The sequence below is a fragment of the Amblyomma mixtum genome, chromosome 2 (assembly GCF_055824585.1).
Source record: "Amblyomma mixtum isolate Tamu chromosome 2, ASM5582458v1, whole genome shotgun sequence".
Classification (NCBI taxonomy): Eukaryota; Metazoa; Arthropoda; class Arachnida; order Ixodida; family Ixodidae; genus Amblyomma; species Amblyomma mixtum.
This window is the reverse complement of record NC_143013.1, coordinates 202,905,336-202,966,412: the sequence shown is the minus strand read 5'-3', so window position 1 is coordinate 202,966,412 and position 61,077 is coordinate 202,905,336. Positions and strand designations below refer to the sequence as shown.

Below are 61,077 nucleotides of genomic sequence, written 5' to 3'. Positions count from 1 at the left end.
CTTAGTCTATTGAGGTGTGCCTTTGCTGCAGGTCATCGGTCGTACGTTCACAGGCCCAATCTCATGTCCCTGTTCATCGCTCCCTTACACCGCGGTTGAGGTGTCGCCCGCACAAAAATATTCATTCCCTAATATTTTTTTTTCTGTAAATAAAGCTTTGTAGGCAGCCTGAAGACTCATATGACACGGACGTGAAGGTTCAATTTTCGCAGTAACAAACTTCCATACCGTAGAGCGCAGGATAACGCTTGTCCTGCGTCGTTCTTCCGCTGTTTTGGTCACTGTAGGCGCTATTGTTTGGTTCCTCAAGCACTATGCACTTTCTAGCCCAAACTGTAGTTCTTCTAAATCATCTTTGATATTAGCAGTTCCGAATTCAAGCCTTCTGCAGGATTAGAAGGACCTATGCTAATATAGGCAATAGCTTATTTTAGTCCTAATGAGCGCAGGACTCATGTTATGCATATGTGAATGTAAACAACTAATCTATCTGTACTATTGTAACTTGCATTTTCTATTTTACCTTATGTGTTGTTCTTATTTTTCGTGCCATAGCCCTGAATGTCTTAATTTTTTTTAAGTATTATAGCGTAAATTGGTACCGTATATCTGTTGTCAAAGTGTTGTTTCTTTTCCTTTACTGTAATGCGATTGTAATGCGTATCTCTTATGTTGTTTGGTGTACCTTCCATGCTCTTTTAAAGTACTAACTTGTTTTTCTTACGTTTACTACTGTCATGTAATGACACCCTGGGCCTTGTCAAGCTGTGTGCACAGCTTTTAGCGCAGGATGACCATCCGCATTTTTCTCGTAAATAAAGAGCATTGATTCAGAGATATATATGTGAGACTGGTACTGTTCCATTTACTTTTTGTAAAATCCATAGTCAAATTTTTTTCGGGCACAACCTCAGCAGTTTGACAAAAAATTACCAAGAAATGCTGAAAAAATATGACTGAAAAGCAACTGTTGAAACAGGCATAGTCGAAAATGGCTCAACGAGCAGCTGGAGCATTGCGTTCTTTCATTATAGCTTGGAGGTCGATCAGAATATAAGTGCTGTTGGTCCTGCTTTTGAGTGCTGGCAGTGGCAATGGGCTTGTGCACCTCATTGAAGACGTGCTTTGTTTTGTGGGGTGCGAAGACGTGCTTTGTTGCACTTGCACGTGCTGAGTTCCCTGAAGAAGAACGCGAATACTATATTCTATTTTCATATTTGGTTTGCTAAGGCTCGCCGAAAAAATATTGAAAAATACTCTGCTTTGGACCGCATAAGTTTCCTTCAACGTGCTTAACCCAACTGTAAACCAGAAGAATGCGTCCAAGAGAGGACATTTGGTCTTTTGTGCACCCTTGGGTCTAAAGTAAATAAGATCGGAAGAAGCGACCAAAAAAAAAAAACCTTCCAGATTCGACCACGAAAACGACGAGAGGCCAGTAGGTAAATAATTGAGGCGAAAACTGTTTTCAAGTGCCGCCCTCCTGTTTGGACGGTGTTGGCGTTCTACACAACATTATATTACGCTTTTTTTTTAGAGAGTCGAACTAATCTGTACGCGACTTATACAATACCAATAAAAGTTAAGGTACTCTTCGTCTGATATGGCCCTAATCCGCTTTCTCGACGTAGTTACGAAGGACATAGACAATTGGGTTTCTCACCGGAGCCACATCTGCTGATCTTCAGTAAATCCTTGACACAGGTGATCGCTATTTCGTCTGGCACAAACTCCCCGCATCGTTCAAGAAAACATGAACGTTTGCAAAGCCTGCACTTTGCTTTTATTGTTATAAGTAATTATCTACTGAACTGCTTGAGTAAAGTGTTCCCTTTCCTGCGCAGCCACACCACAATTCTTACACCTGAGATATTTCTGAGCATACTTCAACAAAAAATAACGAACACCGTAATAACGCTTTTTGTGGCGTAAAAATAACCTCCCAATTGTGATTTACACAAGAATAAAGTTCGATAATTTTTAATTACCCTCAGGTTGCTCTGTCTGAATGGGCGAGGCTCAACAATTTCCTACACCGCCACATTTCTTGGTACATTTGGACATATATTTTTTTTAATTTATTCGAGAAGGTAAATCGTTACGAAAAACATTTAGTTAGTCCGTTCTTATACGAGCCACTATTTTCAGTCCTGTATCATTTTATCCATAAAAAACGCTGACATTCATGGTTACCTTTATTGTAACCTGTCCCCCCTGGGCAATATGTGCTTCACACGTGCAGACCACCGGCAAAAGGCTCAACAGACATGAATTCACGCTAATGTCGTTGAGAGCATTCCACTGATCTTATGCATTTTCGCCAATATTTTGCTTTCAAGCATTCGCGCAGCACGTACGGACTGATAAATCTTGTTTGTTCAACAGATATATTCTTCACTGGGGACCGTCATAAGATTACGCCCACATTTTCTGAGCGCTGCAATATTCTTCTCCCTAAAGTTAGAACTCTCAATGGGCAAGTTACCACAAAGTTTGCTTGCATATAAATTTAACCACCCATGTAAAAGCATTAGGTGTTTCCATGCACTGCAACGCTATACTAAGCAGCATTTCACGAGTAAATTCACTGTTACCTCATGAATTTCTTAGAGTTCGTTCACTGCACTGCATTTGCTATTTCTTTTCTATTGCTAGTTAAAAAATTTAATTCATATTCTATGTTATCACTATTTGGTGCCTCCGGCACCGCTCTTAAAAGGGCTAATTTTTAGGAGGCACCGCCCCCTTCCACAGCCAGTTATTACTTTGGGGATTCCTAATTCAAAACGTGTTGTCTATTTACTGCTGATGTACGTTCGGCACTCAATGAAACCTTATTCTCAAAATACAGCTTGGTAGCAGTCGGCGGTGCCAAGAATACTGCAGCCGGCCGAATCTCGTGTTCATATCCTCGTAGTCGCTGTCACCCACTCATTCGAGTTGGTGAGAGCGACTTCATCTACCCTACAGTGCAGCACAGTGTTTCCTCTATATTCGCGCATGGGCAACATTGCAAAGAGAGCTTTGGTTGATTATTCATAACTTTGAACACAATGTTAGAGACGGAGTAGGAAAAAAAATAGGAGAATGAGTAGTCACGCACTGAGATGTGTAGGCAGAATCTGCCATCCTTCCTTTTCGAACGCTGTAGGGTACGTTCAACCTCTTAAAAAATACCATGTTAAACATCTTAAGCATGTGTCGATCTAGTAGCCAAAGAGCATTGCTCTCGTCAGTCACGCAGTCTAAACTGTGAGTACTGTTGAAATATAACATCACTTCTCTGTATTCCGAAATAGGATGTACGCTGTTTCGAAGACCATACCTCATCAAAGTTCGCCTCGCCTGTACATCATGCCTTGCTTACATTACATGTCGCTATGAATGTGCTTTCTTAGGCATTCTTTTTCAAGAACTTAATACATGAAATTTCGTTCTTGGTTAATAATTAGAAGCAGAGCTTGGAAGGAGGCTTCGGAGCAACAACAGGGGCCACGAGAAGAAAAAAGAATGATATTGAGGAGACGGATCAGAAACCTGAATCATGGGATGCAGAACAAATTTTCATTATAGTGACGTTTCTAATATGGTTAATTTGATCATAACGTGCAACTCTCAAACGTAAACTTGTAGATATTGTGATATTGTCCAAGTGCTGTACAACAAGATTTGACTAAATCGCAGTTTATTGAAATTGCTGCCTAGCGTTAGCAGGCGCCTTTATTTCCTCAACAGACATCGAAGATGGTTCTTGTCTCTTACGTGCATCCCTCTCTCTCCGCCTATGGAGCGACACGCCCACAGGGGCCTTTCAAACTCCAGAGACTAGCACAGCATACACGTATCACTGGGCATTTCGTACCATGGCTATCGGGCGAAATCGTCGCTCCAGCGGGCGGATGTGATAGAAAATCGCCAAGAGCGACAACGTATTCCCGCGCTGGATGCGGGCTCCAACGCGGTGCAGTTGAGCTGGGCTCATACAGCTGCACAGGAAGTACAGAGTGCACTGCACATTTAATTCCCTGAGCAGCTGCGACGGCACATGTACGGGCAGAACCCCACTGGCGAGCAACCACAAAGATAGCGAGGTTTCACAAAGCGAACCTAAAAAGCTGTCGCATCCCCTGACATTTCCTGTGACAGGCCAGATGGATGGAAGTTTTGAGCTTGCGCACCGTGGAACACGTGGCGGCTTCGGACTGGCTTCGTGGAGGCAGCCATGCGTGTCAAAGACCGCAGGAACGAGGGAACGCACAACGCTCACTCGGTGGTAACACTTGGCAGGAGGCACTAGACTGCTCTTTCGAGGAGAAAGCAAGACCAGCATGCCGATCCAACTGTACATGTTCCCGGGTAGCGCGCCTTGCACCTTTGTGCAAATGGTGGCCAAGCACATTGGCGTCGACCTGAGTCTCAAGGAGCTCGACTTTCTAAAGCGGGAGCACGAATCGCCCGAGTTCACCAAGGTACGTGCAGATTGCTTGAAAGTTGGGCAGGGTTCATGGTCTACTAGACATGTGTTGTGAAGGCAGTTTCATTTAACGTGACTGTTTCTTATTCTTCCTCTGCACCCCTCCTCTCTTAACAAAAAAATCTCAGGATTCATTGCCCCAGTTGCGAACGAATATACTTGCAACAGCGAGGCTATGATGGCCAGGTGGTTGAAATAAACGCACTCAAATCAAATTTAAAGACAGAACGGGAAGCAGTGCATCAGTAAAAGCTAAATATACAACCTTTGTCAAAAGTGTATAGGCCAAGGGGTTTGCTTTCGGGCGGTGCTGTCTACCTCATTTCGCATCATCGGCGTTCAAAATTCCTCGACGGACAGAGCGGCCCTCGCCCTCTCTGCTACTGGGCTTTAGAGTTCCAGGCGTGATAAAAGCGCTTCACTAGACAGCTTAGAAGCGGAATACTTGAGGGGCTGTGCATTTTTGACAAAGGCTGGACATCCAATACTGCAAACAAAGATTTGCCGCTTCGCAACTTGCTATCAGCTGTTCATTTTAGTGCGCAAACAATAAAACTCCGAAGCTGAGATTTTGACTAAACTTTTGACTAAGATATTTTCCCCATGTTTGTCCTAAGCACCTGACAGGCGGCCTACCTGCCAGGTGGGCAGTTAACAACGTCAGCTTAATGGCTTAATGCTCAAAATACTTTATGGAGAAACAATATACGACCCCTAGTGGGTTTGCAACCGCGGATGCGCACAGATCAACTTCTCTGTTAACTGCATTGACCACCACGTCACCAGCGCAGCCGGATGTCGTCGTCTTCATGAGCTTCGATCCATGCGTAATGGATCCTGAACACAACGCTATTTAACTGCCCTCTTAAATGAAGCCTCCAACCCCGAGTACTGCATCGCACAGTAGCCGCTCTGTGCGCGCGCGCTGGAAAAAAATGTCTGAAGTATGTATCGCGTACAGGGGTTGTAAGTTATCTCCCATGTACCAAATAATAATCTTATGCAGCGCGTATACGTGAACGGTATCGGCGCTGCAAGGGCAGTCGAAACCCGTTGGCCCTCTCGAGATTAAGGCCTATACCTTTAAGTATCGGGTATCGCACACTTTGTCATTGAGAGCTGATCCAAACTCGACGCATATACATTCACTCTCAATATGAAACGGAACACGCAGGCGCGTGGCCGGCGCTGTTCGCACCGGCGCTGACGCCGACAGCCGGCGGCCACGAGAAGCTCACGCGCGTGAGCGCTGATGAGGAAGGGCGTGGTCTCCGTTGTGTCATCTGCTACTCCTACCGAGGCACGCTCGTACCCCGACCAAGGGTTTCCTCGCCGCGTCTATTTCGCGCAGCACGACGCCTCGTGAATTCCCCGCAATAAAAAAATCCCAGCTCGTTAAGAAGAAAACGGTATCATAGCAATAGCTGCACACAAAGGGCCATAGGCTAGGCACCTGAACAATGATACAAGATAACGAACACTGCTTGAAGTCCTTCGTGTACATTTACACATTGAGCATCCATGCCGAATGGCCACGATTTTCTCGGCGTGCGTCGTCTGATATGCCTGAAGGCTGCAGGAATGTGATGCCGCTAAGCGATGCTGCACTGCTTGCATTCGAACGTCTCCCCCTATGCTCGTCTCGCTTCAGTTTCAGTGCACCAGGACGTGATGTCAGCGATTAGGAGCGGGTAACGAAGCATTCTGACAGCGCCTGCACCCAGATGGACAATGTTTAGGCAGTTGACTTTTTGACTCCCTGCCGCTAACCGCTAGCCACGGTTCGCGAGATGGGCAGGCCTGGAAGTGAGTGACGTGACAAAGCAGGTGTCCTGTGGCTGCGCAGGTTTTCGGCGACGCTTAGGTGAAGGGACTGAGGCGGATGGTGAAGGATAATGATTCAGCACTCATGCAGCAGGCATTGAGCAGTAAACGCTGTGTCAGCGCACTCGGCCGATCGTTAAGCTGTTCCTTTTATCAGGAACTGGACGGTTATCGGGGCAACGAAAAACAGCGGTCTTCTGTTTCTCCTTTTTGAGGATAATGGTGACGAAAGTAATGATGAGGGTAGCGATAGCAAAAATGTCGTGGGTGCGAGTCCCGCAAAGGTTGTGGGTTCGAGTCCCTAGCGGCACATAAAATTTAGAAAAGAATGCAAAAGGGAGGCAGAAGAGGACGGAGAAAGGATTTCGCATTTCCACTCTTCAGCAGATTTAAGCGCAATCCTGTAATTTTTGAAGCCCTGTTCCGTGCAAACAGTGTTGGTGCCTCGACGTGGCGTCGCACCGCACGAGTACGCGCGGCGACGAGGCATTCCTGGCGAAAATTATCTCAGCTGCTGGCCGAGCATGCCGAGGTCGAAGGAGCAGGCTGCGCGCCATGTGAGCTCGAGCAGACGATACAATGGAGACCACGCCCTTCCTCCAAGCGCGCATGCGCGCGTGCTTTCCATGGCCGTCGGCTGCCGGCGCCAGCGTCGGCGCGCGGAGGGCAGGCCGCGCGCTCGCGTGTTCCCTTTCATATTTAGCGTGGCTTACATCAGAGGACTCGCTGATAGGGCGATACCTCTATGAGAGTAAGTTTCATGTTCTCACCCAGGCCGCTCCATACCACGCTGGTTGCTTGCAAGGCTACAGCTATAACTTTGTTAGTACATGCATTGCAAATGCTACGTTGTTATCGTGCAACACAGATGAACGCTGGGATTTTGCGACATTTTGGACACAAAGCAAAGAGTGGCAAGCAGCTTCCCAGATATGCGGAAATATTTGCGCAAAATTAGTTTCGAGCGTTGTTTCATCACGCAGCTGTGCCTATACTCTGCTCTCATTTTTTTTCGCCTTCTCAGTTGCAGTAAACTTACTTTGCCCCTTGATAAATTCCGTGTTCCAAGCTTACGGTCCTGCGTGCTTTGAGACAGCTTGTCCTTGTTGTGCTGCATTCTCCTCTAGGTCAACCCGTTCCAGAAAGTGCCTACCATAAATGATGCTGGCTTCATTTTGTACGAGTGGTAAGTGTCACGTCGGTTTCCCGATGGCTTGCCGGCTCTTCACACTTAAGTTGATCGTCCCTCCTGACAGTGGATGCGCGAAAGGCTTCCTTTAACAATGCCTAGAAGTTGCAAGCGTCTTACTAATCACTAGAACCTGGCGTAGGCACAGCCTTTGTGTTCTATAGACCGCTGAGTGAAGTGATTGGAATGCAATCGAATGAGCCCTTTTCTCACGGCCGCTCTGTCATTCCGGCCTCTCCTCCTCTGCCTTCTCACGCTCAGCTAGTTGAAAACAAGCCTCCAGCTGCAGCTGCACCTGTAACTGTAGCTGTACTTCAGCTGTGCCGGCTACAGTTGCAAGCGCAAGCCTAGTAAACTGCATGCACAGTTTAGTAATGATGATAATTTTAAATTTTTATTGAGCGAAGGCGCTTTTGGCCAAAGGGCGGGCGCCATGACACAAGGTATTTTCTATTACTGCAGCAGGTGCGAACGAACCCTTTTCCAAGCTTTTCACTCCAGATAAGCCGATCAACAGGACTTGGGTTCGGTTGTACCCATTGTATCTCCGGTGGGTACCCCGCGGAACTGGCGATCTAACCCCACACCTCCCACATGCGAGACGGGTGTCCATGCCCCTAAGCCACCGCTGCGGTACGCATGCGCTGTGGGTTCCCCGGGGAACCTGATCGCGCCTGCGCCATTCACGTGCGTGTGTTTTCGACTGGTGTTAATGCGCTGTCATTAGAAGCCTGATGGGGCCAAACAGCATGGTGGGTCAAAAAATTCGCCCATTAGCTGGAAGGCAGTGACGTCTCCACACCAGGTGATTCTCGTTCGCCGAAGGGAAGCGGCGTCACCAGACTACAAGTGATGTTCGTTTAAGTAAAGGCATCGACACCTTCTAATTGGCGTCAACGGAAGTGAATTTTCTTTAGGTAAAGGCATCGGCAGATTCTGCTGCTATCGCAATGTCAACGCATAGCGTAATTAGGAGTCGCTGTGAATATTTTTTTGTAGCACAGGAATATATCTCTCTCTCTCCTTTTTTTTCTGGCAGAACAGACGAACTTCCCATATCTTGAACAAAATGTCGTACTCTGCTGTTGAGGTCGTACCCACTCCTATCTTAGTCCAGCAGGACTGATAGTATGTACAAATAAATAAATAAATAAATAAATAAATAAAAGAAGGCGGATTACAGTTAGAGGCGGATTAAAACGGCTTAACAAACTTTCAACGGGTTCTTGGACAAAACAGCCCCTATAAAGAGCGGCGCAGCTAACGTAAGTCTGTGGATAGAGCAATTTGCTGATATCAGCGCAATTGAGTTGATACAGGTGCCTTTCAACGGCTAGCGAGTGCTGACAGGGACCGCGGCTTGTTTAATTCGGCGCGCTTTATGAAGGACCACTATTGGAGAGCGATCGGAACCGCTCTCCTCTTGCAGCATTCACTTCAGAAGTGGGGAAATGAAGAACGGTAGTGTGGTTCATGCTATCACCGCACGATAAAGAACCCTAGGGCTTTCGAAATTTTTCGAGCGCTCCACTACGGCGTGCTTAAAGCCCATGTGTCGCTGCGGGACGTTACACCTTTTAGTTAACTATTTATATTTTTTTAGGTTTCCACTAAATTCAATTTGATTCGCCTACCTGCAGCAACGCCATAGCCACTTACCTTGTGAACAAGTACGCTCCGACCTCTGAGCTCAATCCCAAAGACGTGCAGAAGCGGGCATATATGGACCAAATTCTATCCGTGGTGGCGACGCACATTCAGCCAAAGTTTTCCGCATTCTCTGTGAGTATCTTTTGCTTGTATTGCATGTATAGAGTGGCATACGCCGCGGTGCTAAGTCTCCCCGTTGAGCGTTATTTAAATTTAACATGCTGTGTCAGGCAAGTTCCCGCATGAAGAAGAATTCGGACAAGAAAACAACCCACTCCTAAGCGTCCATTAGACTGAACATATGGATGGATGTCCGGACAATTAGGGAGGCATATCTAAAGATGCCATGAAAAAAAAAAAAACCAGCGGACAGACTTTTGAGAATACAGCGTAAGGACGGTAAGGACTGAGACGTAGTGTGCCAATTTCAGCGGATAAATCAAAACATACCTAACGCCTGTATAGTGAAGCTTTCCAGACAGCTACCCTTTTCCGTTGAAAAAAAAAAAAACTGCAGGGATAGGAGGAAGACAGTTTTAATATGGTGCCGATGACTACCTTCGCAGGCTGCGGTGAACATGGTTCCAGAACACAGGCGTCGTTGATAGTATTTGCTTTAGCATGCTGGAGGGCTAACTCCAACTGTCCATTTTGCAAGGAATCTAGTATGTAAAAATATTAATGTCTTGCAAACATTCTTTTGCAGATACCATCATTTAGAACGAACAAAAAGCCCAGTGCTGAGAGCATCAAGGAGTTCGAAGACGGAGTCTTGAAGGCGTTTGAAGTAGTCGTTGGAGATAAATTTGCAGTCGGGGACAATCTGACGCTCGCCGATATTCGCCTGATTTCTCTGCTGGCCTGCATTGTTCCGGTGAGCAGTGCACTGGTGTGCACTCGTACAATACATTAATAGAGGAAGCACCCAGAAGTTTTTTTATTGACAGTAAAATTCGACTAACAGAGTACCATTTTATTATAAAAGCTCATGCCGGCAAAAATGAAACGTTTACAAAATGAAATATGTACGTATTAAACTTCACATTACGCGCGCTCATGATATTGCGATGTTCATTGTTTCAACAAATCAATTACGTAAAACTTTCCCGCTATATTCCAGATAAAAATACACGACAAAAGACTTCCTTGTGCTGTCAAAACAGAGTTTTGCGTTTTCCAGATGATTCTGTACGTGTATATCTTAATCATCTCATCGTTTCGTGCACTTGAGGCAATGTATGTTATACTGAGCTTTATTATGTACATAAATATAACGGTGTCGAAGCAAAAGCGATTTGGACATAGCAGCAGCGTGAACACTAGAAAAAATTTTAGAAGCCCCTCCGTGGTGCTGTAGTCTATGTAATCTTAAAGCTTCATACTCCAATATCAGGTCACAGGGCCAAATAATGCCTTGCTTTTAGCCGTCGTAAAGCTGATTTCACAGTAACCAGGAAACGTCTTTACAATTGCTGGATTCCATGCACATGAGCAATAAATTGATGAGTTGAGCTAGTTGGTACGCTTTGATAAAGAAACCTGCGCAACGACAAGGAACAAAGAAGTAAAGAGGACCGGCGCTCGTCCTCTTTACTTGTATGGGCGCCGGTCTCATACAATCCACCAACTAGCTCAACTCTCTACTTCTGTGTGCTGTCGCTCCTTTTTTCATTATAGAGTGCGTAGGTCAAATGAAAAATAAGAACACATCTTTGGCTAACTAAAGAGGAGGCTACAGCGGGCCACCAGGTTCTATAAGTTGGCGGCAGCGAATTGAAGGAGCCCAGCTGGCATGCTGGTCTGCGTAGCGACCATGTGGCCGCTGTGAAGCCTGGGTGGACAGTACGGTGCGAGTTCTATGCCGAAGAAAGAAGCCCGTTTAGGTCACATTGCACTTCGAACTTCTACAACAACTTGAATAAAACAGAATTTCTTCGCGAACCAGCGGAAGCATGGCACAAGCTTCAAGAGGGGGTTCCGCTGGCTAAAGAATTACTGTCAGATGAGGACCCGAAGTAGTCTCTGCCGAAAACAGGAAGACAGGTCGACAAATTTCTGCACTAAAAAAAATAGACAAAGTCCCAAGTATGTGGCTTCATAGCCAGCAGGCTAGGGATTTATTACAGAAACGATTAAAGCTGTTCCACTTGAAAGAAATTATCTAGGCGATTGACTGCTAGGGAGCATTGACTACTGGCTGCTTGAAGACCGCAAAGACTTCGTATATTCTGTGCAATTCCTTGCTAATAACCCCGCTTTGGGTAAAATATACAAGTTGTCGCAAGTGGTGAAAGGAGGAAGACTTTCCGTACACCGAAAACAACCATGGAGCAAACCTCGGCCAGTTCGAGAACGACAGATTGGCGGCACCCCCCCCCCCCCCCCCAAAAAAAACAACAACAAAACAACAAAAACAAACGTTGTGAGGAGCAGGGCTCCGTTTTAAGTCTATGTCTGCCCCTGTTGGAACATTACTCTTGTTCACTTAAGCACGCAATCGAAATGCTTAATTGTTTGATTTCGGTAGAGGGTGAAGAGACTAGGAGTACCATGTGCTCTTTGCCATGTTGTATTTGATCCCAGTTCTCCGCCAGCGCCAAGTGTATTGTCCGGCCCCAATAAATACGCGGAGGCCGGCTGGTACCTTCAAATGTCGAACTACGAAATTCCCGTAACAGCAACGTGTGCCACGAAATTCCACTTCTATCAACGCTCCCTTGCAGTGGACGCTTAAATGGCGTGCCCAAGTTGGAGTATCAGTTCTTATCAGGTCGCTCGAGCATCCCCAATCTTGAGCTTCTTGGCAACTTAGCAGGCGTCATTCCAAGAATTGAACAAAAATGGGCAAAATCATTTATAATTTATACATACTGGCCATCATTTCATTTAGGAGCGCGAATCATGCACGCAGCATATTTCGCAGCCAGTTCTTCAAAGCGAAATATCGAATTTGTTGCTTCTTTAAATATTTTGGATTCGAAAGCGGGAAAGCATTTTTTTTCTTGTCAGCTGCCAACAATACAGTTTTAGTTCGGTTTTCAACGCAGTGTCAAGTTTCGCGACAAGCAAATCGTACTCGACTGGCGACATTGCACAGCGATCATAAGAAATAAGGAATAGAAAGTTTGTCCTAGCGAAGATCCAATATCCATTAATAATTTTCCTTCAACAAGCCTATTTCTGCATCATTCAGTGGGCTAGACAGGGCGGTTTCATCCGGCTTTTTTTTTTTCAAGAAAATACAGCGAAGACAGTTTTGTCGTCGGAGCCTTGAATTACCACGGCAGCCCTCTGCTACTTAACTGTGACAGCCCAATCAAAACTTAAGAAGCGTGGACCGTTGGACCAGTTCGTGCATAATTAGCAATAAAAAAGGAACAGCGGTAATTGAACGAGTAAACGGCCGTAGGAGCGCACAGGAACTATACTGCAACATATATATTTTTAATCATTTAGGAATAAAGGCTCCCATAGAGCAGTACAGGCGTTTGCACATGGATCGCCATGAACCATAGAAAAAACAAAGAAAACGCAAGACTCTCAGAACTACACAGAGGCACTGGCCTCTCTACAAGTTTGAACTGTGAGTTACTTCAAAAACCTTACACTCTCTCCGTGAGTTTCAATCCGAGCTGTCATTAACACACCCGAAGCCTAGCTCCAGAATCTCAAGTTTCCAACATCTACCGCTCAGCCGGGTTCGACTATAACTCAATACTTTTTAGAGAAAAATAACGTTGTGATCACTTCCAGAAACCCATATCAGTGTATGTGGGCAGTTTTGATTGTTTGTAACTTGTTTTATTGTGTATCATTGATGGTGAGCCGTATGCGCAGCATTGTCCTGCCCTGACAATGCTGACCCTTTATTCAAAAAGAATAATATATTTTGTGCTCCATCGAGCGTCCTTGTGTGTTTGTACTCTCATATAAGCCGAAATGGAGCCGCTGCGCCATCTAGTGAGTGGCAGCGAAAAGAGGACCACATTTTCACGCCGGCCTTGGGCGGTGTTTGGTCTATTAAGGACAGTGCAAGCAGTGCTCAAGCCGAGGCGGCCGCTTGTTGTTAACGACTTTTCTGAGGCCTGCATGCATGGAGTAAAGGCAGCTCAGCAATAAATTGATGACTCTCGGCCTGTTTCTGTTCTTTTCCAGCTGGCAGATATTTTCGACAGATCAAAATACACGAAAGTGGCCTCTTACTACGACAGAGTGAGCGGCCAGTTGCCTTACTTCGAAGAGCTGATCCGTCCGCACATCGATGACCGCCTGAAATTTTGGAAGAGCCTACAGTGATTCCGAGAAAATAGCAGCTCAGCCTTCACGGATTTTTTCTGACATCCCTTCCCCCCTCGTTTTGTAGGCAGAGGAAAAAGACTTTTTGTAGCCAATACATAGCCTACTTCCCTCTGAAAAATAGTTTAATAAAGATAAATTGCTGATTTTGTTTCTCACGCAAAATGGATATTTCGGGTGTTCGAAAATGCTATCTAAAGTTGGGCTAAAGCCTGTTGTTGCATGCCACAAAAGTTGTCTAGAGCACCTGGGTTCGCCATTAAGTTCAAATTCAGAGTTTAATGGTGGCTAGACAACTTTTGTGGCATGTAACAAACGATGTCTACAAAAGGTGTCTAACACACCACCGCGGTGGCTCAGTGGTTATGGCACTCGGCTGCTATCCCGAAAGACGCGGGTTCGATCCCGGCTGCGGCGGCCGAATTTCAATGGAGGCGAAATTCTAGAGGCCCGTGAGCTGTGCGATGTCAGTGCACGTTAAAGAACCCCAGGTGGCCTAAATTTCCGGAGCCTTTCACTACGGCGTCCCTCATAACCTGAGTTGCTTTGGGACGTTAAACTCCCATGAAAGAAAACAAAACTGGTCTAGCCGCCATTAAACCCTTAATTTAAACGTCATAGCGAGCCCAGCCGCTCCTACTGTTCTAAAAACTGTGGTCTGCCATTATGAATATGACTGCTCACGATTGCTGGTTATTTAACATGTTCGAGACCATTAACAAGTGAGGTTCGACAAAAAGAAAAAAGCTGTCCAAATGTAACTGAGAATGGAACCTGTCTCGTTTAGCGCTACTTCACACAACGTAAGACATATCGAGACACATGCTACGCGTTGTTCTTGGCTTAGTTATAGCGTGGAATGCGTCTTGTTAAATAATACTTGAAGTCACCCCACCACTTAGTAGGCAAAGCTTTGGAAACTCAACGATTGGCGAAAAAGCTCGATCCTCTCTTCGGCAGTGGCGCAAAACCGAGACAGCTGTCGGGAACTGTGCAGTTTATTTAAGTAGATCCAACTCTGTGCGGAAAAGCGTCAGCCCTCGGTTTTTTTTACCTCGCGTTTTATATTACAATTTCTATCAAAGCAGATATTTCCTCCAGAAGACAGAATAGTTTTTTTTTTATAATGATGCTTCGCCGTCACTCTGAACTTGTTCTAAACAATATAAAAACAAAAAGAATCAAATTTGTATTGTAAGATGCAAACAGAAAAATGGAAAAGATGCGAAAGAAAAATGCAAAAAATTATCTAAAAGTACAAAATGCGCCCTTCACTGCGGTGCAAGAAATTACTTGTGTTTTAGTGCCGCTGATTATCTTATTCGATGGTTAAATAATACAACCCTCGAAGAAAATCTTTGTTACTGTGTTTTGTTTTTAATGAACGGACAAATTAGGAACAAACACTTGACACATGCTCGGAAAACGGCGATGCGTTGGACAGGTCTTTTGTAAGAGGAAAAAAGGGGGGCATTTTGAGGAAGTATCTGGTGATGAGGGCCGTGCCGCCTAACCTCGACTGAAGGACCAGCCTCCATCTTGAAACTGTCAAAAGAGGGCGCTATCCACAGTTTAACAATGTAAGTATGCGCACTGTCATGTTAACACGTGCCCTCACGGTTCAAAATGTGCATGCTCATGCTTGCACCTGTCATTATATAAGCAGCCCCTTGTCTGATAATAAACACACTTTGTTCTCTGCCTCCCGGCCGTACACTAACAACTTTCAAGGTATTTAGCAGCCGCGCTTTGCTCAATAGGGAAGGTATGCTCCTGATTTCTACGGTCTTGCAGCAAATGAAAGTTGATAAGAAAGCAATATCTTTCTTTTTAGATTGGTGAAGTTGCGCGTAATGTACTGAAGAAAATTACTTCACTAAAGAAATGCAGTCGGAGACTTCGCTAGTATGGCTTTAGTTGAAGACATGCTGAATAAAAAATTGAAAAATTTAAGGGAACGCTGAATATAAACACAGCATGCGATTATACCGAAATGTAGTCGTACTTCCTGTTCCTCAGCCGATGGTTTTATTTTTGACGCCAATACGCTTCGACAAACGCCAGGTGAATGTGACTTTACATCCTTCGCCTGAGAGATAGCCGGATTTGGTAATTTGAACTCCGCTGTCGCGCAGCTGTGTCCAATGAAATATGATTCTAGTGACCACAAAATTCGTTGCAAGACTTTAATAACGAGGTACCTTCGCATCTACGAAAAAAAAAACAAGGTCATCCTCCGAAGCAATCATGATGGCGGCTTCAGCAGGCTGTTTCCAACAACTATTTTACCGCTATTTTCACAAGAAAACCGGCAGTTTCTTTCTTGCGCTCAAGAGCGTGTGAGCCAGAGGGCTCGGTTGTTGTAAACCGTGAAATTCTTAAGGAATTGCAGCTTACTGACGTTTTTGTCTTCTATTACCTTTCTTCTCCGTTTTCATTCATCCATGATACGTGTTGGACTTGAAGGGAATAAGGATAGGCGGAGTCTGGTCATCTAGAGCAGGCAACCTGTGGATGGTCCAGGTTAGCCGTGGCGGCTTCGCAGCATAATGCCCCCGTCCTTGTAGCTTCTCCGGTGTACAAACCGTATTCGACGGTGTTCCTCGAGAAACCGTGCTGTTGTTAGAGCCTTGGGCGTAGAACCTCATCATTGTGTTGCGTTTGTGTTGCGTGATATCCAAAGGGTGATTCCAGCCGCGGCGACAAGTAGGCCGTTGGCAGCACACTGCCCGTTAAATGGTGGATCCATAGGAGCCAACTTGGGTGGCCGAATCCTCCAGTCGCCGTTTTTTGTGGTCCGCTCTCTCGTGGCACACAAGACCGAGAAGTGTCGCCGCGACCAAGATCGCCAGGGCAGCAATGAACCGGAAAAGGTTGTCGTACGAGCCCATCTTGTCGCGGAAGAAACCTGCGAACACACGGTGGAGAAAAATGACCACGAAGAATTTCTTGCATTACTATTCACTGCACTGTGCACTAAGCAGTAGTACACTACACACTAGTATACAATACTAACTACTATGCACTATAGTATACACTACTACTATACTCTACACTATAATTACAATACAGTTGTTCACTCTGTGTGTATCAAAGAACCATTTGCCTTCCCTCTCTCTACCATATACATGTTTCGGTTAGTTTAATCAATGCAGTTTTACATAAATATGTTGGCAAATATGTTTGAGTGAACGCTATCGTAAATGCCATTCCTGCAAGAGGAAAACAGGCGCACCTGATTTATATCCATCACCTGAAGTTACTTAACGTCCACTGACATCGCCAAGCACACAAGTGTTTCTTTTAATTTCAAGTCGTTCGGACTGCCGTCCACGCCCGGAATTCGATCGCGAATATGCGCGCTCAACAGAAGAACGTCTTTACGAACCACCCCTACAGGTATTCATGCACAATTTCGATGCGGCTAAAAGTCTGTCTGAGACTTTATGCGACATCAGCTAACTGAGCTGCAGGCCGCTTCTCAACCCGTGCCACGGACGTCGAACGGACGTCGTTGGCACAGCTTGAGTAACGGATAGTTGATTATTAAATTTTCGTCCCTCAGGCACTAATCATTGCTCCGCTCTTTTCGTATCATTTGTGCCCTTTCCTTAACTGCGTGATACAGGTATCCATCCAGGGCAAGAAAGTTCTCGTGTCTTTGCTTTCTTCGTAACCTTCTCCACCTCCTCCTCTGCATGCAGGGCCCTAAATGCTCCTATGCATGCTAATATACTATTATACAACCCTTTATTCCACTGGCCTTTTTGTAGACAGTGAGGTAATGACAGTTTTTCTTGCGACTATCTTTTCATTAGAAGACGCAGCTAAGAGATCATGAACGCCAATCAAAGTATAACCATTTTTTTATATAAAACTTAGATGGATTTAAAAACACCCAGCTTAAGCATGCCTGTAGTTGGTCACACTGTTAGATAAGCAGGTAGAATCATATTTTATCCACAGAATATTTCTCCATGTGGCTTTGGAGAATTTCCGGTGTGGGGTTGAGATTGCCAATCATTCTTTTTTTTAAACCGGATTACTATGCTTGATTTTATAACAATGAAGCAAGACCTTCTCACCTGCATGATATTTTCCTGACACGTTAGGATCAGTTGTATATGTTTAGTGAGGGCTTTCCACTATGTGACGGCGTCGGCGTGCACATTATAGAACCTGGTAGAGAAGTCTTGTCCGCGTTCCCTGGCTGGAGAAAGGGTACTTGTGTTGGTGAGCCGATTATTTGGCACTCTCTACAGCGTCCAGATTGTGGTCATGTGGTTTAGGAACGGCAACAGCCGCGTGGGTCAGTGGCTTTGGCGTTGAATTGTTGATATTTATGTCGCGGGTGCTCTCCTGGCTACGGCAGCCGCATTTCAATAGAGAAGAGATACAAAAACGCCCGTGTGCTGTGCGACGTGAACGCGCGTCAAATTAGTCCAATTGGTCTAGATCAACCCGAAGCCTTCAGCCGCCCTCTGGCCGACAGTTTACTTTTGTTTCTTATCTAAGAAGGCCTAGCGCATTAGCATATCTATGTAGACACGCTCATGACACTGCTATCGCTGATATTTCTTCATCCTTAATAAGAAACAGAGGTCCACCTGCCTATTTTTTTACGTCGAACAAATTCTTTCGCGATTTCAGAAACCGAGAACAAGGGAAATCTCTGGTTCCAGCGACGCCAACGTCAATTTGTCGACACCGATCATACCATCACTGAAACACCCGTGGTGCGCAAGATGCAGCGATTTCAACAAATGACTTAAGCCAGAAGAGGAAGAGACCCTTTTCGCAAGTTAATAAGCACAACCAAGGTTGTACTAGGCATCACACTGCAATCTTAAACGGGTTGGCCTATTTATATAGGTAAATTACTACGATCATGCACGGTGGCCACAGCCGCAGTCTTCTACTCCTCAAAAAATAACTTTGCTCGTCGCATAACGTTGGCTTAATGCTTTGTGCGTTGCAGCAACCTAGTAGACAAACCAGTCGTTCTTGCGCATTGAGCAATACATCCACATTATATTCTTGTACTGCACTGCACTAAGATATCATTCCTATCCTGATTATACTTTCAGAATATTTTCTATTCTCAAGTTGTTTCGTCATGTTCAGAGAGATCTGTGGTCCAGCGACTGAGTAGTATGGTTCTATAGTTTGTCGTCTATATGCGCTATTCGTTTTTGAAGAGCCACATTTTTTACAGCTTTTTTTGTGTACTTAATTGAATTTCTAATCCTTTTCATTCTTATAATGATTTCCGCTTTCCATCCTATTGCTTTCCTCAGCTGGCGACAACAGTAATGGGGAGCCCATTTTATAGTTGTTTAAAGTGCGACAAGTGACAGTTACTCGCCTACAATGGCAGGGTTGCCAAGCAGCAGAGGTAGCATCGCCACTCCTGTGATTCCCATCGACGCCGGTATGTGCTGGATACCGAGGTAGTCAGCAACCAGGACTCCCTTCATGGTAAGCATGCAGCCGAATGGCGCCGCAGCCGCAAAGCACACCAGCCAGACAGCCACGATCGATGAGACGTGAGGCAAGGACATCAGCGCGAGCGCAATTACCAGGTAACAGAGTGCTACCAGGGCGCTGCGACTGAGGTGGCCCCTGTCGGCTGCGAGTGGAAGCAGCAGCCTCCCGATGAGTCCCGCCAGTGATATGCACATGATCAGCGACTTAGCAGGGTTGACATGCCATCCTTTGTCCAAGGCGTAGTCCACGATAATGGTGGAGAGCACCATGTCTCCGTAGTCACACAGCACAAACGCGGGAAGGAAAGCGTAGAAGATCGGAGCCTGGAGAGGGCTGAACGCAGAGCAAACGGTGTGCCAGAACGATCCGCGCGAATCGTTCAGCTCCTTCCTGACCTCATCGTTGGATCTCACGTCAGGCTGGTCAGGGTGTTTAGGGCCGTTCTCTGCGCTGTTTGCAGTACTAGGCTGCAAAACGATTGCATCGAAAAAAAATATTAGAGATATATTATTTTGCAGCAATATCTCAGTAGCACGCTGATGCGAACCTCTAATAGTAATCTGCATGGCCTGCCAAAATACCCCAAAGCTACAAATGCTCAAAACAAAACATTATTTCTGTTCTACACAGTATAATACTTGGCACTGAACTATAGTCTGTGTTGAGCAGGAAATGCAATCGGTTTGGGTGAGGCACTATATCGTCGGCTAGGCTTTCCCGTCCTGAGAAGGCTTACTAGGTTATACGATGCACTTATTGCATGCGTATATTAGAAACAAAATTGGCAATAAGCTAGAAATGAAGGACCCGGTTAATGGTTTCAGATTCCAAATTCCTTTGAGATAATGGTTGTATAATCACCACTGAAGGGCGGAGGATATTTTCGCAACGTGCAACATTAATGTTCAGCATGTTCATACCAGAAATAATGATGGATATTTCACTGGGAAAGTTCAGTCGCAATGAGTTATCTTCGCAGCAGAAGGACAGGAGCAGGTTGTGAGAGTTCCAGGGAGTGGTGAATGAAATATAATTGTCTTGTGCACAGTATATTACCTGAAGCAGCAGTGGTTGCCTACTCAGCCTCCTCCTTCCACAAGAGCAGCAGTAGACTGGTCTTGGCCTCTCAAGTAGCAAAATAAAAATCATAACATTCATAACTATGGCGCCGCAAAGCAACATTCCTCCCTGGAAGCCGTAGCCATCGAAGAGGTAGGTGAGGATCGGAGGGAAGGCGAGTCCTGACAGGGACCATCCGACGAATTTGAAGCCAGTGGCTACACCCCTGTACTTTTCAAAGTATGTGGCATTGTACACAGACAGCATTATCACCATGGTCCCCGAACCTATGGCTGAAAAAAGAAAAAATATTTTGAATAGAAATTAACTTTTCCGGACTGAAGAGCGGAGGGACATTTTAACATTGATATGATGGCGTATATTCAGCGTTTAGACTCTTTACTACCCCACCAAAAAACTTTTTCTGCGCCTATGGGTATGTGGGTATGTGCTGCGTATAGAGAGTGAACACAGAACTCTGTTTTTATTACTTCCAGCAAGTTTTTTGTAAGTATCTCACTTCTCGTGTTATGCTCTTAATATCAACAATACCGTTCGAGCGAACGACGTCTTATGAGTGCATGTTATTTTACCGTGCGCTATAAATTTCGGAGACAATTGATATTCTTTCCGAAATTTGCACCGAAACATAAATTTGCTACGGAAACAGCCTCCTGTGAAGAGGGGATAATACTGAACATTCTTCTGATCTTTGAATTTTTTATGATCGGCTACCTACGAGGTCACCAGCGAATGCAAAGCCTGAGCTCGTTTCGAACAAAACCCTTGTTTATACACTGCCTTGGAACATTCACTTCTTACAGTTCAATCAGTGTCATTGCTTGAAACAAAATAATGGAGGCATCTTTCCGCCAATTAGATGAAATGTGACCGGTACAGATTCCTTTTTAAATGGCTCGCATGACACTTTCACCACGATTACTTCACATATGCCACGAAAAAACGCACGCTGAGGATGTCTTTGCCCAAGAGACAGGCTTGCGGACACTTGCCCGGGGCAGCTTCGCGTGACGAATACAAAAAAAAACATAAAAGGAAGGGCTTATAAAATAGTGCCGCGAATCTTTGTAGCGTTCGTTTGTTGTGTTTATTTGTTAATGCTCAAGGCTGCCGGCACGCCGCTTTATCGCTTCGTTTGTGAAGCAAGACGCGCCTAGATTATCTCGATTGATCGCATCCAGGCGGAGCCGATTCTACTTTGTGCCAGAATGTTCTAGTAACTTTAAAAGCTTTATCTCGAATGTTCGCTATCAACTTTAAAAAGAGCACGGCCGACTGCGGCGGGCATTCTGTTCGACGACCGCCGAGCACGCTTGTTGCTACGCCGCCGCCGAGTGATTCAGTTCTTTGCGGGCGCAAGTCAGCCAAAATAAAGAGTTCCGTTTCGAAGGCACCCTCGTTGTTTTCCTGTTCGCCGGACTGCAGTCACCACTACGTGACAATACCTTGTGCTTTTGAACGGTACGCTCCCGATAGAAGTCATCCATCGATACGCCACCGATATGAGCTCTCTCAAGCTCGTTGTCAATGTACACAATCTAAACATTGTGTATGAAGCTCATTCTTTCTCCTCAACTCTGTGTCTGTCTTCATTCGGGCATGGCATCATGTGACAAACACCGACGACCGTGCGCACCCCGGCTCAAATAAAGCGAGTGTTGCGAACTAGTGGCGTAGTCCTACAGTATGCAAGAGTGGAATCGCGCTCCGTGAGACTTGGAATGCGCAAGCTGCTGCCAGAGGGCACGGCTGGGCGAACTTGTGGGGCCGACATTCCTCAAACTCTGAAAAAAGCAGCTAGTTCCTGCCATAACCTTGAAATCCACGTAACCTTGAAATCCTCCCCTCCTCTTTTCGGCCTGGGCGCTCACAGTATTATTTGAGGAAGAAAATACTTGGTACAAGTTTGGAATTCATAGGTCAGTTTTTGGCGATGAGCAATCGTAAACGCTATATGCTGAACAATAGTCATGCACTGAATACTCGGAGCCCAAGGAAGGACCCTGTTGGACACGAGCGCCCTGATTTGCGTTCTTACTCGCAACTTGGCCGCTGCAGCTGGATCTCTATGAAAGGCGGAATGCGGAACTGGCAGCTTCATAGAGATTCGGCGAGCACCTAAAGATCCGCAGGTGTTCGTAATAAAACCGACGCTGCTGATGTCGTCTGCCCGTGTTCCATAAAAAGTGGTCGGCGATTAACACAGCTAAACCAAGTAAACGTACGAAAGCACGTTTTCACTCTTTTATTCGAGGGAGCACTTAAGCTTCGCATTAAGGGTGTGAGGAGACATCTTTAGTGGGTTCATGCGCATATATGTAGAATTGATCATTCTCTACTTACAAGTCATAGATGACGACGAGTCCTCGTATTGCTACCAGTTGTTGAGAAATGCGTCACTACACTGACCGATGGCTATTTCGATCAGAGCCACCGGTACAGATTGTGCAGCCCATGTTGCTCTTCCCGAGCAGCCTCTCGCACAGCTGGAGCGACGCTCCTTTGAAATTACCCAAGCTCCTACCCGAGCTAACCTGAGTAACTCGGATAAGCTCGGGTGGTAATTCGGGTTGGTATAGTCAACGGCACAAGATCGTACGGTGAACGTATGTACGGTGCAACGTGTAAAAATTTGTGAATAATCACATTCTGTCTTTGATCGCAAATCATCTTTATATCGACAGTGTGCAGATTTACTAATCGCTGCAAATCTGAGAAAAGGATTACAGAACAGTACGTTTACGCAGGTCTAGTGCCTCAGAAGTGGACCACTTTCTACTGTGCTGTCAAGGCGCTATTTCGTCGCATTTTCGAGTCTTTTATTTTGTGAAGATAACACGAAATCTTTACAATTTTATTTTAATCCCTTTTATATAAAAAAGAGCTAATGCCAGTGGTTTACTACAACTAAATACAATAGTACTGGAAGCGGAGAGTCCACCGTACCAAGAATGCTCACTGGTACGCCTTACTCTAATCGCTTTGACGGTGGTAATCGCGCCTTGAACGCAAAGCGGAAGCGAGGCAGGTGGGGAAGTACAGCGAAGCTTCGGAATCGCAGAACCGTCGTCATATTATGACCAGGCAGTTACAAAATAGTGCCAGCGAGCTTCTCTTTGGCGCAGTGCTCTCTCCGACCACCTACCGTGTGTTGCAAGCCAAACTGAGCGCAGTAGCACACTCGAGGTCGTGCAGTTTATAGCCGGTTGACTAACATGGCTGAACAATGTTTTCTGAGCTAGTTTCTCAGAATATTTTTCTAGGAACGCATGGCAGCAGTTTACCCTTACTGGACAATACTCACGCCTTGCCCAAAATGCAGCGCTGAAAAAAGCAAGCTTTGGAAATTTAGTGGCTCAGCATTCGGCACAGAGGAAGCCAAGAACAACGAGGAAATCGGTCATCCAACTTGAGCCTTGAAAGCTTCACCACAAATGGTAAGGGTTCCAATTTAACGGTAAGAACAGCGAAGTTCTATTCATATTAAGGAAGCGAAGCATAACTGAGATAAAAGAAAGCATTCGGGAATGTGTTATTTCTATTTGTGGTGTTTATTAACCAGAAGTGGGCAACGTAATTACTTTATGGCTGAAAACTAATTACATCTCCACAACGGCAACTCTTTCTCTCTTTGTTCTTCCCACCTTCCTCTCTTCTCTTACGGCGCTGTTCAGGTGTCTACCGATATATACGAGACAGATTTTTTTCCTTTCCTCGAAAACCAATTTAATTTACAGATACAAAGTGCAAAAAAATAGCTACATGCCGCCAGCGGGATGTGAACCTAGAATCTGCTCAATAGCTTAACGAGGATATCGGTTCTGGTAGTCTTGATGCCATATGTAGCATGACAGCATTCTCGCAAAGCTGCCGTACTCACCGTTACAACAGGTTCCACGTGATGACGACCTGATGACTCTCGCTGATGACGATCGCCAACAGTCGCCGAAACCCAAGGGCGTATTAGATGTTTTTTATTTGTAGTGCTGATTAACAGATTATTGGGAAAATTATTTAAAACCGTCGTACAGCGTCACAGTCGCTCAGTTGGTAGAGCACCGGACATGAGATTCGGAGGTCGTGGATTGGATCCCACCGGCGCCATGTGGTTGTTTTTCTATTCTGCTTTCCTATAGATTATCTTTAAATATTTACCCTATTAATCACATATCTGATGAACACCACAAATAATAAAAGTCCACTATGATTCTTAGTTACGGCGACCGATGGCTTCCGTTATGTTTCTCATAACGAGTGCCTCTTTTCCCTTCCCTTGTTTTCTCGCTAAACAAGGACGTGCCATGTCCGTCGCTATGGACGAGGTTAGGGCATGTGAACAGTGTGAATTATGGTTAGGTAGCACGCCAGGCATATACCGCTGAAAAATAAAACATTAGAAAGCCACTGCTGCAGTGAAGTTGGCAGACATTGTAGCGACATGAGGAGGGCGTGGGTTCGGAACCCACTGGCTTCATGAGGTGGTTTTTTCTTGTGCATCGTTATGAATTACTCTTCAGCCATAAAGTGATCACTATAATAATTTCTCATAATATATAAACAGCACAATATTGAAAAAAAAAGAAAACATTATGCTACTCTTTTCTTCCTTTCGATAACATTTGGCTTCCTTAATGTATTTCATATTTTTTGTACCGCTGTCACTGCTGTCTGCCGCCGGCTTCCTGGCCTCGTCAAGCTGTTACTACAGCTTTTTGCCTGGGAGACCGTCAACATTGTGAAAATGTTGAAAATAAAGGTGAATTGAAATTGAATTGAATATCGAGCCCCTCATTTTCTTACCCGTTCCTGTTCAAAGGTTGCAGTCAGTACTCTCCTCAGCCGAAATATTTCAGGCCTTGATACAGAGCTTATGACGCAAGCAGTGCGTAAACTTTTCGGAATGTTTACATACCACAGAGTTCTTGTACAAATATTATGGCAGACCTTATCGAGGGACAACAAAGTGAGCCTCAAGAGTACAAAATTCGCTAGAACAATGAGAGTAGGGTCGAGTGACTTACCGTACACAACGCCCATGGTTACGGACATAGTCTGAATGTTAGGCGCGAATGCAGAAAGCACGAATCCCATCCAAGAAAAAATGCCACCTATGAGTGTGATGCTGTAGGTGGATATCCGATTTTGTAGAACAGCGAGTATAAGGCCTGAAAGCGAGAAAAATAAACAATTATTATTTGTAGATTCTGCATTAAGACGTCCATCAGAAAACATTTAGCCCTAAAGGCATCGTATTGTTGCTGCAAGAGAAAAAAATGTCTACTCTTCATAGGCAAGATTAACGAAGCGGCTTTAAAAAACTAAAAAAAAAATGTCACAAATGTAACAGTTCATGCCTTTTTCTTCCTGTTATTCGAACTAGAACAGAGCCATAAGTCTCGCGCATGCGCAGTAATCAACCTGAGGTACTTCCAAATCTTCCTCGAATGTATTTTTAAAGTGGGATGTCACAGGCAACGCTTCACACGCCTGCACTTATTTTGAGAGAAGCCGCTTGCTAATCATCAAAATCAAAAGGTACTGGCAACGCATGAGGGTGCAGTGGGTGCGCTGCCAGAGCGGCCCAGCGTGGCACTAAATCATGTCATGGGATGTGCATGCTGGTGCCCTAACGCGACTGAAGTCGCTGTGACCGCTGCACAAGCGCCGCGGTGAGGCGTCCCAGGATGCAGCGAACCGACCGCTTCGAACCGACCCCTCCTGGACAACGTCTTCACGAGCCGCAGCACTGCGACGACTACGTCGCTGCCGTCCCGCAGGCTCCTACTGTGAGGATGCCGATCTACACTCTGGAACCGCGGATTCGAGTCACCCAACAACCACCACCTAATCTAAATGCCGCCAGACAACCACCTTCACGCACACACTGTCGCTTTATTATAGAGTAGTGCCGGGCGCCGCCGATCCCCGTGTGCCCACCGTACCACCCGCGTGCGCGTCTGTGAATCGGTCCCCTTTGTCATGCGCTCGTATCTCCTGACATAGAGCCGATCTTTTATTACGATCATGGTGGTCTTCTTTCACGGGTGCGGCGAACCACCACAGAGGGCTCCCGATCAAATATTTGCCATGCTGAGCGAAGCATCAGCGAAGGCTTTCGCCATTTTCAAACACGAGCTTGCCTGAAAACTAAGCCCACAGCAAGAATTTGGAGGATTTCCCATGAAGGAATAGAAAGATAGTTTCACTTTGCAGGAGGCAAGAAAAATGCGCAATGCATCAGACTCAACATAACTAACTAAACAAATAAGTAGATGTAATGTAATCTGCCCAGGGTACAGGTGCATAACTACTACGCGCCTGTTTATGTTTAAACAGGCCATCACGCCTCACTAATGAAGCATCACTAGCCAAAAAATCAATGTTCACGAAACTAGTCATAGCTACAAGAGAAGAAAAAATGATGGAAAATAATTTGTTATATTACTCTTAATCGCGCCGACTATATACACGCCACTTTCTGCGATATATAAATCATGGTCGCAGCACCGAAGCAGCTGGCTAGCGGTGCATGCGTTACTGTACTATTTGACAAGAGCGTTTTATAAACTTCCCGGCTTTATAAACCGCAGTAGGAAATGAGCTGCACACGAAAGGTTACTGCTGAAGCGGCAGTGCTAAGCTGTGCTTGGCCATCAGGGCTTACGAGGTAATGAGGCCGCTGACGCGGCTGCCCGAGCGCTTATTCACCGGGCTCCTCATCCCAGCTCTTCTGGCTCGGAGACTAACCAGCCGCTGCTGCGATTCAGGGAAATAATAACGCATTATTCCGACAACCACCGCCTTTTCCCGGCCCCTGCAAAGGGGCTGAGTAAGACGGAGGAGCGAAGTTTAAGGCGCCTGCAGACAGGTATACTCTACTCTGTCCTGCAATCTTAAAGCATTACGATCCTAACACGGATGGGCGATGCCCTCACTGTGGCGAGACCTGTGATATCTTCCACATGGTGTGGGCATGTACTCAAAATCCCCACCTCCCTCCTTCCCCTACCCCTTCCAGAGAGGCATGGGAGACTGCCCTCCTCAATTGCTCCTCGCTGGAGTCCCAAAGGGCTCTGGTGAAACGGGCGAGAGACGGGGCTTTGTCATGCGGTGTTCCGGACTAGGGACGCCGACCATGTAGCGGGGCCACTCTGTGGCTCCCAAACTCTATTTCAAAAATTAAAAGTTTTCACCACCACCACCCAAGACGTTACGCTGCTGCTCGATCGTACGGGTACAAAGCTTGTGAATTCTTGGCGACAAATAGATTTGGTTCATTGGCTGACTTGCTGTTGCTTTGAGATATAACTATGCGGATTTGCACCACTGCGTTTGAATGCAGTGATCGAATATGGATGTCAAACACCTTGTCTGAAGCAGTTATCTTTAAGTGCCGATGTGATAATGCGTACGAACATTTGTCGTAAATAAAACCACGCTTGCTTCAAAAGCGTCACCTGAGAGCTACGATTGCGGTAAATACCTTATAGGCGTTGATTAGAACTTATTTTCTAAGAACCTTACTTTGATCATGTCGGTTCTTATCACATGGCATGTATACTCAAAAATGAACACCGACAGCATCGGAGCACGTGCCCTGTTACCACTGGTGTTATTGCCCTGAAAAAGGAGTGAAATCTCTGCAGCTGGCCGCCAGACGAAACGACACAGCGTCGCAACTGACAGGCACAATTCAACGTGCCGCAACGGCTGGCTCCCCTCCCCCCCCCCCCCCCCATCTGTCCGTGCCGCAGACACGTCGATGCAAGCTGGTCACATGAGCCTTTTGCGCAGCAGAGCATGACGACATGGCCTCGCTTTTATTAGGTTGCTCTCTCCAGCACTCCTTCTCGCAGACCGTGTAACAGCGCAATCATTTCTTCGTTTGAAATTTCAACCGCTTCACTTCATTTGCGATTGATGTAGGTGACTGAATTCATGCCCAATAACTGAATAAATTTTAAGTACTGCACGCACAATGGTATTACCCGCAAATGCCATGCTCTTATGATTCATAATGTAACTCTTTGTGTTTTCAAAGCGCAGAAAAAGCCATCGCTATGGCATGAAGGTTATGATGCTCGGTTGCTGACCACAAAGCAGGGAGGCTTTATCCCGACCATGTCGGTCGTATTTTACTGGAAGCGAAATGCAAGATGCCCGTGTACTATGCGACGTCAGCAGATGTTAAGGTACCCCAGGTGGTTGAATTTATCCGGACCCTGCACTACGACGTCCCTCATAGCTTGAGTAGCTTTTGGTACGCCAAAACCCATAAACCATATCCCAATTTGCACAAATGTTATTCGGAAAAGACTGAACTCCTCAGTCAGCTAGAATCTTCTAGCAATAAACGTGCATAAACTAAGACGCTTTGGTACGTCAATCCTTGTAACACCAAACAAAAGCACAGACAGAAAAGTTGTTGTTTTTTCAATATAGAAAGAATACTTTAGTGCGCGTGTTAATTAAGGTGAGTTATTTGTTGCAAGCGATTGGATAACCTTCAGGCTGTTACAAGCTTGATTTCTCAACTGCACCACGTCTTAAACGTCCTGCAGAGTAACGTATAGCGGGACAAAACGCCTCGCAAATTTGCAAAGTACCACCTTATTGCATTTTTTCGATATATAACAAAAAATATTAGTCGAACGTTCGCTATCGTCCAGGCACCGCGTTCACTGAATATCAACAGTCTAGCTCCAGCGGAGCTTGTAGAATTTTTTTATTATTCAAACTTTCAAAACATTGCCTTTTGCCCGCACCCCTTGGAAAAATGTGTCAGTTCGAGGGGCAAAATGAGACGGCACTCTAAAAGAAACGAATTCCTAAGTCTTTCAAAGAATGGTCACTAAGTTAGCTCGATGTACTTAAATACGGTCATTCCGAGCCTGTGCGCATGTGAAATAATGCATAGAGCCGTAAAGCGATCCTATATTTTACTATGACTCGCTTCAACTATCCTGGTTATAGAACCAGGCTTTGCGTGTAGCTTGCCTTCGCATTCTGCTTGAAATTCATGCATTCAAAGCAAAATTCTTTTTCTTTTACCACAGCTTCCGCTCTCGCGCTTAAATCCGACCTAACGAAGACGCGATACTGCTCAATTTCTGTACGCGACAACGGGATTTTGGACATGACTCTAGTTCAGACCAAACAAAGATGGCTGGAATGAGATGGAGGCACAGATGAGATCGAATTTCTAGAATACCTACATTGGTAAAATTCTTCTAGTGCAAGTGGGTTCCGAGATATAATTCGCCCTCAAAGTTTCCACGGATTTCGCTGATTACGCATGCAAGGCCGTGGCAGAAAACGCTAAATTCCTCCCTTGCGCGACGCAGCGGTTTCGTCGGGCGTTGCTTGCATTTCAATAGACGAACGTGAAAGCGACCCAGTTATGAGCTTCACGCCGTTGCTTCACGCCGTTGCTTCACGCCGATGTCAGACGAAACGCCGTGTCACTCCGCGCCGGGAGGAATTCCGCGCTGATCGTCACCGCCCTGCATCCGCAATTACGCATATCGAGCTGAGATTTGTAACGATGAAAAGCAACAGAGGACAACACGCTGAAAAGGGGATGAAGAATGGGCGACAAGCTGAAATTTGTATGCGAATGTATGGTAACACACGCTTGCTCACAGAATTCCACCAAATGAAGTTTTGTCGGAATACCACAGTCTCGAAGTTTCAAATGTACTCATGCCCTCTTAGTTCAGTCACCTAAAATTTCTTTATTAGAGTTTAGTGAAGGGCGTGCCTGACTGTTCCAAATACATCACTGCGCCATAGGCTGTGAATTTACCGAACGCTTGCAGACTTTGGGCACTGACTTAATGTTCCTGTTATTCTCTTTTTTCGTCCATCTTTTAATCCCCTCACCCCTTTCCCCCCATGCTGAGTAGCAAACCGGTTTATTCTTCCGGTTAACCTCCCTACCTTTCCTCCTCCTCCCTATGCGTCCCCCTGGCTTCGCAAATTTTCTGCAGAGGTGGATTTAACTACACAGGTGCCCCTAAATTAAAACGGAGAACGCGAGCGGTGGACGAATTGCTGCCCATTGCGTTTTTGTAGCGGACGGACATTCAGACAGACAGTCTGAAGTTTTCACGCTTGCCTTATTGCCGACACAGGCGAATCTACGCTACCTGCAATAACGTTCGCTAGAGGATCATTTAATGTTTTATGCAAGGATTTGTTACTGCTGGCACGCATCACAAGGCAAGAGTTGGTTTTAGAATTTTGACTATTTCCCATGCTGCATGTACGCGTGTGAGCGCGTGATGTCGATGCGAAATTGAGGCGTCCGGCTTTTTACCATAGCTTAAGAAAGATACCTTAAGGGCAAGACGTCATGATTCAGCGGTTGAAGAAGCACAGCAAGGCACTCACGCACAGATTGTGAAATTGGTCGCATTCTTCACCTTGCAGGAAGTGCGGGCCGCCATAGACCAACGCTTTCGGCACGATCCGTGTAAGCGGCGTACCCTTAGAAGAAGCATTAAAAGCGCCAAAGACGAACACTGACGGAGGAAGCACGGCTTCGCCCATTCTGGCAATAACGCGGCTATCAAAACTACAGGAGGCGCCCCATGGGCTCTAGCTGTCAGCAACCGGTTCCGCTGACAGAGCGCACTGAGAAGCAATTGGTCCACCACCCGCGTGCTCTGCTTTATTTTGGGACACCTGCACCTCTCAGCGCCTCATTTGAAGAGATCCGCAAAGCTTAACACTGACCACTCTGTATTTTAAGTTAACGCAGGAAATGCTTGCAGATCCTACTTAAGAAATAGCTCACTTGCCTCCCCCCCCCCCCGCCCTTCTTTACTGCCAGTGCTGCTCGAAAACACGATCTCGACTCGGAAGTGATGTTTAGCCCCTTGTGCCGCCATGTGGCCCTTCATGCCCATCTTGCAGTCTTCGTGGGCAGAGCTGTTAGTAGTACGGCCCCCCGCTACAGCGTGGTTTCAGTCTGCGATCACGTGGACCCCTATGCGCGCATTCAGTGATTTGCGCAACCTTCCCTGTCATAGGGTAGGACTCGCTGTCGTAAGACGCTTTGAAACTGCTCTCGGACGCTGTACGTAGACGAGAGGCCAGCGCTTAGTATGCTGCCATCAGATGCACTCCTCCGCAGTGCGCACTCACATAGTGCAGTCCATATCTTATAATACACAAATTTGTCCCACTTCTATCCGGGGAGTTATTTTGTATTAGAAAGCGGTGAAAGTATAAAACATTTTCAGTTTTAAAAATATTGCCAATGTTTACTCGTCTCACGGTCACGTAATATAATATCGCAAGCGCTACCAATTTACTTCTCTCATATTTACAGCTCTCGGAGTTAGTCATGTAAATGCTAACTCTGTAAATTGCTTTCGAGTGGTTAAACGGCACTTTTCCAGATATGTTGAAATGATGTATGATGTACCGATTACGTGGGAAACAATGCAGTGAGTGCTTGCGGGCCAAGAAGCTTCCTCGCGGGAGATCCGATAGTGTTCCATGTACACAACATAAAAGAAGCCGTAATTAGACACTCCCACGGTGCTCAGAAAGGCGGCACCGGCCGTCAACAGGGGCACGCTCCACAGCCAATCCAACAGGTGCGGCTGGGCGACTGTGGGTCCCATCGAAGCCGACGTACTGCTCATCTCCTCGTTTTTGCCTGGATCTGTGAGGGAGAAGATCAGCATGAGACATGGGCACTGGATTGCAATGAAATTTCAACGAAACTAACGCGAACACTTCCAGAAGTTGGAAAAGGAACTGTGAAATAAGCGCAATCAATGCGGCCTGATTCCAGTTTTAACAGTGACTTTAGCATCCCCATAGTTTTTCCTGTTCACTTCTTTGATTCCGAAAGTGTGAAGGAAAAGAATTCCATTAAAGTCAATTTTCTGCGATGCAACTAAAATGTAAGTATAGGTATAGTAAGGCCGGTATAAAATGCACCATGCTGCTAGCATCTTCTAGGGTCACTCGTGGAGTAGCAGGCCAGGGCCATGTTACCACCGGCCGACCTCTCCACCTTTTCCTCATTAAAATTCCCCCCTCTCTCTCTAGGGTCACTCATTTAGAGTCGCGACAGATTTTATAGTTAAAGTGACTCTGTGGCCCCATGAACAGCTTTATAATTCGGGACGCTGCTGTTCTGCTCAACACCATTGCTAGATCGGGCAAACTCACCTGACGCGGTGGGTAACTGGCTTAGGCGTTCGGGCTGTTGAGCGCGAGTTCCCTGGAGCGAATCCCGGCCGCACCTGCTGCATTTCGGCGGTGGCAAAATGCAATAAGCCCACCTGTTCTACGAAATGATTGCGTGTTTAAGACTTAAGCACAAGGTGGCCGAAAATCATTCTGTTCATTTTACAACGCGAGCGCGATGGTACCGAGTCGTTTCAGCTCCTACACCCTCTGCAACCACCAAACCGCCACCGTCGCCCACACTGTACACATATGGCCAATGGATCCTCACCCGTGAGGCCAGGAGCACCTACCACCTGGGAGGACTGGGAGACCTTTCTACACTCTGAGGACTTGGTACGGCAGAAGATCGCCAAGGACCGGGCTGCCGACGTCATGGACACCAGCAACATGAGCCTTTGAGTGTAGTGGGGTCATGCGGGGGCCCAGTGGTGGTGGTGGTGTAAAAACTTTTTTGTACTATTTACTAAATAGGTATTGCTTGGACCGGGCCTGAAGGGCCCGGCTCTCTCAATTACTTGGAGGGACCCCTAGTCTGAGACCTCTGTGGCTTCCGCACGGCCCGGGTTCTTGTCACCAGGGCTTGTTGGTCCTGGAGAGTTGAGCAGCCAAGCAGGCCAGCCTCCCAGTCTTCTCGGGATGGATGGCGGTGGGGTAGGAAAGCAGGATTGGCAAGGCATGCCCACACCTTGTGGTACCTGTCTGCAAAACTTCCTCACAGTGTGGACACTCGCCCCGAAAATGCCGCATTGAACTGAGAACTGCCGGGCACACTGTCGTGTTGGTGTAGAGGCGAAGATGCCAGCGTTCCTCCGCCTTTTTGAGGCGTTTACAGGAGCGTGCGTACCCCAACCTCCTCTGCTTCACAAAAACTTTTACTGCTACTACATCAGCCTGTGAAATTTTCCTATTTTTTTTCTGATTTTACATCCCTCAAATCTTTAACAAGAATAAATGCACAATAAGACTCCTCTTACCTCTTTACAGCTGGAACTCAGAAATACGCCACCAGAACATTTTCCACTACCACAGCGGGCGATCACCAGAGCGGTCACGCAGTCAGTCTTGGCCCTGAGAACGCCTGCCAGTCGCAACATTCGTAGACAAAAAGTCCCCAGCGTGCACTAGGTCTTTCCCCACTACAGTGGCTTCTGTACATTTTTTTTTTCATTTCGTCTTTTTGCGGTCATGGAAAAAACATGTGGAGCGTGCGATTCCCAGCGTCCGATCAGAATGCCTTTGCGCAGCATGCACAGCGCCACAACGTGACCTCAATAGCGTCGCCCTCCCCCCATCTCCACCATTCATGTTCCCCAGGAGGGCTTACAAGCCCTATCAAAAACAAATGCTTTTTTGAAAGGGAAACGAAACATTTCGAAACCAGGATTGTTATTCCTCGAGGCCTGCAGCTGCTGCCGACTGCCGAAACCTGCACGCTGTGGCGGAAAAAAATTCCAGCAGCCCAAATAAAACGGCCCCACGAAAAACACTCAGAACTGAAAGTATCGATATTTTTGAATCATTCAACGCCGGTATCAAAAGGTAAGAATTTTTAGCCCAAGTGGGGCATTTAAACGCCAAGTCTTCGTACCCCGTCGAAGTCGGCTGGCATTGCGGCTCGTTGAGCTAATATTGCACGCACTGGTCATGAAATTGCATCCATTCCCAGCTTAATCGTTGATTACAAAGAAAATGTGCGTCTCATTAAGCGCGGTCTCTTCTTTGCAGCTAACAAAAGTAACGACTGGTCCTCGCACCACTCTTCCAACCGCCAATGACGCAGCATCTACTGGCTATCCATTGCTGAAGTAACCATTCTAGTAAATGTGATTATGCTTATAATCAAAAAATACTTTGCTGCACAGATGTCAAAAGGCACGCATTCCCGCGGAGCAAAGTAGTTTTCTCATTATCTTCTCAGATCTACAGTAACTGGCGCGAATAAGCGCTATCATCAAGATACATTTCCTGTTTCACTGAACGTGACTGAGCGTCATTTGCGAGCCGTCCCAAATCCAACCTTGGAATCAGCATCGTTTCATGTGGGCATAATTCTTCTATGCTCACGCGTGGACTACTTGAACATCTGTAAGCTACAAGTACAGTTAGTGCTTTCTAATCAGTACCAATGTTTCTTTGCTTCTTATTATTTTCAAGGGAACGCAAACACTCTCAGAGTTCTGCGTTTTCTAGTCCCTCTTCGTGCTGCAGCGCTGTTTGCTGACTATACTGAGATTACTTTACAACCACTTCCACCTTGAGTTCGATCACTGCCGATTCAGTCTCAGCAGGATTCTTCATTTCTTCATTGCCGCACTTCAACACTTGATCATGTCCTGTCCAGGCAATTTTAACTTGACCCACTTGACCCTTGCCACAGTGGCTTAACACTTGTCTGGCGAAGAAAGCCTGCTACAAAAAGCCAATGAATGTAACAAAACATCCCGGTGCATCATACGCTTCGTATGAGTCTCAGCACTGCTGCTCTATCCCCGGCCAACAGTGAAGGGTTAAGGGCATTGCACTGTTTTAGCTGGTGATAACGAAAAAGCCAGGCAGTCGCCGTTGTACGAAAAGCAGCGCTCTTAAAAGATACCGGCTCAGTAATGAATGGGAATGTTTTGATGAGATGGTTTTGTTAAAAGGCGCTTTGTTTCGTTTCGTTTATGGTGGTTTAAAGTCCCGAAGCGACTCAGGATATGAAGGACCCCGTAGTGAAGGGCTCCGGAAATTTCGACCACCTGGAGTTCTTTATCGTGCACTGACATCGCACAGCACACGGGCCTCTAGAATTTCGCCTCCATTGAAATTCTAGCGCCGCAGCGGGGATCGAACCCGCGTCTTTCGGGTCAGCAGCCGAGCGCCATAACCACGGACAACCGCGACGGCTTTAAAAAAAGGCCACAGACTTGCTTCTTGTTATGACGAGCGTAAGTGAGGCCAGTGTTTTTTTTTGCATGCTACAAGAAGTTATATTGTTGATTACAAAATTTTTAGCTTTAACCTCCCTAAGTGACACATGGGCTATTAGGGACACCATAGTTGTGGGCTCCATATTAATTTAGACCACCTGGGGTTCTTTGACGTGCGCTGATAATGCACAGAACACTCGCGTTGTTGTATTTTTTTTCCAATCGATATACGGCTGCCACGGCAGGTATCGAACCCGCGACCTTGGGTCCGCTGCCGAACGCCAAAGCCACTGCGGCATCGCGGCGGGCGTCACAAGAAGTCTCCGTGGGTAGTTAGTTAATAAAATTGATTATTTTGAGACTTTCCCTGCTGTCGCGAAAACAGTCGTTCATAGGACGGTTTATATCTGAAAAACTTTTCTGTCTTTATTATTATTTAATTCTCATCGCATGAGGTGAGCCCGATATAAACACGACCTTCATGCCGAGTATAGTTGGGGAGCTAGTTCGTGGGCATGTCGGAAACCTAGAGAAAACCGAAAGAACTTTGCTCGAAAATAGACGCAATATTAGCCACAGTATACTTCTCTCATGCTCCTTCTGTGCGAGTAACTTGCTCAAGCATCATGACCATCAAGCAGCGCTTATGATTAAGTTCGTTTGTGAGTTGATTTCGAATTCATGAAAAGAATGAAAGAACAAGGCGAAATAAGTGTGCAAAATTAATGCACTGCTGTAAGCTGAAATCACGCAAGGTGGATACCACATGACGTATGGGCAGCATACAGAAGAAAAGGAATTGGTAAACACAACCGTGCACTTTCAGCGTGACGATATCCAGTATGCGCTTCCTGGCCTGTGCAAAATCTCGACCAGCCATCGTAAAGTAACAAGCATGTGTTTGCATATACGGCATGTATATCATGCAGCCATTGTTATGCAAGGACATCTGAAACGTCCACCGCATTCTGCTGTCATTTACTAAACACTGCTATTTCAAAATGCACTCAAGGCAATTACTCAGCACAGCTAGATTGACAGGAAAACTTTGACTTCTGCTGAAACAAGTTCTTGGATGAGACAGAAAATAACCGAGAAGAGAAATGCGTGCAACACAAGAATAGTTTGTTCAGCTAGTCGGTAAATAGTTGGTACACGGCTGGTGCAGTCCCGCACAAGTCTCGCCGGTTTTTTTTTTTTTTTAGTAAGCAAGCAGCGATCTCAGTCGAGAATTCTGGTAAACGCAACCGGTCTAGTTAATTCTTCGCCGAGAACGACTCGTTCATAGCTTTCACGTGCAGCAATGCTTCGATAGCGGGTTCTCATGAAAAGGAAACAAAAGAGCGGGACAAGTGCTGCTGAGGTCTATTCGTGAATTAGGAACTTTTTGGCGCGTGCAACCAATCCGGAGGAGCAAGCGAAGCACAAGTTCTAAAGGTCAATCACTCCAATGGTCATGCTCTCTCCGATCTGTGAAGCCGTATTGCCTTGAGAGGATGGTTTCACAGCATGAAAGATGGTAGCATCGTTTTTGGTGGTAGAAGGATGACGCCATCGCCAGATCAATAATGTAACAATGTTGAGCCCCACCGGTGCACCAAGCTTCTTCGTTTTCATTCTGATTAGCCGCGAATTCTGAAGTTTACACGTAACAAAAAAGATGCAATAAGAGCATTGTGTGGGGATGTGAATGCGGGAAGAAATGAGGGTCTTCATCTTGCTATTTCTCAGCAACGCCCGTAACTTTCTTAGCAGAGAAAGGGTGTGCTGCCATGTCCTACAAATGAGCGCTAGGAGTGTAGCAGAAGCAAACTTCACTGCAGTGCGCTCTCCTGGACACAGAGTGGAAACCACCGCACTGTTTGAACGCATCCTTCCTCGCAGTTACCTTTAGAAATCATCGTTTGAAAACGAGGTGTTCTCCCTCGTGGAGGTCTCCGCTGGTGCAGACCCATAAGCTTCCTAAGCTGCGCGGAAGGCGCCTCGTAAACGATGCTCAAAACACCCTCTATGGTTCTGCTAGGTAGCATAAAGCCGCAGCGTCTGCTTCCGAATGCACGCGACACTAGAGGACTCACAGAGCCACAGGTATCGGTTGTGCTGCGGCACGAATTGGAAAGAACCCGGGAAACGCAAGACAAGACAACATTATTGGGCCGCTTTCCTTTCGAATATTTTGCCTCTCGCAGGTGCTTCAAGTTCTGATTATCTCGGCTAGTGCCGTCCATCGGTCATAAACGGCTGTCATGCATTACATCGGCTTGCCAGCTTACAATAGTCGGCTACCTTTGGTTTGGGTGAGTTTGCTTGGCAGGGATAGCTTCTTTTTCCTCGGCATGTGAAGCTTCTTTTTGGGGCATCTCGGCCGATCACCGACTATAGCTGCCAATACCGCCCAAGCACGATTAAGGTGTAAGGAAGGTTTTCCCATCGGTAAAAATGCATAAACAGTGACACACACCGTTGTCAAGAACGCTGTACTTATACTAGATTTAATAGAAGCACACTGATATACTTGATAGGAGCATACCCTGATATTCTTCGTTTCTTTCCGCATCCTTATAGTTCTTTACTTACTTTTTTTTTTGCTATCCTTCATTATTTCATTCTTTCTCTCTTTCCTTTTTTCTCTTTCTTTGCATTATGCCTACTGTAGCCTAAGAGCCGCGTTCACTGAATGGTGAATTGTGGTGAAAAGAAGACGACGACCCAGGAGTGTGACGCTCGCAGCCGGAGCCCTTGGCTTGAACCTTTGTTGGGCGTTGCAAAGCGAACAAGATTCTGCCGAGCCATGAACCTTCGTACACTACCTTCTTACTTTTCACTTTGAGCGGAAGACTGCTGAAATAGGTGCCTATCCGCGACACCCGTGAACGATTTCACATAGCGCGTTTAAAGCATTACCAATTCTTTGAAGATACTTCCCAGAGAGAGCACTCTTTCATAGAGTGGCCGAAGGTGGGGGTGGGGCAAACATTTATTAATCAATCATCTATACGAAGGTGGAGTTGCCGGCGGTGACCTGAAGGGTCACGCCCTTACAACCACTAAGCGTGATGCCTAGTCCGCACCCCATTAACGGATGCCGCAGCCCGGGCGCACTGTGGTAAAGCTCTTAGGTCCTCGAGGGTGCAGCAGCCGGACGGGGTCGTTTCCCAGTACTCTCGGTTGGGGTTGGGGATACGGGGTAGGGATGGGTTCTGCTGGCAGGCCCACACCATGTGGTAGGTGTCAGACACCTCCTCACAATGCGAGCACCGCCCCTCTAAGTGGGGATAGCAAGCGGAGGGTAGGAAAGCTGGGTGAGCGCGAGCGCGCTCTCCTCGAGGCAGGCCGTGCCGAGCGGAAGAATGTACCGCCGCTCGGTCAAAGATGGTGCCAGAGCGGTGCGCACCGTGAGCGCCGTCGTGCATCACCACTGCATATGTTGAGTTAGGGTGGATAGAGGAATGATTGACTGAAACAACTTTTATTTCCATCAGAAAAAAGGAGCCTCCCTCCCGGCCCCCGGCACACAGGCCTGGAAACACGGGGAGTCGTGAGCCGAGGCTGACTGGCAGCCCTTGGCTTGTTGCGGCCTCCATCACACAGATGCATGGTACGTAGCTGGATGGTAGGGTCCCCGCTTCGCAGCAGGGTCTCCCAGGCTTCTCTCCTTACCGTATTTTGTCGCGTTCCTGAAGATTATGGGCAAAACGCCCAGACCGGGTTCATTAAGGTATTAGTTTCAAGCCACCTCCACGCGACATATTATTTAGTCCAACATTTGGGGGGGGGGGGGGGGGGGGTACGAGTATAGGTCCCCATTTATAATGGATGATGATTTCTTGCAATTATGCAGAAGCTCGTCGTATGCTCAGTGTGCGACGGGCTAGACGGCTACCGGGAAGTTGAGAGCTCGGGCTAGCTCGTGAGCCGCCTCGTTACCAGGGACGGCAGCCTGAGCGGCTGCACAAATTAACTGAATTTTCTTACTCAGAGTTCTTTGGACGCGGATTTTGGCAGCTTCCGGCGGTATTCTGACCTCTCCAAAATTTTCGATGGCAGTTTTGTTGTCGCTAATAATGAAGTTGCCTTCTGTTCCTACGCAAGCGAGCGCTATAACGAATTCCTCCGCAGTCAATATGTTGCGGCCTATGATGGCTGCCGCGAATACAGGCACCCCTCGGCCATCTACTACCGAGGCTACCGCCGCCCCCGTTTTGCCACTCGCCACATCGACATAGGCGAATTCCTTCACTTCTATATTTTTTAACCTTCTCTGTAGAGCTTCGTCTCCTTTGGCCCATCATTCTACGTCGAATTCTGGGTGCATGTTTCTAGGGAATAGGGGGACTGCCAAGGCGTTCCTGCTTTGCCTGCTAATTTCGACTTTGGTTTGGATCCCTCTTTATGACTCCCACTTTGGCAAGGGCCACACTTCCCATCTCGGTCGTACTTAGCCTCTTTAACTGAGAGATTCGCACTGCCTCCGCCAATGCTGCACCCCGAGTTGGAGCAGCCCTAGCGCATGGGCAGCCCAAGCGCCTACTTAACGCATCTCCGTATTAGGAAGTCTAGATTTTCTTCCTCTTCGGCCGTTATGTCCAGGTAGGGCGTCATGTAATTGATTCTATTCATTTCGTATGCCTGGATAAGTTATAGTAAGTTTCTCTCCTTGAAGCCCCTTCCTTTAGTCGCGATCCTCCTCAAGAGCCCAAGAGTTCTCATCGCGTAGCTTTCTAATTTCTTCAGGACTTCTCCGTTATGCCCGTGCGATTGGATGAACATCCTGAGGATTCTGATCTCCTCTTCGTTTAGCACCGTTTGCCCTCTACCTGAATATGAAAGTCTGCACTGTTTTTGTAGCAGAGTAGTTTTGGATTGTATATGAATAACTCCGATTTTTTCGGTCACCACGAAAGTACCCTTTCGGCCGCGTATTCGGCAATATGTCGGTCTCTGCCTGCAGGCGTTCCTCCGTGCTCGCATCACTCCCCTGCTTACTCTAAGGGTTGATGTTGTCCGCACACACGGTAAAAGTTATTCCCTTGACAAGGCTGAGCTTCCCCGGGAGTCCTCTCATCGCCCCGTTGAATAGGAAAAACGATAGCTCTGAATGCTGCGGGAGGGGAGGCCTGTCTGCGGTGGAATGCGAACCCACGCGCTGCCGCCTCGCAGTGGCAGCACCCTCCACTCCTTTGGCGGGCGGTGCTGTGACATGGGAGGCACGCACTACATTGTCAGTGTCAACCACGCCACTCAAGCGTTGTCTTCCTAGTAAAAGCCGTCAGCTTGTGATCCAGGCATTGGTGCAGCAGGTTGAATATATCTCCATCTATATTCGACCACGAAGCAACCTTCATGACAAACAAAGATTATGAGAAGGGTGTTACTTGAAGAAAGAGTGAGTGTAGAAAATAATGAGTGGGTTGTAACTGTACATGCCTATATACACGCATCTCAAATGGCTTATCTCAACATATCGCCAAATCAGAACACCTACAGAGCCCCGCTCAAATTTCTCATTATGAAGTATCGTAAGCGTCCTTACAATTTTGAAAAATCTGTGTATTTTAAGCGTCGATTCAAGCTCTTTATTTCTGCGTCCTTGCGTCCTGCATACTTACTGTTTTTTTTTCGTCTTTTTCCACCAGTGTGAGTCAACACTTTATCTGTATAAATATTTAAGTGCCTCAGCTCAACATCAGCAATCTTCCAATTTCCTCAGGAGATCTTCAAACATTTCAGTGCAGTAGAGCGACAAGCGGCGGCCGCCAGAACTAAGGCTCGCCTCGCAACACCACTGCACCAGGAAATGGCGTGCGAAATGCGATGTAAGGTAAGATGTAAGAGGCGATGTAAGGCGCCACACTGCGGTCGTGTTTGACCGTACGAGGCCGAGTTGAAGAACGAAGAAGACTGGCAAGAGAGACACACGGACAGGAAGGTCCGCTTTGTCTGGGTACTTGGTCATTCGGGTGTCTATTGCAACGAGGTGGCTGATTTATTGGCAAGGTCAGCTCTCAGTGCCCCTGTAATCTATCCCGTACCTCACCTCATTCTGTTGCAGACTTCCCGTTTCCAGCGGTTGCAACATATATGAGTCATCTTTGGTGATCCTTTGCTGAATAACGTGGATTTTCAGCGTTTACAGTACCCATGGAATGTCCGGTCTTGTAAGGCAAGGCTTTGTGAGGTGTCCATGACGCTTCTGCGATGCAGAATCCTCCACCTCAATTCGTACTTATGCAGATGCGAGTTCACTACGACAAACCTTTGTGACTCATGTGGAGAAGTTAAAACTAGATCATTTTCTCCTTTCCTGCACATGGTTCGCATTTCAGAGAAAGTAGTATTTGGAGGTCCCTCTTTCAAGGTTAGGACTCCCTTTGTCTCTATCAGTTATTTTCTCGTTCCGTGCGAGCGCCACGGGATTCTCGTTAAGCATTGTTGGCGGCTACGTTCATCACTCTACTATTTCATTTCGCTGCCTGACCCATTTTTTCCCGACAGATACTTCCTTGGCATTTACTACCGCACTTTGGCCACTCCCCCTCGCGTGGGTATGTGCCATGTTTACTGAGGTCCCTCGAGAAGAGGTAAGACCAGTGGCGGTGCCATACGTGCATCGTGTGGCCCATAAGTTGAAAAAAGTTCCCAGCCGCCATGCTGTACGGCTCGCCTTTTCGGCACCGAGAAAACTAGGTGGCCTTTGCTCCCGTACTGATAAAGGCAGCACCAAGGAACGAGGCTGAGGAACAAAGCACAGGAGACCGTTCGTGAAATGTGCTGAAGGGATTGTCTACGAAGTCCCCCTGTCTTGCGGGCACTCCTACATAGGTCAGACAGGCAGGTGCCTGAACGAGCGAACGAGGGAACATGACAGAAACGTAGAGCAGAAAAAGGAAGGCACACATCTGACAAAGCACATTAGTAAGTGCCCGTCCCGCAATTGTGAGCCATGCTTCACTGATGTGCGCATTCTGTGCAAAAGCAATGACGCTACTGCTAGGGAGTTGATAGAAGCGTTTTTTATCAAAAACAAAGGCGCCTTGGGCGTAAGCGACACATCCGTACTAATGTATAACTGTGAAAAGAAATTCCTGGAGCGCGCCTTATCATATCGTTCTTGAGCTTTAGGTGACCGTCCTGCGCATGTGACGACAAGCTATATAAGTACTACCTTTCATGCATGCAATAAAAGCAGTTGGTTTCGTTTATTGGGGTTTAACGTCCCAAAGCGACTGAGGCTATGAGAGACGCCGTAGTGAGGGGCTCCGGAAATTTCGACCACCTGGGGTTCTTTAACATGCACTGACATCGCACAGCACACGGGCCTCTAGAATTTCGCCTTCAAGAAATTCAGCCGCCGCGGCCGGGATCGAACCCGCGTCTTTCAGGTCAGCAGCCGAGCGCCGTAACCACTGAGCCACCGCGGCGGGGCAAAAGCAGTTGGAAGTTGGCGCTTGATCCTGTTACTTTCCTATGTGTCTCGTCTGTTTTTTTCGCCGAAAAACTATTTGATTATGAACCGACACCAACCAGCCCAGCAGCAAGTGCTCTTAGACTATATTTCTGTACAGTGGGCCCTTCCTTTTGTGTGTCATCTCCACGTTTCATTGATGATTGTATCACATGTGTCGTCGCCAACACCTGTCGTGCAAGAACAGTCGCCTTTTGCATCAAGAATGGCTTGGTCCACGTTGAAGTAAGTGCGTTTTCCCGCCCTGTGCTTCCTTCATGGGGTGACGCAAAAAGAATTAGCAAGATCCTCAGGTCGGAGTTATGGCGCCAGAATCGCCTTTTTTATGACCTTCTGCGTGTTGTCTGCTTCGCGCAAATTCCTGCATGTGTCGCTGAGAACACTTTTCGGGCCCTCACCAAGTTGGCTTCAAATATGACTCAGCAACAGTGGACGTGCATGCTCAACTGTTTGCCGAGGGAAGCAACAAAGGACAAGAAGAAGAAAGGTGGTGAAGGATTGGTGATAATGGGTGATGTACATCTGCCATAGAAGATGAAATAAGTTTTGGAAAAAGGACCGAAGTACGCAGCGGAGCCAAAAGTGCCGTCTCAACGTCTGTTAGCCATCAACCGACAAATTGCAAGAAAAGCCAGAGCGGAGATGCGAGAAAAATGCCTGCTGGAAGGTGTTGAATCCCTTCTAAAGTCGGGTTATCCAAACACCACAAGAAACATCGCAATGTCGACGGAAGCCATTGTGTCGTAATGCAGAAGGAATCAACTGCGTCTGCTACAAGCTGATAAAGAGGGCGGATTTGCAGTCCTCTCGGATGATAACTTCTCAGCAAGAGCAACTCAGGCGGTTAGAAAGAATTTTGTTCCAATTTCTAAAAAATCTACAAAAGTGAAATCGGCCGCGATGGCCTTGTGTGATCGTCTGGGATTGAGCACACTTACTATCCAGATTAGAGATAGCAAATAGAGCGCACTCAAAGCTTTCTTTTCTCTCAAAACTTACAAGCAAAGCATGCCGTTTAGAACTATTGTGACTGAAAAAGGCACGTGGCAGAACAATCTTAGCATGTATTTGGCTAATCACTTGTCTAAGCTGCATGTAAATGATCCTTTTTTGACGATACGGTCAAATGAAATTTGTGACATTTTGAAACCAACCCTAATGTTGGGAGTGCTTTTTCAGTGGGCGTTGTAGATTTGTTCTATTCAGTTCCTCATGGCCCTCTGTTCTCCGCTGTCAGGGAGTGCATTGAAGATAATGACCCGATTTCTTTTCAGAACTCAGCCGGTATTTCCATAGATCACTTTTTAACCTTATTACAGTTTTACCTGGAATCTACTTTTGCCACTTTTGGCCAGTGGTTTTTCTGCAGAAGTCATGGATATGCATTGCGTCCTGTGTGGCCCCGGTGCTTTGTCGCATCTTTTTATCTCATATTGACCAAGCACTCCAGCAAGTTTTACCCATTGAGACGGTTTTTAATGTTTTTAGGTATGTTGATGATTTTATGATTGTTTTAACTAAAGAAGGTCTTTACAACCTTAAGGAAACAGTGGACAGTGTTTATCTGCCTTTAGAGAGCATGGAAAAGGTCTAGAGTTCCCACATGAACTACCTGATCATGATTCATTACAGTTTTTAGACTTAAAAATTGAGTTCTGTGGTGATCGGATCTGTTGGTCATATTTTCCGCGTGCAAAGAAGCAGCTGCTATCTTTTCACTCCTGCCATTCTAAACTTGTGAAACGCGGGGTTGCTTCGCGTTGCCTTGAATCGGCACTCAAAAAGTCATGCCCTGACAAAATGCGGGACAGTTTTAATCACCAATTGGTTAGGCTTTTTGCAGCCGGGTTCCCCCGTTCGCTCGTGACTGCGGTGGTTGAATGTCTCCTAAACAAGACAAAGAATGGTGCTGGTAGAGCTAGGCCAGAGGTCCCTCGAGAAGTGGTAAGACCAGTGGTGGTGCCATACGTGCATCGTCTGGCCCATAATTTGAAAAAAGTTGCCAGCCGCCATGCTGCCCGGCTCGCCTTTTCGGCACCGATAAAGCTGGGTGGCCTTTGCTCCCGTACGGATAAAGACAGCACAAAGGAACGAGGCTGCGGAACAAAGCACAGGAGACCGTTCGTGAAATGTGCTGAAGGGGTTGAGTACGAAATCCCCCTGTCTTGCGGGCACTCCTACATAGGTCAGACAGGCAGGTGCCTGAATGAGCGAACGAGGGAACATGAGAGAAATGTAGAGCAGAAAAAGGAAGGCACACATCGAACTAAGCACATTAGTAAGTGTCCGTCCCGCAATTGTTAGCCATGCTTTACTGATGTGCGCATTCTGGGCAAAAGTAATGACGCGACTACTAGGGAGTTGATAGAAGCGTTTTTGATCAAAAAGAAAGGCGACTTGTGCGTAAGCGACACATCCGTATTATTGTATAACTGTGAAAAGAAATTCCTGGAACGCGCCTTATCATGTCGTTTTTGAGCTTTAGGTGACCGTCCTGCGCATGTGACGACAAGCTATATAAATACGTTTCATACATGCAATAAAAGCAGTTGGAAGTTGGCGCTTCGTCCTGTTACCTTTCTATGTGTCTCGTCTGTTTTTTGCGCCTAAAACGATTTAATTATTGGCTCGTAGAGGAATCGGTGTGTAACTACGGGTGAAGGATACTGTGCGGGCGTATTTATTGGGCGAATTTTATTTTGTGTTAAATAGTTACGAGATGGTTTGTGCAAGATTAAAAAACTTGATACTAATGGACCGATATCGTCCACCCTAAGGAATTAAAGTCGCTAATCGGACGGACTTCAGTGAGAAAAATTATTAAGGAAATTTTTCACGACGCCCAAGCAATAAATGGTCAAGCTGTGGTTGACACACTACATGATTATTTTGCTCATAGTGATCTTAATGTAAAATCACAGGTTCCATATATGTGGTGAGTGAGGCAAATACAACCTTGTTACTTTAAGCCCATAGATAAAAATGTAATGACTCAATAATTTTGTCTTCAAATTCCCACGCCCTTGGGGCTAAAGCTGTACAAATGAGGACTATTACAGGCGTCAGGGATAAAGTAGGCCCAGTGCTTGCTGATATTTATATTCTTTGTATATTTTAAGGTATATTTTCGACAAAAATGCAAGTAGCATGTGTCATATTTGTGGATAAAAAGAATGCCAGGCACAGAGTGAATAACTGTAGACCCATGTTAATCCTTCCTGTATTCTCGAAAGTCCTAGAAAAAGTAACTTATAATTAATTGTATTGATATTGCAATAAATATTACTTTGTAACAATATCACAGTGCTCCTTCCAAAAAAAAATTGGCTTAAGTCTTAGCTTGGTTCAGCCCGGCTGATTGCGAAAGCAAAAAATTGCGCCTCTCCCGTAACCGAGAGTAGAGTAAGCATGAAATGTTTACGGGCCTAACACAGGCTCCATTGCTCGGCTTAAGCAGCTGTGACGGTGGCTGCATTGAAATCCAGGACGATGCAGAAGCGTACGCGGACACGACGAGACGCAGGCCTGACAAGAATGTATATGCAGCGCGTTCGAATACTCCGCGAGCGTGTATACATCTGCTTGCCAGAGGGGGAAAGGGCATGAAGGCCCTGCAGCCGGTCTTTTACATGCGTGAGTGTAGGACAGCAGCGCCATCCTTGGGGAGCGCGCGAAAGCAGTTTTTCAGCCGAAAGCCCTTCTCGCTCTGGAGCTCCCCTCTTTCTCTAAGCGGCCTTCTCTCAAAGCCCCTAACAGATCACGTATGACAACGAAGTTTATTGTGGCATGGATGTGCTATTTGCACGCGTTATTAAAAGTCGGAATTATAATTCCGTGCATTATCAAATGCACAGCTCGACTGATATCTTGATAAACATTGAGAAGACACTCGCAGCAGTTATTTTTTGTGACTCGTTTGGAGCGCAACCGGTGCTTGTATTCCGGTCCCGTAGGAGGGCTTAGAGGGTCTCGTTAAATCTCGTTAAGTCTCGTACGGTGCCCGGATGTTCTCGTTTTAGAGCCCGGATGAGTGGATTTCAGTGCCCGGATGTTGGCTCTCGGTCTCGGCGTGACATCACCACACTGCCGACAACGGGAGCTAAAAGCATTTCATGCTTAAAAAATCTCTGCCTCTCCCGTAACCGAGAGTAGAGTAAGCATGAAATGTTTACGGGCCTAATGTCATCTCGGTGGACACCCGAACCGCCCGTACAGGAAGGGAGGAACGCCACCACTCGTTCAGCGCGATGCCTTGCCATTTGAACGCAAGGTTTTTTGAGGAAAGGAAATGGCGCAGTAATTCTCTGCCATCTCGGTGGACACCCGAACTGCACCGTAATGGAAGGGAGGAACGCCATCACCTGTTCGGCGCGATGCCTTGCCCTTTGAACGCAGCGCTTCTCCCCCGGGCCCCTGTGCGCCTGCGCGGCTTTGCTTCGATGTGCGAAGCCTCTAAGAGATCACGTATGACAACGAAGTGTATCGTGGCATTTATGTGCTTTTTGCACGCGTTATTAGAAATCGGAAATTATAATTCCGTGCATTATCAAACGCACAGCGACTGATATCTTGATAAACATTGCGAAGACACTGGCAGCAGTTATTTTTTGTGACTCCTTTGGAGACCAGCCGGCGCTTGCATGCCGGCCGCGTAGGAGGGCTTACGAATGTTCTCGTTTCAGAGCGCGGATGACTGGAATTCAGTGCCCGGATGGGTGGAATTCAATGCCCGGATGATGGCTCTCGGTCTCGGCGTGACGTCACCACACTGCCGACAACGGGGGCTAAAAGCATTTCATGCTTAAAACTCAGGGGCACTTTGGCTGTCTAAAGTGCGTATAGGCGAAAGCGTTTTCCGCACCACTTTGCCTATGTGACACTGGTGACGTTATCACTGGATGACGTCACACATAATTGCTGACGCAGTAAAGAGAAATTACTAATTAGTCACTAATTACTGATTAATGACTATATAATAATTAACTGTTAATTAATGACGCTTAAGCTTCGCCTTTGGGAGTGGAACGCGACAGCGTGTTGTAGCGCTGCCAGGCAGTCCACGGAACGACACCACCCGTACGGCGCGATGCCTTGCCCACGGCCGCTCGAGCGGCCGTGCCTTGCCCTTTGAACGCGACGCTTTTTGAAGAAAGGAAATTACGTAGTAATTCTCTGTCATCTCGATGTACACCCGAACCGCACCGTACAGGAAGGGAGGAATGCCACCACACGTTCGGCGCGATGCCTTGCCCTTTGAACGCAATGCTTTTTGAGGAAAATAAATGGCGCAGTAATTCTCTGTCATCTCGGTGGACACCCGAACCTCACCGTAAAGGAAGGGAGGAACGCCACCACCAATTCGGCGCGATGTCTTGCCCTTTGAACGCAACGCTTTTTGAGGAAAGGTTGGTTTGGTTTATGGGGTTTAACGTCCCAAAGCGACTAAGGCTATGAGAGACGCCGTAGTGGAGGGCTCCGGAAATTTCGACCACCTGGGGTTCTTTAACGTGCACTGACATCGCACAGTACACGGGTTTCTAGAATTTCTCCTCCAAAGAAATTCAACCGCCGCGGCCGGGATCGAACCCGCGTCTTTCGGGTCAGCAGCCGAGCACCATAACCACTGAGCCACCGCGGCGGCTTTTTTGAGGAAAGGAAATGGCGCAGTAAAATCTCTGTCATCTCGGTGGACACCCGAACCGCACTGTGCAGGAAGGGAGGAACGCCACCACCCGTTCGGCGCGATGCCTTGCCCTTTGAGCGCAAAGCTTTTTGAGGAAAGGAAATTCTCTGTCATCTTGGTGGACACCCGAACCGCACCCTACAGGAAGGGAGGAGGTGGGAGTGAAAGAAGAAAGAGAAAGAGGGGCCGTAATGAAACTGAAAATGGTATTCGAGGAAAGGAAATTACGCAGTAAATACCTCGCATATCTCGGTGGATCACCCGTGAAAATTCAGGGGGCACTTTGGCTCTCTACAGTGCTGCAAGGGGAAAGCGTTTCCTGGCGCACTGTTCGTTTTGTTTACTTTTTATTTTTCATACTTTGTTTTTGTCCTCATTTTCTTATTTTTATTTTTATTGTTTTTATTTTCATAGCTTATTTTTTATTTTGTCTTATTTTGTTCATTTTGTTATTTTTATTTTTCCTTTTCTTGACTTTACTCCTTTTATTTTATTTATGAAACTCATGCATTCACTATTATAGATGCGCCTTTATTCATGCTCGAACCTTAAGCCTTCGTGGCGGAGTGGTAGCCTCTCCGCTTCCAATGCCAAAGGCCCTGGTGCGTTCCCCACCCTCGGCGCAGTTTCTTTTATGCGAAGCATACTAAAATAGCCCGACCCAGCTCCTCGAGCGCGGCGGTGTCGTTACCATTGACCTTTCATGACCTCCATGTCATACCACGTGATGCGTGACGCCACAGCAGATGAAAAACGGGGGCCCAACTCGCGCCGTCGCGTGAGGCGTCGTGACCAAGGATGACCACGTGATGCGTGACGTCACAGCAGATGAGAAACGGGGCCCAGCTCGCGCCGTCGCGCGAGGCGTCGCCACCAAGGAGGACCACGTGATGCGTGACGTAACGACATAGAAGAAACGGGGCCCCAGCTCGCGCCGTCGCGCGAGGCGTCGCGACCAATGTGTTTCCGGCTTCTGCCGCTATAGGTGGTGGTGGTGGTGAAAACATTTATTACGAATGAGCAGGAGGTATGTTTGGATCAGCCCGTAAGGGACCGATCCTTACAAACACTAGGTGGAGGTCCCTAGTATGGGACCCCAGTGGCGGTTGCCGCCGCCCGGGCGCGCCCGACTAAGGCTTGTTGGGCCTGTAAGTCGTGGCAGTCGAGCAGGGTCGCCTCCCAGTCCTCCCGGGTTTGGTTGGGGATGGGGGGAATAGCGGGGTTGGAGGGGCAGGCCCACACCATGTGATGTCAGAAGACACTGCACTACAGTGTGGGCAGCTGCCGCTAAAGGAGGGGTCAAAATGTTTTAGCGCTGCCGGGCACAGCAATGTATTGGTGAGAAGGCGGAGAAGGAGCCGCTCATCCGCCTTCTTCAGGCCTTTACATGGGTTAGGGTAAAGGCGATGACAATTTTTATAATATGTTGTAATATCTTTGAATGTATAGACCGGATTAAAATCGGGTTCCTGATCGGATGGGGAGGAGAAAACAGCCAGGTGAGAGAGCGCGCGGGCGGCTGCGTCTGCTGCCTCGTTTCCTGCCAACCCCTGATGAGCAGGGGCCCATATGAGGTAACGGTGTGCGGGGTCCATATCCCGCATGCAATTTTGGTATATTCGATAGGCTAGGAAGGGAGTCCAGCCTTGTTCGACGTTCCGACAGGCCCCTCGCGAGTCGGTAATTATGTATTTTGAATTGGAATGTGAGGCCGCGAGAGCAATCGCGACCTCTTCTGCCTGTGTTGCACTGCGGGCTCTGAAAGTTAGGCCGTTAACTGTGTTGCTGTTGTGAACTACCGCGGCCGTGTACCATCCCCCGTGGTGAGGGCCGGAGGCGTCCACGTAGTATACACCTGTTTTGTTGCCATAATATCGGGCTAGCGCTTCCGCTTGTGCCAGGTGCCGACCATTATGGTCTTCACGTGACATGTTTGCTGGAAGAGGCCGCACGTGGAGGGCACGTCTCTACAGTTCCGGGATGCGAAACCTGTCTTCCATTGGAGGTGCGCTGTAGTGAACACGTGATGCTGGAGCGGCGGTATACAAGGGGGTGCGCCTGCCTCTGCTAGGCGTACACGGGATAGAGATGCCTCCTGGAGACAGGGCTGCTCGTTGGAATGAGAAGCAAAAGTTGCGGCGTGCTACAGAGACTGATGAAGAGCGTGAAGAACGTCTAGCCAAGCGGCGTGCTTGATATGCAACTCGGCGACAATATGCTTCGCATCTGACTAGGCTTAACCTGAGCTAAGCCTCAGCCATTTTTTTTAGCAGTGACGCCGAAAGGCGGACAACTCTGCCGGCGCGTCTGTCGACACTGCTGCCGACGCGTCTGCTAACGACAGAGCTGCGCAAACGGTACAGGACAGCCACTACCGGATTACGGGGGCCAGGAAAACCCGGACCTAGATAGCCCGATAACGGTTGCTGAAGTCCGAGCACAAATAAACAGATTCAGAACGAAGACTGCAGCGGGTCCAGACGGGATCAGCAGCCGAATTCTAAGAAACTTGGATGACGCGTCGATCCAACATCTCGCAGCCTACATGCAGGAGTGTTGGGCGGCCGGTCGGCTGCCGGCGGCATGGAAGGACGCAAACTGCGTGTTCATCCCGAAGCCGGGGAAACGGCCGGGTTTCGAGCACTTGCGTCCCATCTCTCTCACGTCGTGTGTGGGCAAGCTGATGGAGCATGTGATTGAGGCCCGGCTGAACCGGTTTTTGGAGGACAATAATATCTATCCGAATACCATGATCGGATTTAGACCGCATTTGTCTGCATGCGATGGCATATTGCAGCTAAAAGAACACATCATATGCAATTCAACAGTAGACACCAGGGTGGTCGTTGGTCTAGATGTGGCGAAAGCTTTCGATAACGTGAAGCACTCGGCCATTCTGGAGAATCTGGGTGCGTTAGACGTAGGAGGTCGCACCTACAACTACATACGTGATTTCCTCACAGACAGAACGGCAACTATCAGTATGGGGGGACACACAGTGGAGGGTATTCGACTGGGCAACAAAGCTACACCGCAGGGAATGGTGTTATCCCCGACATTGTTTAATATCGTCATGCTTGGCCTCCCCGCACAACTGAACGAAATCCCGGGGCTAAACCACACATTATACGCAGATGATCTGACTCTGTGGATGTGCAGGGGCAGTGACGGCCTAATTGAACAGACGCTCCAGCGAGCAATCGACGTTACAGAAAGGTACTTAGAACCGATCGGGCTAAGGTGTTCAGCCGAAAAATCGGAAGCGCTCTTCCTTCCCCCAATGCGATCGCCCCAGCGTCCGTGTATAAAGCAGGACGGACCATATAACCCGGGAATCACACTCAGGGTCAACGGTAACATTATACCAACGGTGGCAAGCATTAGAGTCCTTGGACCACGAATTCAGGCCAACGGCAAGAACTCGGAAACTATTCAGAGGCTAGAGGCCAGCACAAGTCAAACTTGTAGACTCCTGAAACGGATTGCAAACAAACATGCAGGCATGAAAGAAGCTAACCTCCTCAGGCTAGTCCAATCTTTCGTAATCAGTAGGATAGTCTACGTGGCGCCATATCTGCGCCTTGGGTGGTGGTGAAAACATTTATTAAATCATAGGGAGAAGTGTTGGGGGTCGTGACTTGAAGGGTCACGCCCTTACAACCACTAGGTGGGATGCCTAGTCAGGTACCCTATTGGCGTTTGCTGCAACCCGGGCGCGCTGCGTTAAGGCCCTTTGGGCCTCGAGGGTGCAGCAACCGGACAGGGTCGCCTCCCAGTCCTCTCGGGTGGGGTTTGGGATAGGGGGTAGGGATGGGTTCTGCTGGCAGGCCCACACCATGTGGTAAGTGTCAGACACCTCCCCACAGTGTGAGCACCGCCCGTCGAATTGAGGATCGAAATGTTGTAGAGTTGCCGGGCACAACATCGTGTGGGTGAGCAGGCGCAGGAGTACCCGCTCGTTGACCTTCCCCAGCCCTTTTCACGGGGTGGGAAGAGTTTGGTGCGTGGATTTGTAATACTCGCATATTTCTTTAAAAGTATAAATAAGATTGAAATCAGTGTCCTGGTCGGCGTCGGGTCCCGTGGGAAATGCCCGGAGAGAGAGCGCGCGGGCGGCGGCGTCGGCTGCCTCATTTCCGTGGACGCCTTGGTGACCTGGAGCCCAAACGAGAGATCGGTGCGCGGGATACGAGTCTCGGCTACAAATTTGGTAAATGCGATAAGCTAGGGGAGTAACCCACCCTTGCGTGACGTTACGGCAAGCCCCTCGCGAGTCGGTGATTATGTATTTGGAGGAGGTGTGAGAGGCTGCCAAAGCGATGGCAACCTCTTCTGCGTGAATTGCTGACTGGGCCTTGAAAGTAAGGGCGTCTACTGTTTTACCCATCCCCTGGGGTCCGGGCCGGACGCGTCCACGTAGAAGACTCCTGGTTTGCTCCGAAAATGGCGGTCCAAGGCTTCCGCCCGCGCCAGGCGCCTGCCATTATGATCCTCTTTGGACATATTGGTGGGGAGAGGCCGCACGTGGAGGGCGCGTCTCCAGTGAACGGGAAGGCGGCATCTCTCCTCTGTGAATTGAGTGTGCTGGATGTGAAGTCGGGCTAAAAGGCGGCGACCCGACCCTGTCTTTGTGAGACGAGTGTATTGGTTGTTGAGGTGGGCCTCCCGACGCTCCCTAAAAGTGTTAACCATCCCCAGTGCCAAAAGGCGGCTGGTAGACGTAGAGACCGGGAGGTCCAGCGCTCGTTTCATGATTTTGCGGAGGATGACCTCGAGGGCATCCTCCTCCTGTTTCCGCAGGTGAAGATAGGGAGTCGAATGCAAGATTCGACTGGTCACGAATGCGTTCGCCAGCCGCAGGGCGTCTTTGCATCGTAACCCACCGCGCTTGTTGTAAACCCGGCGGACCATGCGGCCCACCTGGTCCCCCACCTGCCGGAGCTTGGCGAGTGTTGTGTCGCAGCGTCGCTGGTTGTGTATGAAAAGTCCGAGGACTCTGATTTCCTTGGATTCGCGAATGGGACCGCTTTGCAACGAGAGATTGATTTGGGTTTTTGCGGCTTCACAAGGCAGAAAAAGACAAACTGGACATTCTCATTCGTAAAGGGATAAAAAGGGCACTAGGTTTACCACCCAATACATCGACGAACAGGATTATGAGACTGGGTGTTTCCAATACCCTCGAAGATTTCATTGAGGCTGCAACAACCTCGCAATACCAGAGGCTGTTGCGCAGCCGTACCGGTCGCACCATTCTGGAGAAGCTAGGGAATGAGCCACGAGCATGCTCCAGACGTACTGAAAAGGTTCCTACATTAGAGACAAATTAAAGATACCTCCACTCCCTAAAAACATGCATCCTATCTACCATGAGAGCCGCAGGAGGGATAGAGCAGTAGCTTTGCAAGCCCGATTTGATGGCAGACAGGACGTCTTGTATACAGATGCCGCAGAATGCGCGGACGGTACGGGGCGCGTTTCGGTAACAACCAGGGAAAACGAGGGCCCGGTAGCGTGCTGCATGACCCGAAAGTCGACCGCAACGGAGGCGGAAGAGCTGGCCATTGCGCTGGCTCTAACTCATAAACAGGTCAAAATTATTGTCAGTGACTCAAAGTCAGCGATCAGAAACTTTGACGCGGGCTGCATTTCAGCTGTAACAGCACGAGTGCTGGCCGGTGCCCCACCACCGGCAAAACAGGTCGCGCTCATTTGGACACCGGCGCACCAGGGGTTGAGGGGTAACGAGAAAGCGCACACACTGGCCCGACGATTAGCTACCTTCCGGGATCCCAGGGGCGTCTCATACGCAACCCCATCCCCCTCGCGAGATGAAGAGCCCCTACGGTTCGATGAGATTCTTAATACATACCAAGAAATTCTAAATCATTACAAATTAGGCACAGCGACATTTCCAAAACCGAATAGACAACTCACTAAAAACGAAGAGGTCGTGTGGCGCAAGCTTCAAACTGGAGTTTTCCCGAACCCGCAGCTCTATAGTAAGTGGCACCCGGAGATTTTCAGCCCCAGGTGCAAGCGTTGCGAGGGCATAGCGGACATGGTCCATATGATATGGACATGTCCTAGCTTTGGAGAGCCTTACAGAACTGCTGAGTCCGGGGAGGCACTTCTTCTGGAAGAGGACGAAAAAGAACAACGCACTGTCATCCGTGTCGCCCTGGTCGCTGCCGAGATCCAGGAGACTCCCGTCGACGGTTAAGGGGGAGGACATGGCTGGGACCGAGCTGCCACTCGGATCCGGGTCAACCTTTTGACGCGTGTCAAAAAATGTTATTTCTCTCTCTCTATGAGGCATTAAAGGCTTTCGCCTTAATCTGGCTGCGCTTGGTTCTGCTGGTAGTTTCTTTTATCGAATTCACGCCTAGCAGAATCGAACTCGCCAACTCTTATCTCTTGTTGTTCATGTCGCTGAGCCACGATGTCACCGTCTCGAATCCCCACAATGCTCTGCTCTTTCTTCTTGGCTGTATACTGCACTCTTCTTTTAGCAAGCCGCTCTTCTTTCTGTTCCGGCGTTTCTTCCGCACGGCGTTTTCTTCTCGTGATTTTATGGCTCCGCACTACTCATAGATTCTTCTCCGGCATTAATTAAAATAATTAATTGAATAATTGAATTAAATAATAAATAATTAAATTAATCAGCATCCATCGATGAGACGAGTTGGGCTCCCAGCTCTCCTCTTGTGACGTCACACGGTCACGTGGTAGCGCGCCGCAGCTTCGCCGGAGCGAAGGATGAGCCTCCATCGATGAGACGAGTTGGGCCCCCAGCTCTCCTCTTGTCGTGACGTCACGCGGTCACGTGGTAGCACGCTGCAGCTGCGCCGGAGCGAAGTATGAACCTCCATCGATGGCAGAAAAGTGCAAGCAGTATTGCTTTCGCAATAAAAACATATGAGCGGCCGAAGCCGCGATTGCTCCACCACCTCCCCTCTCCATAGCACAGTTATTGTTGTTGTTGTGACTGAGAGAAGGATGGAAAGGAAATTGCACTTGCCTGCCTACTGGCTCGAGCCAAGCCACCGCCGCTGCCACGTGCAGATAGAGGAGGGTTAACAGATCAGAGGAAAGAGAAGAAGGAAAGAAAAGACGTGCGTCGCAGCATTAACTGCGGCTGCCGGAGCGGACGCTGCTGAAAAAACAAATAAGCGGCCGAAGCCGCAATGCTTGGACATTAGCGCGCGAGCGGCGCGAACTTGATTACTTTTGTATTTGGTAAATAGTGTACAAAGCTCTACCCTGTCCTTTCTCGCTGTCGCTCCACTCTATACTTCTCCTCACTATCCTCTTCCTTTCCCTTTCGTTTCCGCCGGCTGCAGCTCGGGTGCTTAAGATATTAGGTAGCAATTGCCGCGGCCGGCAACACTCTTTTGCTTCACTTTTTATTTTTTAAATAAACCACTACCACCGCGGCCGAAGCCGCGCTCGCCGAAGCGAGGACAGATACTCCATAGCAGAGCTAAGCCACTGCCAGTTTTATATACAGCACAAACCACGCCGATGGCGATGCGCAGTCATCTCTACTGCGCATCAGAGAAAGAGAGAGAGGGGTGGGGAGACTGTCGGCGAGGTGATGGAGAGCGCGCGGCGGCGGCTCCGGCGGCGGCCCCAGCGCGCCAGCTCTGCACCGTGTGACGTGACCTGCTCCTCGCGCATGCGCAGCTTGGTCTTTACAGAGCTCCGCGAAATGGCTTCGCGACTAGCGTAGTGTTGCTTCGCAACAAAGAAAAAACGTAATCAACCAGCAAGGCGTTCATGCCCGCGTTCGGCGCCACGCTAATGAGCGCACCATACAACGCCAGTGAACTTTAAGTGCAACGCTCGCGGGTGATGCCGCATTGTTGGTGGCGCTTGAGGACGCTTTTCTCTTCCTCCCCCACAGCTTCTATAAATGCTTATCTGTTTTTTCAGCCAGCGTCCACATCGGCGGACGCGGTTTTTGCGACGCGCGTCTTTTCTCTTTCCTCTTATCTTTCAACTCTCTCCTCTCTGCCCGTGGCAGCGGTGGTGGCTCGGCTTGAGTCGGTCGGCAGGCCCGTGCACTTTCCTTTTCAACCTTCTCTCAGTGGCAACAGCAACACCAACAACAACGGCGTCTTCGCTTCAATAGATGCGGTGTTGCGACGCGCGTCTGTTCTTTCAATCTTTCAAATTTCCTCTGCACGTGGCAGCGATTGTGGCTCAGTTGAGCGAGCGGGCAGGCCCGTACACTTTCTTTTCATCTTTCGTTCAGTCGAACAACAAGCATTGGAGTCCCATGGTTGTAATTATTCATTGCGTGTCATCGAAGTGTGTGAGCTTGCTACCCGTCTGCTGTCTACTCGGACGCCCGCACGAAACGCAACAGTGTGGTGATGAGAATGGGATGGCGGTCCGAAACGAAGTCTACTGAAGAAGCCAAACACACGTTCAAGACAGCATCAAGACTTCTGAAGAGGTATCATCTCACGGGCAAATTAGGGAGCCACTAGCGACAACTAGTGGGCAAAGGCTACTACAGAGAGACGCGCACTTTTGGGCACCTCCCGTAGTTTTCTCTAGAGAGCGGCAACTTTGAGGTCCTTGAGGAATGTTTCAAAGCTTTCGTCACTGCAAACAAGATTTATGAGACCACTAAGAAGCAGGTTTTTCTAATGGCTTTCGGAGATGCCGCGTTCATCACGCTTCAGAATCGGCTTCTAAAGAAGACAAAGAAAGCAACCTGCAAACACATGGTGAGGACCCTGTGATTCCAATACGCTCCTAAGCATTCGGTAGTAGTAGAAAGATGAATGTTTTATCAGCGCAATCAGCGCCTATGTGATCGAGGTCAAGAAGCTGGCAGCTACACACAATTTCGGCACTTTTTTGGAGAATGCGCTTCGCAAGCGTCTCATCGCTGAACTGTACAACGACGCCATCCGCTGCAGACTACTTGCGACGGCCAAAGGCAAGGATCTCACCTTTGACCAAGCCTACACCTTAGTATTGGCAACTAAAGCTACGCAAGGCCATAGAAAGAAAGTGCAACGCACCGATTCTCCGGTGGCCACAGCTAGCGTCGAAGCAGACGCCAACAGGCAGCGACAGACCGCAACGGGCCGAGGTAAGAATTTTCCAATCAAAGCAAAATGTCGCCTGTAAAATATGCGGCAGTGCACGTGATGTACAGAAGTGCCAGCATCTAAAAAGCAAGTGTTTGAACTGTTCAAAAACTAGTCACATTGGAAAAAGGTGTAAAACCAGAAGCAAGGCCTTAGCAGCCGTAGAGAACGCTGCGGAATTCCTTGCAGTAAAGTTAACGCCTAACGCCAGAGCCTACCAAAGTTGGTGTCTACTGTGTGAGCGTCATGATCAATGGCAAACAGGTCGAAATGCAAATAGATACAGGATATGCTGTTTGTGTCATGAGCGAAAGTGAATTTCTTAAGAAGTGTGAAAGCTAATGCAGTGAAAAGGCAAAATTGAAAGCCTACAATGGCAGCTTTGTTCCAGTTACTGTACATGGCGATTTCTAAGTAACGTATGATGGAAAAGACCACACTTTGCCGCTGATTATACCGCAATGAGTGAAAGGTGTAGTAATGCCGAACTTGTTGGGCCATTTAACATAGATGGCGCCATTTAACATAGTAATAGCCGAAGCGTCTCTGAGAGAGCGGTACAGTGATGCGTTCAAACCGAGGTTTGGCGCAAACAAGGGCTTCAAGGAAAGCGTTGTTGTGGTAATAGAGCTAAAGACGTTTGAGCACACCCAGGAAGTACCGCGTTCAGTACAGTGACTGTGTGACGCTTTGGTTGTCGTTCCGAAAACAGGCAAAAGTGTGAGACTGCGGAAATGATCAGTTACAGTCAATCGGCAGTTAATAATAGGTCGCTACCACCTTCCGTTTCCTGAAGATCTTTTCGACGTCATTACAGGTGGGGAATGTGGTGAAGGTGGTGAAAAGCTTTATTTATGAAGGCCTAAAAAAATTCAGGGGGGCACTTTGTTGACCTAAAGTGCGGTGAGGCGAAAGCCTTAAAGGGACAGTGAGGAGAGCTCGAATTTCTTTGGAGGAGAAATTCTTGAGGCCCGTGTACTGTGCGATGTCAGTGCACGTTAAAGAACCCCAGGTGGTCGAAATTTCCGGAGCCCTCCACTACGGCGTCTCTCATAGCCTTAGTCGCATTGAGACGTTAAACCCCATAAACCAAACCTATTAATATTTTTTTATAGCAAAATCCGATAGTTAGGCATTTCAATCCCTTGTTGCCACTTGGCCGGCAGCGAAAGATACATTTATTTCTAGGAAATTTGAATTCGAAGTTGAAAAAGTTTTTTTCCACCGCTGATTCAAACTTGGGACTCTCTTATGACAACATAGGACTAAGTGACGTGACACATGACGTGCACATCACGTAACGCAGACTCCGTGATTTCTGGTGGCTAGCGGTGCGGCCTAGCAGCAGCCGAAATGCAAGCTACCGCCGGCCGCACGTTGAAGGCATCTATCGGCTATTGCGGCCGTCGCTACTGTCGCTTCGTTTACGTTTGCACCGGCATTTTGCCAGCGTTACGATGCATCCTGTTCCCGAAGTCGTCAACGAAGTTCTCGTAAATAGACACCTTTAGCATACCGTGTACCGTGTTATCGTTAGCGGAGTACAAGGAACCCGCCTAACGCCGGTGAGCAGCCGGTGATTGGTTCCGATGCTGCAGGCGCGCGCGTAGCTGCCGGGTACGTGGCACCATCTGGCGACGTCAAGAAGATTAGTGCGTGCTCATTGGCTGCGCGCGGGCTCCCGGTACTCAGGTTCCGGTAACGGGAACACGGTACACTGTATGCTAAATGTGTCTAATAACTCCGGCCTGGATTTCACCGACCTCCGCCCCATAGAGCGTCAAGTAGTTGGAAGTTGACTGCCACAACCGGGAACGTTTCGCCGGGCGCAGAGTGGCTTGTACAATCCCACAAAATCGTGCCATCATAGTTTTTCATTCACCGTGGCGGTCAACTGACCAACCTTAACAGGCTCTTTCAAAAGGTAACTAGCATTTGGAGCGGCACTTGGATTTCCTCTGCTTTTCCGCGCTTGTAAATCGAGGCGCGTCAAAAACGAAACGCGGGTATGCAGAGCGCATAGACGCGAGGCGCCATGATGTACCGAAACTCATCTGGCCGCCTGTGGCGCCTCTAAATATTGATTTTCATCGCTTACAACATTCAGGCTGTCTTTTGTCGGTATTCCTTGTGTGATAAAAGCGCACTGTTGGTTTCAAAACAAAACTTACTTCAGTATTCAACCGCGCAACCTTCGTTTGTCATCCTCAGTGATTCGTGGTTTCTCGTGTCTCAGTGTTGCTAGAACCAATGGTTCTAGCAACAGTCTTGTCCTATGACGTCATCACACTTGTACTTGCGAGTTTGGCCTGTGGCGGCGATACCTGTATTTTGTTTCTTGCTCTTTTCTACGTTACGGGAGCGTTGTTGTCAGTGTGAGTGGCGTTTTTTGTAATCAGGAGGTGGTCATCTATCGATACAAGCCAACTTCAATTTCTTCTCAGTGTCCCTTTAAGCGCGATGTTGCTGCTTGTGTCCCTGATGTGTGGTTAAGATGTTAAGCTTCTCCTCTAAAAGTGGAACCCGACAGCGTCTTGCAACGCTGCCAGGAGTACAAGATGTTAAGCTTCGCCTCTAAAAGTGGAACCCGACAGCGTCTTGCAACGCAGACAGGGAGTACAGAGAGCGTCATCGCCTGTTCGGCTTACGCCTTGCTCGTTGGTAAATTGGTTTTGAAGCGAAAAGCTTCACTACGAGGGTCGGAGCCGAGCGTCGCGTGAGGCGGTGCTCAGATTTGACAGTTCTCCTCATGCGCGAAACCGAGTGACGTCACACGCGGCGCATGTCGCCGCAGCTGTCGCCGCCGACTCCGTCGCCTGACCCATTGCCGCAGCCGCGCGCTACTGCGCATGTGCACCGCCGCTACCGCTGCACGCGTTACTTCTCCTCGCCACCGTTTGACCTTTCGATGCAGCCGCGCGTGCTACTGGGCTATAAATGCCCTTGTCAAATAGGCGCTCGTACTCGCCATGGAAGGAGAAGCACCCAGACGTAGCTGTAGAAAATCTACTGATCCAGAAGGGCTGGCTTGGGAGGTGGCCGAAAAGCAGCGAAGAAATTAAAAGCGCAAAGCTAAACTTATGGCCGAAACGCCAGAAAACCGGGGGAACGCCTCTCAAACCAAGGGTAACTGAAGCTTTTTGCTTGTATACCCAGGCTTAACGTGAGCTAAGCCACTGCAAATTTTTTTTTTTTTGAGGAAAGGAAGTGTATCTGTCTCGCATATCTCGGTGGACACATGAACCTTGCCATAACGGGAAGGGAAGAAGGTGGGAGTTGTTGCGGATCAGGTAGCATGGTCAGGCCGGAGAGGGAATGAGGTAGATCGGAGAAGAGATTCGTAAAAGACAAGGAGAAAAACTTCATACAATTTAATGTACAAACAGTCTCGACAAGGAGCTTGATGAGGAGCGGCTCGATGCTGTGACGCTCGATGGTGACATGCCCATGGTGATCGCTCGCTGAAAACTTCTTCCTGGAAGACGGACGCTGCTGTCAGACTGGACTCAGCTGACCACCGGGCGCACTGCAGAGCTCTGCTGGCCAGTTGCGGAGTGGATTGCTGACGCCGCTTCCGTGGCTAATCCAGGCGTTGACCCCGCGTGCCTTTCGTGACTTGTGGGTATTCCGCTGCAACCGCGCAGATGTTTCTTCAGGACGAAGGCGAAGCGTGACAGACTACCCCGCCGGGAGAAGGAGATCC

At 47.8% G+C, this 61,077-nt stretch overlaps 2 protein-coding genes across 3 annotated transcripts; one reads left to right on the top strand and one right to left on the bottom strand.

Moving 5' to 3' along the window:
• The first annotated feature begins 4,204 nt into the window (after window positions 1–4,204).
• Window positions 4,205–13,582, top strand: LOC149362261 (glutathione S-transferase 1-like). 2 transcript variants are annotated; one of them, XM_089572958.1, is made up of 5 exons: window positions 4,205–4,469; window positions 7,426–7,484; window positions 9,128–9,269; window positions 9,844–10,026; window positions 13,293–13,582. In XM_089572958.1, the coding sequence occupies exons 1-5, from the start codon at window positions 4,329–4,331 to the stop codon at window positions 13,431–13,433; spliced, it is 666 nt and encodes a 221-aa protein (XP_089429084.1). In that variant the 5' UTR covers window positions 4,205–4,328; the 3' UTR covers window positions 13,434–13,582. The 2 variants fall into 2 exon arrangements, with proteins under 2 accessions (XP_089429084.1, XP_089429085.1); XM_089572959.1 differs by having other exon boundaries at window positions 4,214–4,469; window positions 9,844–10,011.
• A 2,023-nt stretch (window positions 13,583–15,605) lies between these two features.
• On the bottom strand, window positions 15,606–31,804 carry LOC149362260 (monocarboxylate transporter 13-like). The gene is made up of 5 exons (XM_089569678.1): window positions 31,432–31,804; window positions 25,022–25,165; window positions 19,977–20,272; window positions 18,799–19,387; window positions 15,606–16,341 (listed from the first exon to the last, which is right to left on the bottom strand). Exons 1-5 carry the CDS (start codon window positions 31,694–31,696, stop codon window positions 16,166–16,168), a joined length of 1,470 nt encoding a protein of 489 aa, XP_089425804.1. The 5' UTR covers window positions 31,697–31,804; the 3' UTR covers window positions 15,606–16,165.
• Between the last annotated feature and the right edge of the window lie 29,273 nt (window positions 31,805–61,077).

Excerpts from the sequence above, each read along its gene's own strand:
- LOC149362260 (XM_089569678.1), bottom strand. The coding sequence starts at position 31,696 with ATGCTGATCTTCTCCCTCACAGATCCAGGCAAAAACGAGGAGATGAGC. Across the intron at positions 19,388-19,976 it reads GGCAACCACTGCTGCTTCAG|CCTAGTACTGCAAACAGCGC; the intron begins GTAATATACTGT and ends ATCGTTTTGCAG. Across the intron at positions 16,342-18,798 it reads TGGCAACCCTGCCATTGTAG|GTTTCTTCCGCGACAAGATG; the intron begins GCGAGTAACTGT and ends GTGTGTTCGCAG.
- LOC149362261 (XM_089572958.1), top strand. The coding sequence starts at position 4,329 with ATGCCGATCCAACTGTACATGTTCCCGGGTAGCGCGCCTTGCACCTTT. Across the intron at positions 9,270-9,843 it reads CAAAGTTTTCCGCATTCTCT|ATACCATCATTTAGAACGAA; the intron begins GTGAGTATCTTT and ends ATTCTTTTGCAG. Across the intron at positions 10,027-13,292 it reads TTCCGGTGAGCAGTGCACTG|CTGGCAGATATTTTCGACAG; the intron begins GTGTGCACTCGT and ends GTTCTTTTCCAG.